Source organism: Crinia signifera, chromosome 2 (assembly GCF_055691185.1).
Source record: "Crinia signifera chromosome 2, ASM5569118v1, whole genome shotgun sequence".
Taxonomy (NCBI): domain Eukaryota; kingdom Metazoa; phylum Chordata; class Amphibia; order Anura; family Myobatrachidae; genus Crinia; species Crinia signifera.
Window position 1 is genome coordinate 356238691 of NC_139218.1, and position 72089 is coordinate 356310779.

A 72089-nucleotide genomic window follows, 5' to 3' on the forward strand; every position below is an offset into this window, starting at 1 on the left:
GGCAGGTAACTAGTATATATGTAATAAGCTGGGAGTTTTGTGACAGGCAGGTAACTAGTATATATGTAATAGGCTGGGAGTTCTGTGACAGGCAGGTAACTAGTATATATATAATAGGCTGGGAGCTCTGTGACAGGCAGGTAACTAGTATACTGTATATGTAATAGGCTGGGAGTTCTGTGACTTGCTGGTAACTAGTATGTATGTAATAAGCTGGGAGTTCTGTGACAGGCAGGTAACTAGTATATATGTAATAAGCTGGGAGTTCTGTGACAGGCAGATAACTAGTATGTATGTAATAGGCTGGGAGTTCTGTGACAGGCAGGTAACTAGTATATATGTAATAAGCTGGGAGTTCTGTGACAGGCAGGTAACTAGTATATATGTAATAGGCTGGGAGTTCTGTGACAGGCAGATAACTAGTATGTATGTAATAGGCTGGGAGTTCTGTGACAGGCAGGTAACTAGTATATATGTAATAAGCTGGGAGTTCTGTGACAGGCAGGTAACTAGTATGTATGTAATAGGCTGGGAGTTCTGTGACAGGCAGGTAACTAGTATATATGTAATAAGCTGGGAGTTCTGTGACAGGCAGGTAACTAGTTTATATGTAATAAGCTGGGAGCTCTGTGACAGGCAGGTAACTAGTATATATGTAATAAGCTGGGAGTTCTGTGGCAGGCAGGTAACTAGTATATATGTAATAAGCTGGGAGTTCTGTGACAGGCAGATAACTAGTATGTATGTAATAGGCTGGGAGTTCTGTGACAGGCAGGTAACTAGTATATATGTAATAAGATGGGAGTTCTGTGATAGGCAGGTAACTAGTATATATATGTAATTATATATATGTAATAGGCTGGGAGTTCTGTGACAGGCAGGTAACTAGTATATATGTAATAAGCTGGGAGTTCTGTGACAGGCAGGTAACTAGTATATATGTAATAAGATGGGAGTTCTGTGACAGGCAGATAACTAGTATATACAGATGGGGCCGGGCTCATCTTTGCAGGGGATGGCGATGGCGACGCCATCGCCATTCCCTGCTCCCGCGCCATCTGTGTGTCGGAAGGGGACGCGCGCGCACGAGGTGCGCGCGCCCCCTTCCGACGGTGCTGCCGTCCCCTTCCGACGGTCGCCCGGTGCCCACACCGGGCGCCCGCACCCCCCCACAGCCTCCTCGGGTCCCCCCAGCCCCCCTCGAGCGGGAGGCGGACAGTATTGCGTCCGCCTCGCCGCCCGGCCGCCCGGATACTGAGACGCGCGTGCGTGGGGGACGCACGCGCGTCTCAGTCAGATGGCGCGCCGTGTTGCTGGCGGATCGCCAGCAGCATGCTGCTGGCGTTCGCCAGCAAGCATAAGGCCGGCGCTATCTGTATGTAATAGGCTGGGAGTTCTGTGACAGGCAGGTAACTAGTATACTGTATATGTAATAGGCTGGGAGTTCTGTGACAGGCAGGTAACTAGTATATATGTAATAAGCTCGGAGTTCTGTGACAGGCAGGTAACTAGTATATATGTAATAAGCTGGGAGTTCTGTGACAGGCAGGTAACTAGTATATATGTAATAAGATGGGAGTTCTGTGACAGGCAGATAACTAGTATATATGTAATAGGCTGGGAGTTCTGTGACAGGCAGGTAACTAGTATACTGTATATGTAATAGGCTGGGAGTTCTGTGACTTGCTGGTAACTAATATGTATGTAATAAGCTGGGAGTTCTGTGACAGGCAGGTAACTAGTATATATGTAATAAGCTGGGAGTTCTGTGACTTGCTGGTAACTAGTATGTATGTAATAAGCTGGGAGTTCTGTGACAGGCAGGTAACTAGTATGTATGTAATAAGCTGGGAGCTCTGTGACAGGCAGGTAACTAGTATATATGTAATAGGCCGGGAGTTCTGTGACAGGCAGGTAACTAGTATATATGTAATAGGCTGGGGGTTCTGTGACAGGCAGATAACTAGTATATATGTAATAAGCTGGGAGTTCTGTGACAGGCAGATAACTAGTATATATGTAATAAGCTGGGAGTTCTGTGACAGGCAGGTAACTAGTATATATGTAATAAGCTGGGAGTTCTGTGACAGGCAGATAACTAGTATATATGTAATAAGCTGGGAGCTCTGTGACAGGCAGGTAACTAGTATATATGTAATAGGCCGGGAGTTCTGTGACAGGCAGGTAACTAGTATGTATGTAATAAGCTGGGGTATCTGTGACAGGCAGGTAACTAGTATATATGTAATAGGCTGGGAGTTCTGTGACAGGCAGATAACTAGTATATATGTATGTATGTATGTATGTATGTATGTATGTATGTATGTATGTATGTATGTATGTATGTAATAAGCTGGGAGTTCTGTGACAGGCAGGTAACTAGTATATATGTAATCGGCTGGGAGTTCTGTGACAGGTAGATAACTAGTATATATGTAATAGGCTGGGAGTACTGTGACAGGCAGATAACTAGTATGTATGTAATAGGCTGGGAGTTCTGTGACAGGCAGGTAACTAGTATGTATGTAATAAGCTGGGAGCTCTGTGACAGGCAGATAACTAGTATATATGTAATAGGCTGGGAGTTCTGTGAGAGGCAGATAACTAGTATGTATGTAATAAGCTGGGAGCTCTGTGACAGGCAGATAACTAGTATGTATGTAATAAGCTGGGAGCTCTGTGACAGGCAGATAACTAGTATGTATGTATGTATGTATGTAATAGGCTGGGAGTTCTGTGAGAGGCAGATAACTAGTATGTATGTATGTATGTATGTATGTAATAAGCTGGGAGTTCTGTGACAGGCAGATAACTAGTATGTATGTAATAAGCTGGGAGTTCTGTGACAGGCAGATAACTAGTATGTATGTATGTATGTAATAGGCTGGGAGTTCTGTGAGAGGACAGGAGCTTGTTATCTCACCAGCCTGATTCTGCCATATACATTATACTGCATTAAATCTACAGAGGAGATTGCGCCTCCGCACAGAACTCGCAGTCCATTACATAAAGCCAATAAACAGCATGGGGTACATTTACTATAATAACGAGGTGATGTTGTCCATAGCAACCAATCAGCTTCTGTCTATCATTTTCTAGCCTGCAAGAGTGAGGGGAAGAGGCGTGAGGAGTCCCCAGTGTCTTACACGATGACGGATGACACAATATCGTCTTATGATATCACCAGTAGCAGCAGCAGTGGCTATTATAATTTGACGGAACGGTCATCATCATCATCAGACACCAGCAGCAGCAGCTCTGATTCCTCATCAGATACCTCAGATACCATCAGTGACTCCTCCCCCAGGTAGGTTGCCGGCACAATACGTGCGTCCTCCCCACTCTGGTCGCTGGGGTAGATGTCAGGTCTCGTGTCTTACACATCTGCTGTGATGTAGAAACGGTATCTCCATATCTGCCTGCAGCTGGGGCCCCTACAGAAGTTCTATCACACAGAGCGCTGATTGGCTGGTATCCTAGTAGTATGACATACAGTATATATCATTATAATAATGAGTGTAAGAATATAATAAGAGAAACGCTACAGGAGAAATGAAGTCATGTAAACTATGGGGCCTATACACACCTAGCGATATTATCAGTGATCTGAATGATGCTAGATCGCTCAGCACATAGCGCACAGCACACACCGCTCAGGACTGCACCAGCGCTGTGTGCTGAACGATCTATCACTGCCCACATTCTCAAAAGAGAGAAGAGAGGTGATGACTAGATTAATACAGCATGCAGTATCTTCATCTACTAGCGATAGCGACGCACGGGGCCACACATCACTATCGCGATGGGCCCTACACACACAGTGATGTATGCTTAATTTCTATGCAATCTAGTCAGATCACTTAGAAAATAGGGATCTCACATAACTGTACACTGAGCTTCCTGTATGGGGCCGTCCTTGTCATGTCACACCCACAGCATCAGCGCTATGATTGGTCCAAAAAGAAATCACACAGATACATGTATTCAGTAAGGGCCACTAACATGGTGCAGGTGATATATAGCAGCAGGCCAGGGAATAATGAGGTGACTTGTACATGGCAAACGTTTGTGTCTTTACAATAACAGTCACTTGTTTATTTTTATAGGAAGAGAGTCTTCAGGAACATCATCTCTGTTGGCCTCATCTGGCAGGAGGAGGACGGCATGCCAAGGGTCGAGTGTTAAGACCTGGAAATCAGACTCACTGAGTCAATGTTAAAAGCCAGTCCTGTTGACGGCTAATCCCCCTACCGAAGTCTGTCCCGTTGACAGCTAATCACCCTACCGAAGCCTGTCCCGTTGACAGCTAATCCCCCTACCCAAGCCTGTCCCGTTGACAGCTAATCCCCCTACCCAAGCCTGTCCCGTTGACAGCTAATCCCCCTACCCAAGCCTGTCCCGTTGACGGGTAATCCCCTACCCCCAATCTCTGTCTTCACAACTCCCTCTCTCCATATCCAGCAAGTTTGAAACATAACATGCTGCGTACACTTTCTAAGGTATAATTTGGTCCGCTGAGCGGCCTCTAGTGGTCACAGGCGGTACTTTACCACGGAGATGAGGAGTATTTAGCCTTTTATATCCTGTATGTACTGTAGATATGATGCATGTAATAACAATAATAAATATACATGCACATACAGAAATGAATATACAGATGTATGTATATATGAATCTGTTGTTTTAACAATAAAAAATAAGACAAGTCAGTGACTGATGTGTGACTGATGTGTTATTTCCCACTTAATACTGTGAATGTTCCCCATTGTACTACTGTATTGGTCTGACCCATATCCATCCATCTTAAGTGCTTGCAAATCTAATGCTGGGTACACACCAGGACGACTAGGGCCCGATCAGCACAATCTAGATCCAATTCCGATCAATTGGATGTAGATTGTGTGCTGATTGGGCCCTTTTCTGACCTGGTGTGGACCGATACCGATCCGATGCGCGGTCCCGCGGGTCGGTCGGTCGTTATTGAGATCCTACCTGCTGCAGGTAGGATCTCAATGACGACCATACAGCCGGGTGCGGGTCGGCATCGGATCGGACCCGCTCACGGTGCACATCGTGAGCGGGTCGTGCACCCCCGCGTCATCGTGAGCGGGTCGGACGAGACACTGACGACCCGCTCACGATGTGCATCGTGAGCGGGTCGTCCTGGTGTGTACCCTACTTAAGTGACTCATACAGTATTTGTGGCACCCTGCTACATCTGGTGATGTCAGCTGCCCGCCCCCGGCACCAGCATTACAGCACCATTTGCATGGGAACACCCAGTGTTTGCATGGGATTTGCATGGCGTGCCCGCAACCCCACACCCGCACTGCTCAGTGGGAACGGCTCGGCGACTTTGCAACTCACTGTGTCCATTTGCAAAGAGAGCTTGCCCATGCGCATAAATAGTTATGCGCGGACACAAAACATCACTCCCCTTAGGGAACGTGTGGGGGAGGGAAGCAATCAGAATGACCTCCTTGGTCTCCTCCCATGGTTACATAGGAAAAGGAACCCAGAAGAGGCAATTACTGTACGAGGCTGGAATCCAGGGAAAATCAGGGAAAAATTTGCGTAGGGGTTCCCTGTATTTTTTTACAACCAGCACCAGGCCCAAGGGCTAGTCCTGGTTACCAAAATACGAGTGACAAAATGACTAGGGGTCCCCCGAACCAGCACCAGACCCAACCAACCAGCAGGGTAATGTCACAGCCAGGGGACACTTATTATATAAGGTCCCGCGGCCAAAACATTACCCCCTGATTGGTCAGCCTGGGAAAGGGTCCTGGGGGAGGGGGACCCCCCCAATAAAGGGGTCCCCCCTCCAGAATTACCCTACCCAGCTTGAATCCTGGGGCTGTCCCCGGTGGCCCTGGAGCGGTGGCCACCGGTCTGATAAAGTGTAAAAAAAGATGAATACTATTGTATATTGCTGTGGAACTATGAGTCCCAGCAAGCCCCCCTGCATGCATGGACTTGGAGAACCGCAAGTCCCAGCATGCGGGGCATTAAAGGGCCGGAACTTGTAGTTCCACAGCGCGACAAATAGTTAAATAAACAGGTCAAAATAGGTCAACATTTCAAACCGGGGATAGTCCTGAACATGATCCCAGAACGGGCTAATAAGGGGGCAGTCACACATGCAATGTAATGGGAGCCCAAACTTCAGATAAGCCCCAGACTATCAAAGCATATTTGTGTGTGTTCCCGAAAAGGTCGGTACACAGAAATATTAAGGATCCCTTAAAGACATGTATGACTGCCAGATCCAAAAATGGGGCGGATGGACTACAGCCCCAGGATTCCACTCAAAAAAGGTCAATCATCATGACAGCATAATGATGACCAGCCACCGTGTGTCATAAATGATAAGTTATGGAACTATGGGTGAGATTTAATAGGATGAGAGATTCAGAAAGTAAGAGATTTAGGGGGAGATTCTCTAAAAATCTCCGCCCCCCTTCGCCGCCCATCGCATATTTAATTATCGCATATGTTGTAACATATGCGATAATTATAGCAAAGGACAGCTCTTGCGTTAAGAGCTGTCCTTCGCGGTGAGAGTCGGTGGGTCCCAGCAGGTCCCGGCGGCTCTCCCCTCCCTCCCACACCAGGCGCTGCTGCTGCTGCGCCGGGCTCTCCTCCTCCCTGCACCCGGAAGAGGATCAGTGCAGGGAGGAGGTCACAGGTCCGGGCAGCACTGCGCTGTGCTGCCCGGACACAGGTGAGGGGGAAGGGGTCGGAGCGGGGCAGCGGTGGGTCGTTTCGGGGCGGCGATGGGATGCGGTAGAAGCCCATAGGCTTTTTCTGGCGATGCCCCCCACCGCGGTAACCCGGCGGGGGATGCTTAGTGCATCCCAAAATGCGGTAAAAACCCGATAACGGGGGTTTTACCGCATTTCTAGTATAGAGAATCTCCCCCTTGGTAAGAAATCTCCAGTTTTTTTAAAGCGGCAATCATTTACACTGCAAAACCAGTTTGATTTTGCAGTGTAAATGATTACCGCTTTAAAAAAACCTGGAGATTTCTCACCAAATCTCTCACTTTCTGAAACTCTCATCCTATTAAATGTCACCCTATATATCTATTTTCCTAACAAATTAAGCAATTGTTCTAAATTTAAGGAGACAATAGGGGAGAGTGTACATTCTGAACTGACACTGGCCACACCGATAGAGCACTGATCACCCCACCTTCACAGTCTGCGCCAAACAATAATAATAATAATAATTGTATTTATATATCGCTCTTTCTCCAATAGGACTAAAGGCTCTTAACAGATAGAATGAATGTAATACAGTACAGAAACATTGAAGTACAGAAAAGCTTTTTATAAACTATACTTAAAGGAATTATGGAAAAGTTTGAGTAAACAGGAAAGTCTTGAGTCTGTTTTACAAAGTGCAGGTTTGGTAATACAGTACTTCAAAATGTGCAGGCCCAATGTTCATGGTGAACCACTTACCAGATTTTCTGGTGCGATGATTGAACGGATTCAGTATAAAATCCCGGCAGTCGGGATCCCGGTGTTAAAAATCACGACGCCGGAATCCCGACCGCCGAAATCCCGACAAGGGGGGGACGTGGATCGCCCTCCCCCTTGCGGGCTTGCTGCGCTCGCCACGCAGCGGGCCCGGTGCCTCACTGCGCTCGGCATGCTAATTTATTCTCCCTCCAGGGGTTTTGTGGATACCCACAGAGGGAGAAAGTGTTGGGATTCCGGCGTCGGGATTCTGAACGCCGGGATCCCGACCGCCAGGATTTTAACTGCATCCCGATTGAACACAGACACACACACACACATAACAGACTTGGTAGAAAAATCTGCAGCCACTCCATTGAACCCTTTATACTGCATGAAGTGGCTGCTGACCAGGCTGTTATCGGTCAACTGGAACCCCCTCCTGAATTTGCCTGTGTACTTATAAAACTAGAACATTCTTTATTCTAGTGATAAGATAATCAACAGATGGCTTATATCACTTACATTTTTTATGTGACAGTTATAATGATATGAGAAGAGTGAGATAAAAATCACAAGTGCAGAGCGCATTGTGACTCTTAACTCATACCCCTTTTCCACTAGCAACCTGGGTCGGAACCGGTAATTTGTACCCGGTTCGAACCCGGGTTGGACATGGGTTGGAGACACATTTCCACTACAGTGCTACCCGGTAAATTGCCGGCTCATCCCCTTTTACACTTAACCCGGGTAAGGCCTTTTTTTCCCTATAGATAAACATAAGAAAAAGCCTTTTTAAAGGGCTTTACCATGGGAGGTCACAAAATAGGGCCACCATTACACCAAAAGGGCCACCATTAAAAATATTACCATATTAGAAGAAGAGACCACACTCATTTCTGTTAAAATAACTTTTTTTTTTACTGGCAAATATTACCACACTCATTTCTTTTTAAATTACATTTGTAATATTTTACTGTAAAATATTAAATATTTGGAACTTTTAAAAGTATCTTCACACAACACAAGAAAAGACATGCCAAAAAAGGGTAACAACAGAGTCCTGGGTGCTTCTTTCTGGTGTTATGCTGCCTTGCCTTAACCAGTGGTTCCCAACCCTGGTCCTCAAGTACCCCCAACAGTGCATGTTTTGCAGGTCTCCTCACAGAATCACAAGTGCTATAATTAGCTCCACCTGTGGATCTTTTCAAATGTGCCTGAATAATGAGTGCACCTGCAGGGAGACCTGGAAAACGTGCACTGCTGGGGGTACTTAAGGACCAGGGTTGGGAACCACTGGTCTAGACCCGAGGGCTATTCCTTCTTCGCCCCAATAGCAGCAATGCAAATAGGTATTTTGGTAAGGAATCTGATGTAGCGCCTTATTCCTTCCCAAAAAAACTTTAGACAAGAAAAGACATGCCAAAAAAGGGTAACAAACACAGACAGGTAAAATGTTCGCCGTACACCTGAGCCTTTGGCATACATAACAATGAAAAAAGTGCACGTAAACATGTTAAAAAACAAGTGCCCATAAGAATTTTTAAAAGTGCAAGATGTAGGCTTTAACCAAACTGTGCCCACAAGGCGACTGAATGCAAATGTATTCAACATTGTTATTGCAATAATGCAATAAAGAACTTTGAAGAAAAAAAAACAATATTTTCTTAGGACAAATTACGATATACCGTAAAATCAGGGGAGTCTAGGTTTTGGCAGCAGCGTGTTGTCAAGGCTAGTGGTGTTTGCCTCACTATACTCTGGGTTTAGTGGGGCACTGCTAGCAGTGCTGGAGGCATAGCTAGTGGAAGTGTTGGGGGCGTGGCTACTGGGGCCTCTATATGGTAGAGGCTCTCGGTGTGGTTGCTCACACGAAGTGCTTGGGGCGGAGGGAGTTGGCCCTCTACTGAATTGGCCATACGCATACTCATGGTGTGCTGGGTATGCTGGGGCCTGTGAAGCATGTGGCGGATACATTGGATAATGAGGAGGTGGCATATACCCACGATTAAGTATCCGTTCCAAGAAGGACAATTGTCTGTCCTGCATGTCCTTTAATTGATTCAAGAAAGAGTGCTGCATCTGTCTTTCATTTTCTAAAAACTTCTCCATACGAGCATCCTCATTGGCCAGCATGTCGGAGTCCATTTCACGCAGTTGTTCTATTACTACTGAAGAGAAAGCTCTCGCCGCTTGATCGGAACGGTTTGCTTTTTTCTTCTTTGCCGGCACCTTGTAAACTGCAAGTGGGACAAACAAAAATACACTATAAACATTAAATAGCAGAGGTGTTTGCAGCCCTGTGCTTGCGGTCCTATCCCACCTGCACACTTGCGGCACTCTGCAACATATACCGTTGATAACTGGGATAAATGTTTTTTTTACTTACTATTTGAACGCAGTTTTGGTGTTTGATGTTCAGTCACTTGCTCCGTTGCTGTTTCAGACCCCTCCTCCGCCATGGACTGTGCGGTGTCAGACAAAGCAGACCTATCAAGTTGACTGCACTCTTCATCGCCATCTTCCGAAATCAGGAGCGGAGAATTTGGGCAGCATGGTGACATTGCCATGGTGGACTGTGTGTCTGGTGGCTCCTGGCTACTCTCCATTGGTGGCTCCTGGCTACTCTCCATCTGGCTGGCCAAAGAGGATGACAGTGCCACAGGATTAATCAGAGCTGTGTTGCCAAATGCCCTGCAGCATAGATCGTAATGGACCCAATCGACACATGCGGCACCGCTTTTTTTCCTGTTCTGGTCAGAGACCTTGGTGAACTGTCTCTTTAGTGCTTTCAATTTGTTAAGCACTTGCTGGTGAGAGCGGTGTATCCCCCTAGACTCCAGCATCTATGCAATATTTCTGTACAAGATTGCGTCTTTTACGGTACCAGTCACCTGGCGCTTGATTTCCTCCTCTGCCCTAATGAGCAGCAGCTCCTTCACTTCAGCATCAGACCAATTGCTGGCAGCCATAATGAAATTGTGCTGCGGGATGATTAGCAGTGTCTGCTGGGGCAGCCTGTGGTGCTGGCGGCAGAGAGGAAGGTGGCTGCTGGAGCAGCCTCTGATACAGCAGGGGAAAGTCAGCACGACAGACATGCAGCACATGTGCACACAACGCTGTCCTCCGTGCTATGTGCGCAGTCTGCGGGGCTCTGAGTGATGACATCACTCACCAGCGCCCCAGCAGCACCAATCAGTGAAGATTTTTACATGCTCAGTCAATAACCCGGTTAGGGAGCGTTTCCACTACCCTTGAAGCCGGGCGCTAACCGGGTGCTACCCTGATCATGACCTGGGTAGGATTGCCGGGGAATCCAAACCGGGTTATTTGAAAGGGAGCATTTCCACTAGCAGTAAAACCCGGGTAGAAGCGCGTCCCCGCGGAGATTACCGGGTTATTTCTTCTAGTGGAAAAGGGGTATCAATGTAGGGTGGAGGATCCAGGACTGCTGTAGATAATCGGGCTAGTGGTTGGGTTACTTTTGAAGAAATGTTTCCCCGGAGTTTCATCTACAGTATAAAGGACCTTTTTTCATTTGGACCTTTAAATGTTAATCTTACCATTATCTTATCTCTGCTTAAGTGTGTAACCTTAAGAAACTCTTTCCCAACCCACAGTGCATACGATTTTGCTTCCCACATGAATCCTACTATCCAATATGAAATGGAACCCTCTTCTTCAGCCACAGACCAGCTCAATTATTATTATTAGTTTCCGCATCATTACAATTATTATTATTATTATTATTATTATTAATAACATGTTTCTTATATTTCACAGCATCTTACTGAGCCCTGTGACACCTTGTCTTCATTTGATTCCAGAAATGAAATTAAAGGGGTTTATTCAATTACAGTCAAAACTGCCATCTTGTCAGAATAAGGGCAGTTTCCAACTGATTTAGGTCGGAAGCGGTTCGACCTATTCAATAAGGGCTGTTTTTTTCTGACAGCTAGGAAAGCTCCAACCTGTCGGACACCAAGTGGATTGGCGGAATAGCAGCGGATCCACATGCTTTTGTTGGAGATGCGGCCAAATACGTTTTGGCCCCATTTCCGGCAATCTCAATCTGACTTGAAAAAATGTCAGATTGAGGCAGGGAGGACAGATCCTCCCATCTGCCGTCCTCTCGCCTGCCTCCCGCAACCTCCTCCGTCACTCACTGGGTCCCACTGCCGGGCCGGGTGAGGGCAGCTCACCCGGTGCCATCTTGCTGCCTCCCACCCCAGCAGTAGTGGCCAAAGCCGACATTCGGATTTGGCCGCTGATTGAATAGGTAGTGTCAGATCCATTCCGACAAATAAATGTCGGAATAGATACGGCACTAATAGAATATACCCCAAAGAATCTACACTCTTCTCGTCTTCCTACTACCTCTCCTCTTGATCCTATACCCTCATAAATCAGTAGAGCTCTGTCTCCTGTACTCATGCCAACCTTCACTAAATTAAGTAATTTCTCTTCTTGCATATTTACATCAGAATGCAGCTATTACTCCTATTCTGGAAATACAAAATGTTGAACCTAAATATCTGTCACATCTCTCAGCTACCATGGGCCTCCAGGTTACTTGAGAGACTTGCTAACACTCGCCTCACACACTTTCTTCACTACCACAACTTTTTGGACCAACTTCAGAAATCTCTTGTGAAAACATTTGTTGAAATAATTGTCCGCTATGCTTAACTGAAAACAATTAAACTATTCATTTAGTCAAATACTAGGGGCCTGGTTGGCAATGGAGAGCCCAGCAGCCACCAAGATGACCCACCAGGTTCTACTAATCAGTGGGAAGGGAGGGCTGGTTTTCCAAGGGCATTTGTGTGTAACTACCCATCTCATCATATTGCCTCTATCTTGTAACTCCGCCTATTCAATACATGCCTCTGCTTTATTCTTTTCCCATTTTTTAGGTTTCATGCTTAGTAGTTAATGGCAATATAGAGGGTTATGTGGTGAGGGAGAAATTAACTACTGTAGCTTCCATAGGGTAATATCAGTTTCTGGACAGTTAACTATTTTTGTATATCAATGGCTAATTAAGAATACTGTTTACATTTTCTAGATTTATTATGCAGTGCTGTAACTAGACATTTGGCACCCCCCCCCCAAAAAAAAAAAACAGTGTGCTCTGTAGATGTGCTCTAAAAATATAGGGGCTTCATGGGGAGGGGGGGGGGGGGGGCTTGGACACATAACAGTACCAATAATGCCCACAGGAGTAGCGCCCCTTTCAGACATTGCCCACAGGACTAGACCCGCTTTGTGCAAACAATGACCCCAGGAGTAGCGTCCCCCTTCCCTCAGTGTCAGTCCTGTCCCCTTTCTCCAGTGTCAGCCCTATCCCATTTCCCCAGTGTTAGCCATGTCCCTATTTCCCCCAGTATCAGCCCTGTTCCCCTTTCCCCCGGGGCCGGCCCTGTCACCCTTCCTCCATTTTCACATACCATTTTTGGGCTGCCAGTGCCCCCTGCTGCTCCTCTCCATCCTTCCTCCTCCACACCACAGCCTGTGACCCCACAAACTGCACTGTGTTCCCCAGCCAGCTGCTCCCATCCTCAGTCAGTCACGGCACTGCCTGCAAAACAGCTCTTCCCCTCACTGTCCTTGACTTGGCACTCTGCTCGGCACTGAGAACCCACCAGCTGGGGAGCACAGTGCAGCACAGAGGGGATGCACTGTCACTGTCCTTAGCAGGAAGAATTGTGGGTCAAGGTGTGTGCCGGCATGTGCAGGTGCACTGTGGGCAAGGCATCAGTGTCACACACCTAGTTATGGCACAGATATTATAGCCCTTATTCTGGTTCACTCACAAAGGCAAATTCCTTCTCAAATGGACAAAGCTATGTGCACTGCAGGTGAGGCAGATGTAACTTGTGCAGAGAGAATTAGATTTGGGTGGGGTTTTACTTCAAAGTGAGATCTATATTGCAGTGTAAAAATAAAGCAGCCAGTATTTTCCCTGCACTGAAACAAAATAACCCACCCAATCTAAATCTCTTTGCACATGTTACATGTGCCCCCCCTTGCAGTGCAGCATGGTTTTGTCCATTTGAGAAGGCATTTGCCCTTGAGTATGAACTTGAATATGGGCCTATGTCTGCACAGCATTACTCTAATTACCAATTAATGGTTCCCAGCCCGTCTAATTGATAGCCCGTCTAATGCTGGCCACACATCAGACCAACTTTCCTCCAACCATCCAACTAATTGGTTGGATGGAATAAAAACCTGGCACTGGATAGGTGCAAATGTAATTTGTAATTAAGTCATTTGTTTCCCACATCGGAAAATGGACAACTGTCACTCAGACAATGTACTGTAGTTGGACCTGTTCGCAGTGGCGGCCCGTACCTTTTCTGGGGAGGGGGGCTGCCTCTGACCGCAATGCAGGCAGGCATCCCTCCCTGACGCCAGTGCTGCTGCCACCAGTACCTGCAGACAGAGTTCCTGGCACCTGTGCTCTGATGACAGGAGCTGGGACTGGCGCATGCGCAGTACAAACCTCTGTACTATGCATGCAGCCAGCTTCTATGGGCTGCTTCGGCAACAGCCCATAGAAGTAATCACAGTCCCGGCGCCTGTACAATACAAATGACAGGTACCAGGACCAACGCATGCGCAGTACCAATATAAGTACTGCGCATGCGCAATCGGCGATTCTGCACGGCAGCCCGCAGAAAGGCATCCCGGAGGGAAGGAACACCCCCCAGACTGCCTTGGTGACTGGCAGGTCGGAGTTCCAATAGGAAGTCACTGCAGGTAACAGTGAAGCCAGTGCAGTCTCACACACTGCATCTGGCTTCACTACAGTGGCGGATTTTACCTGCAGCCCATAGGTAAAAACCGCCACTGCCTATTTGATTTAAACAATTTCACTGAATGTTTTTACCCATTCTCCTCAGTTTGTGAGTAAATTGCTTAATGGCATTTGCCCCCATACAGTACCAGATTTTCAGTACAACCAACCAACTAGTTGGATGGTTGGAGGAAAGTTGGTCTGATGTGTGGCTAGGATAAGACACATCACAGATGACTAATTCAGCATACCTACCAAATTTTGTGCGGAGGGGCTCCGGGTAATGCAGCAGCCAATCCACTCCTGACTGTCACGTTATAGCAGGGCTGGGCAACACCGGCCCTCCAGATGTTGATGAACTACACATCCCAGCATGCCTTGCATCAGTTTCAGCATGGCCACATAGCAAAACTAATGCAAAGCATCCTGGGATGTGTAGTTCATTAACATCTGGAGGGCCGGTGTTGCCCAGCCCTGCGTTATAGGCAGTGTTGGAACAATGGCAGTTACGGGCTGACTGGGTGGGCGTTTATCACATCGCAATTATCTCTTTTTAAGGCTTCATTCATCTGCCCCAGAATTAATACCATAACAGTATTTTCAGCAGCTGTGGGTGATCAAACAGTCCAACACTTAAGGTGCCCATACACAGTACAATTGCAGAGTGCAATGAGATGCGTGCTCCCACAGCTCAAAAAGTACCGGTATGTGCTGCACATACTTTTTAGTACTAGATTTCATTGCATTGCATCTCATTGCATTGCAAAATGCATGCAATGTGATGCGATCTAGTCCAAATTGCAAACAATCATTTTCCCGTATACGGGCACCTTAAGATTGCTCTGATGAGCACAATCTAGTGGCCGCCAGGCGCAAAACACTTGAATAGAGGGGAGAAGCCGTATTGCCTTTTAATATAAAAGATTCATTTTGGCAAATATAATGCACACTGTTGACAGGCAAAATTTATTTTTATATAATAGAGCGGGGACTTCGGGGCTTGAAATACTTAATATTTTAATATACTGTAGTTTAATTTCATGTGGCTAAATAAGCTTATGCATGAAGTGCAGAATGGAATTTAAATCCATTTCTAAAGGATGTGTAAGATTCCAGTTATGTACAGAGTTAATAGCATCTACACGACTCAGTAGATTTGCATGTGAGTAACACTGTAATTTGTGTATGAGAAGCATAGAAAATCACAAACTCTTTGTTTCAGAATAATAATGGAATATCCTTTATGATGAGGCAGTTTGACCATCGCTGGTAAAATTTATGACTGGATGGGGTCCCTATATATATATGAAACCTGCATTACAAAACTGATCCCAAATGTTGTGACACTTCGAGAAAGCAATCCTGTGAGTGTATAATTAAGGCCATGATTGGAAACCCCATGAACCAGGTTTGCCTCAATTTGCTCCCCTCAGCCAAAATAGTTTTTGGTGTCCCCCTCCCTCGTAATTTCAACTTATACATTATGCCACGCACCGTAATGCCCCATACACTATACACAACACACACTGTAATGCCCCTTACACTATACGACACACACTGTAATGCCCCTTACACTATATATCACACACCGTAATGCCAATTACACATTATGCCACACACCAAAATGCCCCTTACCTATGGTTGGATGATTACCAATCTATAGCACCCATGATGACAGTGAGATAGGGTGATGGGAAAAAGCAGAGTGTGACAGGCAGAGTGATAGTGAGAGACAGTCAGTGGAGGAGAGAGGCAGAGGGTGGCCGCAGTGGCGTAACTATAAATCGGGCGCCCCCCCACCATTAATGGGGGGTGCCCCCCGCCGCACCCCTCGCCCGCAGCCTTACCTGTCTTGCTGGCAGGGCCGTCTTTTCATATGGGCTTAATGGGCACTTGCCCAGGGGCCCAAGGTGTATAAGGGCCCTATGCTGATAGCTGAGGATCCCCTTTTTCCAGGGATACCAGAAGTTTGAAAATCGGCCCTGGGGAACTGGAGATATCCAACTTCAAAGCAGCAGTCCACATTCGACCTGTTAATTTCAATTCCCAGTCATATTTCTCAGGTTCTCTCTGACTTAAGAGTTTTTCTTAGAGTATATTCCAAAAGCTGTGACTCTCCCCTTTCTGTGGACACTAGCCACTTGTCTCTATCATGCACAGAACCAGAGATATCAGCCTTCCAGCAGCCAGTCCCTACTCCAGCTCCAAACATCTGGTGTACAGTTTTATATTCTTGTCAATGGATTGCTCTGGCTCTTGATCTCTGATCCCCAAGTTCCCAGCACCTCCTGAAAGTTGGGACTCTGGGTTTTTATACTATTGAAGGCTAAGAAATCTTTTTCCAGATAATGGCGACATCTGCAGTCAAACAAACTGCCCTTCCACTGGAAAATGAAGAATATTAAGCCCACTCCATTATCCAACCCTTCACTTGAATATAAAACACCCCCTACCTCCCTGGAAGTCATTTACAAGGGACCCTTCATTTAGCTCAGTGCCCCCTCCCACACATTAGTGTTCTCCCTCCCACCACCTGTGCAGTAAAGGAGTAATTAGCAGAAGTTACTGCTCCAGGTCCTACATGTTGAGTGGAAGATAGAGCACCCCCTGCCACCCGTGGGACATCAAAGCTGCTGCTTACAGCACCCCCCACCCCTAGGAGGGGAGAATGGGTAAGGGCCCCACTGCATTATTTTGCCCAGGGGCCCACACTGCTGTTAAGACGGCCCTGCTTGCTGGTCCCGTCCCGGCTCCCTTGCTGGCTTCATTCTTCTGCTAGTGAGACGGACCAACACAAAATGTCCGCCCCCATACAGCAGACAGTTTCAGAGAACTGTCTGCTATATGGGGCGGACATTTTATTGTGGTCCGTCTCACTAGCAGAAGAATGAAGCCAGCAAGGGAGCCGGGACGGGACCAGTGAAGTCAGGTAAGGCTGCGGGCGGCAGATTGGCAGGCGGCAGATGGGCGGACGGGAGGGGGCTAACTATAGCACCACAGCCCCCCGGCGCCCACACATGCACAGCGCCCCCCCCCCCCCGGCCGCGGGGGCTGCAGTGCTATAGTTACGCCTCTGGGTGGCTGGGAAAGGGGACAATAAGATAGGTAGACAGTGAGGTGGTGGGTGACAATGGGCTGGTAAGGAAGAAGGGGTAGGGAGATAGGGGTGGAAGGGGGGTACCCCTGAGAAAGGGGACACTGAACGGAATGGTGCTGGTTCTGAAATATGGGGAACCCCTACTCATCTTATTCCTGACATAAACTGTATCCTGCTAAACAGGATGTGTGCAGACACAAGAAGCTTCATCCCTCTAAATGTGTAGAGGCAAGAAATTACATCCTGCTAAACAGGTGCTGTTTAGCTGCATCCTGCTGAAAGTCAATGTGTCTTAAAGAGACTGGCAGCCGCTGGTTCCAGCAGCACAGCACTGTCCCAGCGCAGCAGATCTTACATGCCGCACACACCGACATCAGGGGAAGGAAGAGCAGGAGTGTGAAGAGCAGCGCCAGGTCTCCTACCCTGCAGCAGTTCCTCATTTATGGTCAGCGCTGCCCACAGACCCTGCTAGCATTGGCTCCCCTAAGACACCGCAGGGTCTGCTGCACCCTAGTTACGCCACTGCTATTCCACTCCAAGAGAAAAAAATCAGATATTAAAATCTAACACGGGATTAGTCAAATGGTTCTTTGCTTCTTTTTAGTATTTATTTATATATATGTGTGTGTCCCTGTCGAGGGATCTCACTTCCAGCTCATATGTGATATTTTCATGGGTATGCAGTCAGTAGGCAGTTTTTATTTACAAGAAGTGCCAGTTCACGGATACCTATGCACACACACACACACATATAAATTTATTTTGCTGCAGTGGCCCGGCCCTCCCAGTACTGAATATACCACACCCCTTGCCCCCCGTTGCAGGAGGGTATCAGGAAAACGTGGCACTTGTGGTGAAAACAGATACAATGACTCTCTCCTGATGACATTCTAAATTGAATGTAGCGTTGAAATACCTTCTGAGAGTCATAGTTGTTATCACCGCGAGTGCCACGTTTTCCTGACGTTTTCCTGAATATATATATAACGTACAATATCTCTAGAATTTGCGCTATACTAAATCAGTCGCTTGATAACACTAGATCCCCTACTAGAGGGACCCCAACACCAATATCCCAATATCCAAAACAATAGTATTATATAGTGCCCATACACAATTTACTGGGTAATTCCTGTCTTTCCTTTACTTCATTCTAATAACTGTTTATGTTGATTATGGTCCTATGAAGTAAAGGAAAGACAGGAATTACCCAGTAAATTGTGTATGGGCGCTATATAACACTATATATATATATATATATATATATATATATATATATATATATATATTCTAAAAAGAACAAGAGTGCTTTATCACTTGGCAAAAAAAATTATTGTAAAATCACGATCCCACATTGAGCAAGGTAAATGGGTCACGTACCCGTAGAGTCGGTTAACACAACCGTTGTGGTAACAAGCATGAATATACAGTGCAATCGGCACAGTTTTAGTTGGAGCAGTTACACTCTGTGCAGCTCTGCAGACTCCCGGTGTAAAGCCCCCCATACACGGTCCGTTCATCAGATCCGTTCTGTGCTTAAACAGCACACATCTTTATCGGGTTGCATGCCTTGTGCATGCATTGAGCATGCACTGCGATCCAATATGATGTTCACCTAGTACAAAATGTGCAGCACATACTTTTTGTACCGTACTATGTGATGCGCAGGAGCACGCATCGCATAGTACAGAAAGGAGACGGTCCACAACGGACCGTGTATGGGCTCCTTAAGACAGACAGAAACTTCAGTGCTGGGCCACGCCCTAATGCATTTCGTCACAAGGACTTTGTCAGAGGGTTATATATATATTTAATCTATATATACAGTTGTGCTCATAAGTTTACATACCCTAGCAGAATTTGTGATTTTATGGCCATTTGTCAGAGAATATGAATTACTTTTCTTTCACTCATGGTTAGTGGTTGGGTGAAGCCATTTATTGTAAAAAAAACTGTGTTTAGTTTTTTAAATCATAATGAAAACAGACAATACCCAAATGACCCTGATCAAAAGTTTACATGCCCTGGAGATTTTCAAAAGAGAAGAGAACATTTAGTAAGAAGCAGACGTTAAGATATTAAAAGGAGATTTGTTTGCTTGGGCCCAGACAACAACAAATGAAAATCTTCCGTCATTATCACTCCTTAACATTGGTTTGGGATCAGATTCCGGAATTTTCTCTACTGATGGTGAAATAAAGAAATGAGTCTGAACAGCTCACACTGCCAAACATTTATTGCTCCATAGAAATTACTTTACAACAGGACCGGACTGGCCATCTGGCATTTCTGGCAAATGCCAGAAGGGCCGATGGCCTCGTGGACTGATTTTGTGCAGCCATACGTTCAGGTCAGGATTTAGTGCATACAGCACTGCCTCCTGTGCTGAACGCCGGGCGGTCGCGTCATGGCGTCATGACGCGACTGCCGTGCATTTGAGCCGCCCAGTGCTGTTCCACGACTCCTCTTGAGCATCAGCCCGCCTACCACCTTCCCTATCTGAATGCGACATTCTGCACCCGGCACCACCACTCGCCGCCGGTCCACCCTCTCGATGCTGACCGCTCGTCTGCTGCGGCCCTTCCCCCGGCCAGATAAGTTGTGTTGTATAGTACAGGATGGATATCAGACAGACAGATTACTCATTCACCAACTACTGACTCATGACCAGTGCAAAGGTGACTGTTTATCAGAACCCATCACTAGAAGGGGCTCATATATTTCTATACTCCCTTTATTCCTTACTGTGAAGGGCTGCTGACAACTGTAATGAATATGATGTGCGCTGCCCACATGCCCCTGGGTACAATGCTTGCTTGATCTGTGTGTGGGGATGTGGGAAGGGGCACATGATTGATGTGTCTGTGAAAATGAAAGACTACTTAGGTTTCTTTTTAGTACACTTTAATGTCTCATTTTTTGTTCTATTCACAACCCTCTGCATGGAAAATGTACCCCACAATGGGGAGGGGCACTTTAAGGCGATGTATCCATTGTGCACACCATTGCGTGTAAAGCGTTATGGTGTGTGGCATAAAAGTGAATTAAGGATTATGGTGTGTGGTATGTGCAATGGGCATTACGATGTGTGTGTCATAATATGTAATGGTCAGTATGGTGTGTTCCATAATGTGTAATGCCTCCTTTTTGTGATGCCACGCCTCCTTTCCATGAGGCCATGCCCCCTTTTTACAGCGCAAAGGTCCCGCCCACTCCGACTGGGCCTGTGTGCTCAAAATGCCAGGGCCGATTTCTGGTCCCAGTCTGCTTGAAAAAGTCTCCGGTTGTCCAGGAGACGAAACGCGTTGCTAAACTTCCACCAGACCCTGGCTAACTTGTTCCTGACTTCTGCCCTCACTGCTCTCCACATTGCCGTCGTCACTTCCGTCCGGATCACAGCTTCCACCGCTACCGCAGTGACCCACGCCGAAACCTCTCACAGTGCAAAACATCCAGACACCTGGACATCCAACGGGTCAGCGCAGTCACCGGTACCGTGCTCTGTGTGACACACAGCAAGTCCACCTCTGCCCCCACATGAAGGTGCATTACATAGGGACTTCTGTCTAAGGGTGAGCAATTAACCCTTGCATTTTCAGCTTGTACCAACACGCAAGCATAGCAGTAAAATATATGTTTGCCTATTGCCGGTATTGAATTACTTGCATATCAGCCCAGTTACTAATCAAGGCTCACATTTGGCTTTACTAACAACCCGCTTATTTTAAGCTATTAACTGCTCATTTTACCAAGCGGCTTATTCCATGTGGATTGCATTTCCATTTACCCTCAAATTATATATATTCCAGCTGGGACACCAGCACGAAACAAATCAGGAACCAAGTCAAGCCTTTTAAATTTTTTAGATATATTGTATGTTTTAATATTGTATATGTTTGTTTGTCTATTACATTCCAATTTCAGTTTTTGTACCCCCCCTGTACTGTTTTTACTTTTTGTGTTTATATATATATATATATATATATATATATACATAAAATATTTTGCTATATTCCAACAGCGTGTCCTATATCATTGTGCTCAGCGTGAGATTATCATTTCTTTCACCATATTTACTACCTTGGTTATAGCGCGGTGTGTACCCCGAAACAATACCTGCTCCCAGTCCGGCCCTGCTTTACAATACCTTAAATAAAAGGTTTTAATTACATACATTTACACATGCAACATAAAGGGGGGTATTCAATGTCAGGGAAACAGCTGTCGAGCAAGCTCGACAGCCGTGCCCCTGTCCCGTTCTCGCTTTGCTCTTTCAATGTCCCAGCCACTGAGCGGCGAGAAGGGGGCGTGGCTGCGAGTTGATGACGAAAATAGACGAGCTCCGGCCGGGAGCTCACCTATTTCCGGCTTTTCTAGGCAGAACAAGCTCGACAGCTTGTGATGTCGGGCTCGTTCTGCGGAGAAACCCTGTTCAATGCTGTCGCGGAAGACAGCATTGAATAGGGCCCCGCAGCTATCTCCCTCGTCGGGAGATGGCTGCGGGAGCACGACAGGGATTGCATACCCCCCAAATTCTCCTCAGTCTTTCAGTTTTTCCTTCTCTTTGTTCACTTTTCAAAGTAAAGGTCAAAATATATATTTATCCCCAAGCCTTATATATGAATATAAACGTGGTCAGAACTGTGAACTTAAATATTTATATAAAGGTTTATTAGCTTCTAACATTGTTAAATTATGATTCATAATAGTAATTTAAGGGATGATCATCATCTTCTGTCTGATAATATTACTACCTATGGTCAGGTCATATTCAAGCACAATGTAAGTTTACTTTAATATCGATGCCAAATGTTAAGGAAATGAATCAAACTATTACTGTTCACAACATATTAATTAACTTAACAAAATTATCAATTAACTTTAAAAAAAATTGTTTAGAGTACAGATTGGTTGGAGTGGTGTTTATTTATTGGAAAAATCTCTTATATATTTGGCTCCATCTGTCACTCAAAGTGTGTCTGGAGCTGTAACGCTGGGTTGTGGACTTCCATCTTAATTTATGATTGTCATCACCTGTTTTAAACAGGGTAATTGATAAGAAAGGTGTTTAAGCACAGGTGATGGTAATCCATAAATTAAGAAGAAAGTCCAGAAACAGAGCAATGTGTCCCTCCTGGAGAGGGTCATGTTAGGAGGTATGCACCTCCCCCCCCCCCCCCATTCACGGCATCCCCACGATTAAAAGGCACATGCAAAACACTGACATGGCTATGGTCGACAATGAAAAAGGTTGACAAGATTTATTTTTCAATGTTTTCATATTCATTCTCATGTGTCGAAATGGACACCAATGAAGTGCCACACTTATGTCAACATGTGTTGACCTTTCTGTGTTGATTTTTTCTTGTGGCGATCCGCGGCACCCCCGCGACCCCCCTCCCGCGATTCGCGGCCCCACCCCGTGACACACCCCCCTCCTGCGATTCGCGGCACCCCGCGACCCCCCCTCCCATGATTCGCGCCAACCCCCCGGGCCCCCCCTCCCGCGATTCCCCACCCCTGACCCCCCCTCCTGTCATTGCGGCAACCCCCCGGCCCCGCGACCCACCCTCCCGCAATTCACTGCAACCCCCCGCGCCCCCCCCTCCCACAATTCGCGGCACCCCCCCCCGCGACCCCCCCTCCCGCAATTCACGGCATCCACCCATGACCCCTCCTCCCGTGATTCACGGACACCCCTCACCTCCTCCCTCCCCCCCACCCCCGCGCGCGATTCACGGCAACCCCAGGATTAAATGGCACATGCAAAACACTGGCACGGCTATGGTCGACAATGAAAAAGGTTGACATGAGTTTTTGAAGATTTATTTTTCTCTTTTTGAATGTTTTCATATTCATTCTCATGTGTCGACATGGACACTTATGTCAACATTTACATGTGTTGAACTATCTGTATTGATTTTTTCTTGTGGCGATTCGCGGCACCCCCCGCGACCCTCCTCCCGCGATTTGCAGCACACCCCCTGCAATTCGCGGCACCCCCGGTGACTCCCGCGATTCGCGGCCCCACCCCGCGACCCCCCCTCCCACGATTCGCGCCGGGCCCCCCTCCCGCAGTTCACGGTGCCCCCCCACGACCCCCCCTCCCACGATTCCCCACCCCTGACCCCCCTCCTGTCATTGCGGCAACCCCCCGCCCCCGCGACCCACCCTCCCGCAATTCACTGCAACCCCCCGCGCCCCCCCTCCCACAATTCGCGGCACCCACACCCCCCCCGCGAACCCCCCCTCCCGCAATTCACAGCATCCACCCACGACCCCTCCTCCCATAATTCGCGGACACCCCTCACCTCCTTCCTCCCCCCCACCCCCGCGCGCGATTCACGGCAACCCCAGGATTAAATGGCACATGCAAAACACTGGCACGGCTATGGTCGACAATGAAAAAGGTTGACATGAGTTTTTGAAGATTTATTTTTCTTTTTTGGAATGTTTTCATATTCATTCTCATGTGTCGACATGGACACCGATGAAGTGCCACACTTATGTCAACATTTACATGTGTTGAACTTTCTGTGTTGATTTTCTCTTGTAGCAATTTTTTTCCAGTGACAACTATGAACTATGTGCACGTCAACCTACACATCATCAACCAATTCTTTGTATAATATATAACACCTGTTCTGTTTTACTGTAGGTGTTTTAAGTCAGACCTTTTACTGCTACTATTACTGTTTATGTAAATGCATTCTGAATGACAGCAACATCCTACCATCCTTCTACAAGAATATATAACCAACTAGGTGATTCATCGCGCCCGTGCCCCCCCCTCCCGCAATTCACGGACCCCCCGCGCACCCCCCTCCCGCGATTCGCAACCCCCCCTCGCGCAATTCACGCCCCCTCCCACGCTTTGCAGACCCCCACCCTCTCCCGCGATTCGCCGACACCTGCGCCCCCCCCTCCCTTGATTCATGGCACCCCCCGCGCCCCTCCCGCAATTCACGGCTCTTTAGTCCCCCGTATACTCACACACCCCTATCACTACCCAGCTTCCTGCTCTCCTTAACCGTAACTTCCACCACTCGGGAGTCGCTGACGCTGTTTTGCCCACATGCCCCTATCATGCCTCATAGCCCAGCCTCCTGCTCTCATGCACCCAAACTCCCACCCAGTAGGAGGAGACACTGACTAAGGGCCACCATCCTGTACTCCTGTGCTGCCACACTGGACCCTCACCCACTGGCAGAAGCTGTATCTCACAGTATCTCCCACCCTCCTCTTTAGTCCCCCTTATGCCCACACACCCCTATCACTACCCAGCCTCCTGTTTTCCTGTGTCGTGACCTCCGCCAGTGGGGAGCCGCTGACTCAGAAACACCCTACTATACTATTGCACACACACACCTAAACAACATGCACACACAGCCCCCCCACACACCCACAAATGTCACTGTACCATCCACACTATCAATGTACATCTTACTCTGTAACCGCTTTTTAATTAAACAAAACAATACACACCCCCTTCCACATCATATGCTCTCTATTTAACACATTTCACCTATAACTCAAGTTGCAATACAGGCCATCTTTCATACAATTCTAACCATCTTTCTCATATGCAAATGTTCACAAATTAAGGGGGCGCAGCCCCTTACGACGGTGTGAAGAGCGCCCGTAGGGCGCGATGAATCACCTAGTGTTATAATAATTTCAAACACCAAAAATATAAAAAAAAAATAGAAATACATAATATAGAAAAATATATATATGTTCCCTTCCAGCAAACTCAAAAACTTGACAATATCTTTTTTTATAATACATTTGTTCCGGTATTTTTTTACGTATACCAATTATTGGTACTTGTGTAGTTTCACGGCGGCAGGAAATTGCATCACATCCTCCCGACTTGTTCATACCCCCACTATCCACGTCGGCAAGGAAGTTGATGTTATAAAATTTTGTGAGCGCAACGAGCCACCGAGCCTGAAGCGAGGCGAGCGCAGCAAGTCCCGCTAGGGGACGCGGATTACTTGACGTGTATTACTGCGCTCACCACACTTTTTAAAATCAACGCCGCGCCGACGTGGATAGTGGGGGTATGAAGAAGTCGGGAGGACGCGTACCTCGTCCCCTCGCGGGGCTCGCTGTGCTCACCATACTTTGGGGTGGTGTGGATAGTGGGGGTGTACTAAATGTGCTTAGTCGCATCACATCTCATTGCATCGCATGCGACATGAACGCACATGCGATACGATGCGATCCCCGGGCAGGGGAAACATGAAACTACAAAAGCTGCATCGCATGCGATCGGATCGCATGTGATGCGATGCGATTTCCTGCCACCGTGAAACTACACAAGTACCCAATTATCTTATGGATATAGTTAAGTGCGGCCAAGGGCGTAACTACCATAGGTACAGGGGGTGCGGCTGCTATGGGGCCCAGAGCTGAGAGGGGCCCACTTTGCTTGTCAAAGTATAATGTGCTATAGACATTTTTCATCATTAGTTGATGAATAGGGGCCCTTAAAAACTTTTACTATGGGGCCCACATGTATCTAGTTACGCTACTGAGTGCGGCTATATGCAGCACTTACATTACTGTTGGACAGGGCCGTAAGGTGGGCGAGTTCCGATACACTTGCTGGCATTTGCACGCTATTGTAACTGCATCATGCCCCCTTTGCGTGCAGGATTATGATTGAGCTCCTAATATTGACAGGGTGAGAGAATTAGAAAGTGAGAGATTTGGTAAGAAATCTCCAGCTCTTTTTAAAGCGGCCATCATTTACACTGCAATAACAGTTTGGTTTTGCTGAGTAAATGATTGCTGCTTTAAAAAAAACCTTGAGATTTCTTACGAAATCTCTCACTTTCTAATTCTCTCAGAGTGTTACACTTCTAATAATGACTGTAAATAAACATTGGAAGCAGATGAAGAAACTGTAGTGCATAAAAGAGATGGGGGAGGGGAAACTGGGAAGAGCAGGGAGATGAGTCGAGGGGGGAAATACAGAGGAGGTAGGTTCCACACTGAGGGCCAGATGTACTAAGCTTTGAAAAGTGATAAAATGTAGAGTGATAAACCACTAACCAATAAGCCCATAACTGTCATTTTCAAACACAGTCTAACATGACAGTTAGGGGTTGATTACTTGGGGGCTTATCACTCTCTATTTTATCACTTGTGAGAGCAGCTGGAGATAAGGTTCGGAAAGTGTAGGAGGATATATTTCTGGCCAGGATTGTTATATTAAAAAGAGGGAAGATCCTGGAGGGTTGGTTATGCCTAGAGATCCACTATGTAAGTGAAGAAGTTCTTCAGAATGCTTGTGATATATTCCATTTGCTTTTTGTACTAAACCTTGGTATAGAGATGGAAATGGGAGAGACTTCTTCCAAAAGGAAATCATTTAGTAGATGTAGTGATGCTTATGATATGGTGTAGGTGTGTTTAGGGCAGTCTGGGATGGTATGGATGTTGGACATACAACATGGAATGATACAGATCCTAAACAGAGGTTCTAACATATGGATGGCATTCATCTGGACACGAGTGAGACTGGACTCCATGAGGATTGCTAGAGTGTTGTCAACAAAAATTGGTCAAAACCAGATGGGCAGCCCAGTACCAGGGGTATGGGGAAAATCAGGTCAGGATAATAGATTAGGATAGAACTAGAGATTTGCAAGGAGTGGTACCAAAGCAGCATGCAAAGACAATCATCAGACAGACTGGATCATCAAATAAGAATTACACTATGTGCTTTAGCTGAACAAATGGTGGAATACAGGATGTAAGCCGGTACTCTTTACCTAGCACGGCGCCCACGATGTCCATCGTGGTCATCGGGGGTAAAAAATCGCGGGCATCGCGGCCATCGCATGCACTAAAAAAACGGGTGCGACGCGATGCCCGCGATGCCTGCGATTTCCCAAATGGATCAATGTTAAAAGTGTGATTGGACGCGATTTTACTGTTCATTGCCTCAATGCCTGTAATTTTTCCATAGGAAACAATGTTAAATGGGCCACAGAGCCCTAATAGTCCCCCTGAAGTCTGAAATGGCCCCCACAATTGTTAACGCCACCCCACGATCAACGTGAACCCGAAGCGTGGCGAGCGCAGCGAGCCCGCGAGGGGTGGCGGTACGCGTCCTCCGACCTTTTCATACCCCCACTATCCACATCGGCGTGGAGTTGAGAATAGAATAGTGTGGCGAGCGCAGCGAGCCACCGAGCCCGAAGCGTGGCGAGCGCAGCGAGCCCCGCGAGGGGACGCGGATACCTGTGAAGCCCGCGAAGGGACGCGTTTACCTGTGAAGGTATCCGCGTCCCCTCGCGGGGCTCGCTGTGCTCGCCACACTATTCTATTCTCAACTCCACGCCGACGTGGATAGTGGGGGTATGAAAAGGTCGGAGGACGCGTACCGCCGCCCCTCGCGGGCTCGCTGCGCTCGCTGTGCTCGCCACGCTTCGGGTTCACGTTGATCGTGGGGTGGCGTTAACAATTGTGGGGGCCATTTCAGACTTCAGGGGCACTATTAGGGCTCTGTGGCCCATTTAACATTGTTTCCTATGGAAAAATCGCGGGCATTGAGGCATTGAACAGTAAAATCGCGTCCAATCACACTTTTAACATTGATCCCTATGGGAAATCGTGGGCATCGCGGCCATCGCGTCGCACCCGTTTTTTAGTGCATTTGATGGCCGCGATGCCCGCGATGGGCGCCGTGCTAGGTAAAGAGTACCTGTAAGCCTAATATTCTAAGGCTTGGGACATGCTTTAGCAGGTCCCGGTGAACAGGACGTGCTAGTCAGGAGGGTGGCTTTCGAGAGGCACACATAGTGTTTTGGCCAGATCCTACAGAAAAAGCCAGTGTGACCAGATGTCAAGTGGAACACACAAGTGGAACACAGTGCAGCACAGCCGCACTGTGTGAACACATATATTGTAATGACCCCGGTGACAGATTAGTCCATTGCCTCTCTGAGTTACACCTCTGACCATGTGTTTTTTTAATCTAATTGCTAATGCCCCTTGCTGGGGGAAAACCTGTTCTGTGTGTTTCTATTCTTGACCAACCCTCTCCCTTTCAGCATCTACGGGGCATTACTAATTTGATGTGGAACAATAAGTCCCAGCAAACCCTCCCTGCATGCAGGTGCTTGGAAAACCACAAGTACCTGAATGCGCTGGGACTTTTATTTTCACAGTGAAACCAATACTAAAATGAAAATATATACACACTGTAGAAAGTAAAGTTTTAATAACACACATGCACTCTCAACATACATAAATATACTCATCTATGTTCCTGCGTAGATCCGGTGTTTTCTCGAGTAGTATTCCAATAGGGATCTGTGGAAAAAAATGATGCTCACCTAATTCCGAGGTAGATCTTCTTCAATCCAAGTAGGCATCCAAGGGGTTAAAAACAAACAAACTGCAGACTAGGTCCATCCAGACTGACGGGGTAGCAGGTGTGTTTACATATGCTGCTCCTTTGTGTAATTGGAGGGGAATTCAACTGATGTCGGTCAATGTACTTCCCTCAGCCAATCAGCCACAAGCTCCAGAGGAGCTGTGCGACTCATTGGCTGTTCCTGTCCCATATAAGCCTATGTATGTATGAAAATAGCATGGTGGTTCCCAGCATAGGAATCAATGTTATAATAAAATATATATAAATAACATTGGCTCCTCCAATGGGAACCGGCTAATAAGCCTGACCGCATAGTTAATTGAAGGTGCCCCTGAGGAGTCCATGTAATTTTATGGTCAAGCTTAGTATCTATTTAGTTAGTAAAACCTTTCAACCATAAATGAGCAGCTGCCCCTATCCTTGATGATGGTCACAGATACAGTATTACCAGTAGAAATAGTAGACCAGATCATAATTTGTACCAAAGGGGTTCACTTAAATCACTTGTTCATGTTACAACTCTCAAGTGATTTAATGACTACTCTCCCCCAGGATTCATGATTCTGGAGTACAGTTCCATCAGTTAGGTGGCATCATTAATAGAGTGATGTAATCCTTATTTAATTGAAATATAATTAATTATAATTGGCAAATTACTTTGTAGCTCGACAGATCTGTTTTCGTTTTACTAATGCCTTAGCAATATCACATTAATTAGTTAACAGCTGAATTTTTCTGGAAATGTTTATCTGCAGCGGAATAAATAGACCCCCAACCCAGTAAATGTATTTTTTCACATCCATGTGACAGTTTACTGATGTGCTTTGTAATGTGGAGTGGTGTGATTTAATTAACTTGAAAATGTTTCATTTTAATATCCTTTTGTAGTACTAATTGCTTAAGTAAATTTAATTACATGCTAAATTGTGTTTAACGTAAGGAAAGCTAATATACGTGCCCAAATAAAGACGTGTTTAGCAATCAGAATATATTGTGGATTAAGGCGCGCTTTTGAGAAGGACAAAAATGCCTCTGCATGTGGCATTTAGTACTCAACGGCTGTGTGGACATATGCAAATGCCGAAGACACCAGAATTGATATGAAGACGCTCATTGGCCTTGTCTGAGATCCACTAGTTGTGTATAATGACGTGACCATTGGTCGTATGTTGGTCGATAATTGACTACCTAAGTACCCCTATGGTCAATCATGATTTTGTAACCTCTATTTCCTTGTGTGACCATTGCCCCTCAAGCATCCTTTGATTAAGCTTTACTTTGTTGCATTGTTACATATAACATTGATTTTTTCTGGAACACGAAACATTAAGATGGCTCCAAAAGAGTATAACCTGCTAAATGGGCTTCAGTGCATTGACCTTATCTTTTTAGAATTGTCCTCATAAGTGTCCTTCTGCCTTCCCATGGCCCATCGCTTCACCCACTCTGACTGAATGTTCTATATCTCCTTCCTTGGATGACCATGTCTCCTTGGATTGGCCTGTGACTTTCAGGTCCACTCATTACATACTCTATTAATTTAAATCTAAAATCACATAAGTTGTGCTGTCCTTTATTAAATACTTAAGCTCTGATATCTATGAGATATCAGACAAGCCATTTGGAAACCAAATTGGAGGAGCATGTCTTAGGGTGGCTGCCAGTAACATGACATATCTGTTTTATCTTCCCACCTTTCACGATATTTCTCTGTATAGATATGTGTATATTTAATAATGATGGGTCGCTTATACTGTTCTAGATGCTGAATATTTAGAAAGTTCTAGGTGGCTACAATATATATATCCTATTACCTTTGTTCCTTTTCCTTTCTATGAGTTCCTAGTTTTCTTACAAGGGGCAGACAGGTGGACCTGCGGTAGGCCCTTACTCCTTTGCTAATAATTATTTTGTCACATTTCCCTAGTGACAGAGGGGCAGATTTATTAAGCTTGGTGAAGTGATAAACTGTTTTTTTATCACCGGCCAAACAGTTCCTACCTGTGAAGTTACAGGCTTGGTTTGAAAAATGAAAGGTAGGAGCTGATTGACTGGTGATAAAAACCAGACACTTTGAAATTTACTAAAGGAAATTTGTAAAAAATAGGTGTATTTGTATCCAGAAATACACTTATTTTTGACATTTACTATCCCAAAAATACGGCAATTCGTATTCGTATTGATAGCACATCAAGACGAATACGAATTGCCGTATTTTCGGGATAGTAAAAGTCAAAAATAAGCATATTTCTGGATACAAATACACCTATTTTTTACAAATTTCCTTTAGTAAATTTCCCCCTTTATCACTTCACCAAACTTAATAAATCTGTCCCTGAGGGGTAGATTTATTAAGCCGGTGAAGTGATAAAGTGTCTGGTTTTTATCACCGGTCAATCAGCTCCTACCTGTCATTTTTCAAACCAAGCCTGTAACTTCACAGTTAGGAGTTGATTGGCCAGTGATAAAAAACAGACACTTTATCAATAAATCTGCCCCATAATCTCTAGTTACTCTATGGATGTTATTTGTGTTTGTTACCCAGTTACAAGCTGATGTCACATGATGTCAGTGCTCTCCCCAAATTTGTCGGGAAGCGTACGCTGGAATAGTCAGTCTAGGCTGACTTTTCTTTGCGAACAGTCAAGAAATCATTCAATGGTGAGTGACCATCGAATAAATTCTCTCCCTGCATGCGAGTGGATGTGTATGCGCTGGACTGAAAAAGCCCATCCAGGCGAAACACCTGTCCACAAACCCAGCGTTACTCATGGAACAGTGCAGGACTGGGACACACCGAAGTGCAGACCTCTAACATCCAGAGTCCCCCGGCTCGTACTCGGACCCCGCATCCGAGACGGTGACTGCTGACAGATATCAGAGGCCCACAGACTGCATCATGACCCCGCATTCCAGTTAGAGAGTGACAACCAGGGGCGCCGATTTACTTTTTGTCCGGTGGGTGCTCCCACAGCAGTGATATCAGTCATACAGAGTCCTGGATCCATCAGCTGCTCACACTTCAACAAAGACATTCCTGACCATTTGTTGCATATAAGCTACTGATAAGTACATTTCACTAGTCAGTGGAATATAGGAATTGAAATAAGTGAAATAGGAAATAGGACACAGGATAATTTTCCAAACAGCTGCATCAGAGCTAAAATGGACAGACCTTAGCAGCCACAGCTTGCAAATGACTAGCACTCAGGGCCGGTGCCAGGTACGGCACCGCCCCAGACAGGGGGCGGGGGGGAGTGCCCCGCCGCCCGCCCACCGCTCACCTGCTCCGGGGGGGAACTGCATAATCCGCCGCGCACTGCTGCACATGGGGGAGACTATGCAAGGTGCCCCGCATTCCCGTCCTTCGTATCGGGAGGGCGCAGTCCACCGTCAGAGCCTTCCCCTACCAACCAGCAGCCTGAGCCAGCCCAGCACGTGCTGCGGGAGACCTGGGAGCTGCTTGACCTGTTCCCTGCCCTGAGCCAGGGGGGCACGTACTTTGTACTTTGTACACGTACTTTGTCCAATGCGCGCTCCCGTGGATCTTTAGCTGAATCTTCTGATCTTACGTGCTGCACAAAAGATCAGAAGATTTAACAAAAGATCCATAGGAACGCACACCGGATCTTAAGAAAAATCTTTGGTAAAGATGTGCGCTTGCCTGAAATCTTTTGTCCAGGACGGAAAAAAGATTTCAAGGCTAATTTATGCACACATCTTACGATCGCAGATCTTTCTAGTGTGTGGGCATCTTAAGGCTGCCTAGTGGTGGCGCCGGCCCTGCTAGCGCTGATTAGCACAGTCACGTTTAACTTTACCTGACAGCAGCAAAAAGTATACTGATAATTTCTGCATATACAGTAAATCTAACAAAGGACAAAGGGCCAGACTCTCTAAGCTTAAAAAGTGATAAAATAGAGAGTGATCAACAGCCAGCCAATCAGCTCCTGTCTGACATTTTTCAAACACAGTCTGTGACATGGCAGGTAGGAGCTGATTGGCTGGCTGTTTATCACTCTCCATTTTATCATTTTTGATGCTTAGAGAATCTGGCCCAAAGTCTGGGACTTTTGCAGTACATTACACCTAATCGCGGGAATTTTTCATAATCAAGTATTATTGAATCATCTGAGAAAAACTTGCAGATAATTAGTTTGTGAAGTGTCTGTGTGGCAACAGTAACTGTGTCAGGCATCTGGCGTATGGTTTTCTGAACATCCGCTGTTTTAAAGGGATATTCTGCTACCTAATTTTATCTTTTCGCTGGTGAACCTGTGAAGTGCCTTTGAGATAACAATTAATTGAAGGACTTAAATGCTGTTGAACTGCCTGTGGGATAACAAGTCCCATAAGTGATTGGACTGCCAAGGCATATTAATTATTGCATTTTGCTTATTTCGGGACTTTAATTAATCATTTGCATACTGATATATTGTCTGAGGTATCAATGCATTATGCTGCTGAATTATCAATGTTAAAATATGTGAGGCGCCAAATTATTTTATAGTGTGATATAGGCTAATAGGGGCTATTGAGCCAAACACACTGTGTTTCACTTATTCTGGTTCACTCACAAAGGCAAATTCCTTCTCAAATGGACAAAACCATGTGCACCGCAGGTGAGGCAGATGTAACTTGTACAGAGAGAAGTAGATTTTTTTTAGAGAGTTATTTTGTTTCTGTGCAGGGAAAATACTGGCTGTTTTATTTTTACACTGCAATATAGATCTCACTTTGAAGTAAAACCCCACCCAAATCTAACTCTCTCTCTGCACAAGTAACATCTGCACCCCCCCCCCCCCCCCTGCAGTGCACATGGTTTTGTATATTTCCCTTTGCGGGTGAACCAGAATAAGGGCCTTTATTTGCGCCCAGAAAAAAATGTATGCTTTAACTTTTTTTCATATTTTAGAAGTCTAATTAAAAGTTAATTTTTAATTATTGAATTATAATTATGTAATAGTATAGAAAGAGTGTGCCTAAAAAAGCACTTTTTGTCTTTAGTTTGCCTCTCTGAAAACAAACCCCTGTATACTGTATTCAGTCACCTTCACTGAATGCTAGGCGCACCTCCAATTTATAACTACATAGAGTAAATGGCATTTAGGTAGTTTGTTATATTGGTATTTAGATTAATTTAAAAACGTATTGTTATTGTCTGTGCGGATCTTCCCACACCTACTACTGTGAAAATATGCATCTTAGCAAACAGGTCTAAGGTCCTTCTGGCAAATACCTTCTTAGATGGACAAAACCATGTGCACTGCAGGGGGGCAAATGTAAATGTGCAGAAATAATTAGATTTGGGTGAGTTATTTTGTTTCTGCGCAGGGTAACTACTGACTGCTTTATTTTAACACTGCAATATAGATGTCACTTTGAAGTTAAACCCCACCCAAATCTAACTCTCTCTGCACAAGTTACATCTACCCCACCTTCAGTGCACATGGTTTTGTCCAGCTAAGAAGGAATTTGCCAGAAGGAGTGAACCAGAATAAACCCATAAATCCCCGCAATGTCCCATCCAGCAATGCTTCTTCAATCTGGTTAACAATTGGTATTTGTGATCTAGCTTTTTTAAATGTAACAATAAAATACTTTCCTGTTCCGTTCCTCCTTATATTCTCCCCACTACTTTATTGTTATCTCTCTTTAATTTCCTTTTCTTTCCTGGCCATCTTTTTTCTCTCTCCGTATAATTGTTATAAAATATATTTATTTCTATGTTTTGCATCACTTGTGTTCTTTCTCTAATAAACTGGACTAAGTTAAAAAAAAATAATATATATATATATATATATATATATATATATATATATATATATATATATATATATATAATGATCAGTCCCAGAATCCAATAATTACTAAATATGCCCGTATATCGGTTATTTGAAGTGTATTATTAATTATTCCCATTGAAAATATCACTGTTTTGAAAGACTGACGCCTTTTACAGTACAGCACCACTGTCCAATATTGTATCGTTGATTTAAATAAAACTGCTTTATTTTACTTTACATCCTTCCAGTTTTATTTCAAAATGTTGTGTCTATTTTATTATTACATTTTATGACATTATTTTATTACATTATTTAGTTTCTATCAATTGCTTATATTAGTTTTCTTTTTAGTACAAGAAGCCAGAATACGGAGGATAGACCAATCTAATTGTTTGGATCGGGCAGAGAAATCAGCCCAAATTGGATGTGTTTGACATCCCCTCCAACCCCATGCGCGGTCGCGTGCGCATCAGGTTGTAGTAGGTTGGTCGGATGGGCTGCACATTATATTTATCGGATTGGCACTGGCACATCGCGGGTGCTTTTTAGCACCCACAATGTGTTGGGTCCAAACTCAGGTGTGTGCCAGCGGTGAAGCACAGCTGGCACACACCTATATTCAGTGGCAGAGTCCGTGGGGCGGGCAGCGGGGTACTTGCGGTGGGGGGCAGACAGCGGGTCGGCACAGCGGCTGGGGAGGCAGCGGGGTCCCTGTGACACTGTATGAAAATTTAGCACATCAAGTGCCATATCGTAAGCGAGCCTCCTGAAGAGCTGCTGGGTGGCTCTCAAGGGCAAACTGGTCCGACTTGTCCGTAGGACAAGTTGGACTAGAGTATGGGGGCCTTACAGCACTCAAATTCAACCTTATAATAAATATGCCCCTACATCTTAGTATAGCAGTCATGGCGGTTACATTCAGTACAACAATCACAGACGTTTAGATAGAGCTGACAGATATGGAAAGACATTACATTGATAAGCTTTCACTGTCTGAAACTAAAGGCATTGTACGTAACTTCATGTTCTGTGCCTGAAGATGAATGATGCTACAATATATCACTATCAGCTGTAACATAACACTTGCCCAATTCTCTATCTCTGTTCTGTTCTCCTATTCTTACATTAAGGTTGTGAAATGTATCACAGAGTGGTCACAACTATACATACTGATCAGTATACATACTGATCAGATTCTCATTGTACTTGAATAGAGCTTTCACATTTTCCCAGCTTGCCAAATTAAAGGATATGTTTTGATACTACAGAATCCATACCATTCTGTCATATAGATTATAGGCATCGGTCTCCATTAACAATTGATCCTTTATGAAATTACTCCCGATTTGATATTTTTAGAGGACATCCCTACCCCAATTTATTGATTGTTTTACTTACTTGTACCTGTATAAAATAAACATATTATTCTTTTTTATCACTAAGTCTATTCACATATATATTTTTTATACTGTAGTCGCCGGGCTCTAAATATTTGCTACAATAATCTTTTCTAATAGAGACAGTACACCACTGTCTTTCTAGGACCCGTGCAGACACCCCAAAGAAATAGTAGGGGGAGTATCTATTAAGAATAGGCACACATCTCATTTCCTCCTAAAACATTACTTGGCGCTGACCTCCCTTTCTTTTATCTATCTATCTATCTATCTATCTATCTATCTATATATATATATATATATGACAATCGAGGGGATACCCTTTCACTGCGCTGTAGTATAATTAATAATTGGGCAGCAACTATGTATGTCCCCCCTGTTAGTGGGGGAAAAGGGAAAAATGGCAAAACAGGTAACAGAGTGCGCCCTATTCGTATACAGTAAGTCCACCACCATAAGAACTTGTGACAATATAGATCACAATACAACAGATTTATTATATTATAAATATAAAATGACAATAAAACATTTTGTTCATCTGTGTGGAGTCATGAGTTCAACAACGGTCAACAGTATAAGGACACCCAACGCGTTTCGTCGTTATAAATGACTTCCTCAGGGGTAACCGTCCGTAGGCAACCTAACCTCTTGGAGAAAGATGTTTCCTTCTCAGGTGAGAAAAGCCTTTCAATTAGACTCAATATATATAGAGGAGTGGACCCGTTTGTAGATCTCAATCCTGATGCCACACTGCATCTAAAACAAAGTCAATTTCCGTATAAAACAGGGGAAATAAAAGGAATATCCAGGGAGAATTCAGATAGCTCCTTATAGTAGTAGCCAAATCCTTAATCATGTAGTACAATAGTCGCTAATGGAGTCTGGTCCCATTAGCGACTATTGTACTTATACGAATAGGGCGCACTCTGTTACCTTTTTTGCCATATATATATATATATACATATATATATATATATATATATATATATATATATATATATATATATAGAAACCAAGGTGGTCCAGCACAGCCACTTGACACAATGTTGCTCGGCAGGTGCCCACACGATGCCACAGCATAGATACAGACCAAGAAAGAATGCAGCACTCCAAACTTTTAAGTGAAACAGCACAAGATATAGCAACGTTTCAACACATCAGTGTCGTCATCAGGCTCCTCAGAGCCTGATGACGACACTGAGACCAGCCTTCAAGTCGTCCACGTTTCAATGGGAAATCCCCATTTTCATCAGGACATAAGAACATACAAAATGTAACTCACCCTTATAAGTGCTCATTCACCTTCACCAAGCATCCATGTGCGCCGCACAGCCCTTCTCCCACAGCCGCACATACTGATGACGTCACTGCAGTGTCCCATCACCGATTACATAAAATCACAACTGACTGTCAAAAATAAGCATATAGTTAACAGATGTTTATTAACAAAGTCATATATAACAATAGATGTTACACATAGTTGCAAAAGCTAAAAATATTGCACGTAGTTATTAAAGCTGGAAAAATCACAGAAAGCAATTTAACCCTAAAGTTCCATTTAGCCTCTCTTTGGAGGAGCAATTTGGATCTATTACCACCTCTCTGCAGGGGTGGAATATGGTCTATAGTTTTGTGCTTAATGGCTGTAAGCGAATGCCCTATGGCAGCAAAATGGCGTGCCACTGGCTGTTCGCTGATGCCCTTTAGCACAGCTGCCCGAATGGCCTGCCTGTGCTGGGCCATACGAATTTTAAACTGCCAATCCCTTTTGCTTATATAATATTTGTCACACGGGCATACCAATACATATATTACAAATTGTGTAGAACATGTCAAACGATGTTTGATTTTAAAGACCTGATTAGTATGTGGATGTTTAATGGTATCGCCGGTCCACATATTGCTGCATGTTACGCAGCCAGTGCATTTAACATACCCTAACTTTGGTGGACTAAAAAATATATTAGAGGGCCGTTTATCAAAATTTGTGACATCACTGTGGACAAGCATATCTTTAAGGTTACGGCCACGAGAATAACTAGTTATAAGTTAGAGAGCTAGATAAATACAATTCAACGGCAGTGGAGGCAGTTGTAATTAACAGTAATATTAAAAATATACTATCTTGTGAGTTCCCCAAAAAGCCCCTTTTATAAACACTGCCTAAAATTCATATACGATTGGACAACCCTGGCAGACCTATTATTTCTGCCAGCCAGGGGGTCCATCTACCAACCAGTATCTGCTTATCTTAATATTTATCTCCAACCTGTGGTCCAGAACTCTCCATTTTCATTACAGGATACTACTGCGCTACTAATGGTGTTTCAAAAGCTTACTGACATTCCAGCCAATTGCCTTCTTTGCAGCATTTCAAATTAGCAATATCCCTACCATTGGTAGGCATAGCGTACCCTTTTGGAAAAAATGGTGCGTGATTTTAAACAAATGCTTTTCCGATCTTCTATTATTAGTAGTGGAGGAATCAACTGAAGAGCTTAATTCAACTATGGAGAAAATTGCTGAGTTCGAATTACAACACAAGCCAAATATTTTACCACGGGTATCATAAAGTTTCCCGTCCCATGATGTGTGGATCAGTGCCCAGTGGAACGCAACTTTCTCTAACATGCGTTCCACCCAGTGATATATTCACGCAGAGATTCCAGCATGGATACACAACCGCCAATATAAATGCATAGAAATCAGAATGTATACGCATGGGTTATATTCCAATAGTTCACCCAAGTTCAAAATTAGGGGGTACTAGATTTAAGATTAAATACAGTATACACAGTGAATAATTATATTCCATAGGTAAGCGATGTGGATATTTTTTTAAATCTAATTATAAACATACAATGAAAATAATAAAATATGTTCATCATATCCACATTGCATACCTATAGAATATAATTATTCACTGTTTATATTTAATCTTAAATCTAGTACCCCCTAATTTTGAAATGACGTAAAAACACTGTTTTTGGGGTATTTACTGCATTTTCATATGCAGCAAAGCCCCACCGCCGGGGCTTTGCTGAGGGGGGGTTACACCAGTTCTAGATGGTGTAACCCCATAGAAGCCTATCGGCTTCCTTTTATGTCCCCCGCATGACCCCCGCCGATCCGCACCACCCCCACCTCACCTTTGTCTGGGCAGCCTCCTGCTGTGCTGCCCGGACCAGTGACCTCCTCCCTGCACCGCTTCCGGGTGCAGGGAGAAGGAAGCGGAGCCCTGGCAGCCGGGTAAGTGTCCAGCGAGGGAGGGGGAACCGCTGCACATCTCTGGACAACGCAAAAGACAGCTCTTAACGCAAGAGGTTATTAGAGAATCTTGGCCTTGTCCCCTTCTGCCAGCCAGTGTAGGGGTGGATAGGTCTGTTAGGTGTGTGTTTGTGGAAGGACAGCTGGTAATTTTGGCCCCGTCCCCTTCCTCCAGCCAGGGTAGGGGTAGATAGGTCTGTTAGGTGCTTCTGTGTGTGTGTGTGTGTGTTTGTGTGTGTGTGGCAGGACAGATCTGGTCATTTTAGCCTTGTCCCCTCCGCCAGCCAGGGTAGCGTTAGATATGTCTGTTCAGTGCTTGCTTGCGTGTGTGTGTGGGAGGGGGGGTGTAGTGGTCAGGGTGCAAGGTTCCTTAATTTCATTAGTAAGAACCCCCAGACACTTTAACATGGATCTGCCTATTCTTGATGCAGGAAGGACTCAGTATACTTGTTCTGTAATGTATGTAAATGCTAAGTTGCCCCTCAGTTACATCCATTTTGCCAGACGTGAGATGCTTACTGCATAATTCATAATTATCATTGTATTGGAGCTTATGGAATGAATTCAAGTTACAGTATGAAGAAATTGAGCTCTATTATATTTTGCAAAGGGTTCTTTTTCCACAAGCCAATTATTTTTTGTAACTGCATACGAAAAATGTCTACATTTGTGATAACACAATAAGTATGTCACTTAAAATGATCCTTTTCTAGTGAGATCATTAAATCACCTAAAGTGCTGCTATCAAGTGCAATGAGGCCTCATGTCCATTGTTGAGGACATTAATGCACAAAAGTTAAACAGGTATCCACACTCAAAAGTAATGTTCAATGGAAATAATGCAGATAGATTATTATTGTAACGAGGTTGTTTCTGAAGAACAGGTATCTAAAGAACGGCAATCAAATCATTGGCATGTATTTTTCATAGGGATCCTGCTGTAAGTTGATAAAGTAGTGGCATTAATTGTACATGAGGACTTTGAAGAGTTTGCAGGAAAGAAGAGAAGCTTGCCTGGCGTGGGATAGCCATTTTGGCTTTCTTACCTGTATAGTTGAACTGATGAATATCAGAAAAGGGCAGGAACAGCGAGACCTCTTGGGCTGACCTTTACAGTATCTTTCTTTTGCTGAAGTTCACGCACAGGATGAGTTACTTGTTGAACGTTTTCTGCTGTTAACTCTTCTTAGTCTACGGTAAAAATATTACAGTGTTATCTGCATAGTTTATATTTGTTTTATCTGTATGCCCCAGTCATTGAGTTCAGATATCCCTCCAGCTTTGTGGTGACATAGCATTAGATTCCGACATGCATGAAGGACGTAGTCATACCTTAATTGTACATGCACTCATAATGTACTGGGCCCTTTCATCATCATGGCTGCTTTCGGTTCTCCTGCAAATCTAATGCAGCACTACTCACACGTGATTCCCAGGCATACGGGGGCTTATTTCGGTTGACTCTTTCTGGCGTCTTGTGGATTAAAACTCTACTACTTCTAAAGACTGCTGAGTGCCGCTTCATTTTTTTCTTCTATTATGAACACTGTTTCAAAGAAGGCACCGGACCAAGTGTGTTTGAAGTTTATTATTCCCAAAAGTGCCGGATACAAGGACTATATATATATCATCAGGGTCTGATGAAAAATGGTGGAATAACATTGGAAACGTTGGCTCACCACCTTTGACTTGTGTATTTATTTCTGGAGTGCCACCCTCGCTGTATCTTTGTATTGGAGCGAGCTCACCCTCTTCTCCTGGGAGGGCACCCGGCTGTTTGTGCATTCATTTATGGAGTGCCGGACATTCCCTGGATCCGCTATATATATATACTAGCTGACCGGCCCGGCGTTGCCCGGGAAAACCTTGGGGTTTCTTTATTTCCAAAATTGCTGAAAAATGTCATCTTACAGTATGCTGTGCCAAAGACCTAAGATTGTAATTTGTTATAGATTCCAAAATAATTTTAGAATGTGTTTGCATTGATACTCAATGACGGCAATGAAATCAGGTGTGGTGTTGTTGTTTGAAACACAACGCTCCTGAGTTGATAACTTGTATGTGTTGATAATTTCCACATCCACTCCTGAGATTTAGCACCTACTGTATGACATATCCTCCAACATCTGAGTGTCAGAAATCGGTACAAAATCAGAAAGGGATGTGGCCACACCTCCATTTCTATACTTTCAATGGTACAGTTTCTAGGGTGTGTAATTACAGGTGCTGAGTGCGTGGGGACCGGCGTGGGCGTTACTTACCGCGCCATAATTAATTAAAAATTCACTGCTCCCTGCCACTGCCACTCCCCTCACCGAACCTGCCTGCAGCAGTCTCTGAGGTCTGGGGATCTGTAAAGCACATGCACCGGGCATCTCTACCAAACAGCCCCTGAGTGTGGGAGCAGGTCCGCAGGCCTGGCCACATGATGTCATGACGCGTCACACGCTACCTGCACCACTGTAATGAACCACTGGAAATGGGTGCAATGGGCCAAATTCTTCCCTACACCCGCCGGGCCAATCCACTGATCTAGCCATCACAATCATCAATGGGTGCATTGATAAGGTTTGAGTGTAAGAAGTTGAAGAATAAGACTGAGAAAAAGAATTGCCATGTTACAAAGTGTACAATTTACATAGAAGTACAATTAAGGAATGAAAGTAGGATTAAAAAATAAGTTCTGATTCAAACTGATAATTGTTTGGATGGGGTGGGTTGTGAAACAAATCTATAGGTGGGGGTATGGATATTGTGGGCATAATTGGTGTTTGTTACACCTACAGGGGGTCCTCAATTGATGGGATTTTCACTACAGTGTCACCATAGGGAGATTCCCAATTGGGGTCCAGGTGGTCTTTTAGGGACCCTTTACAATCCTGTAGGTCTCTTCTCCTTGAGCTTACGTTCTCCCTTAATGATAGTCAATCACTGAGGGAGACCGTAGGCTCCAGGAGAAGAGACCAACGGGATTGTAAAGGGGTACCTAAAAGACCCCCTGAACCCCAATTGGAAATCCCCCTACGGTGACACTGTAGTGAAAATTTCTCATCAACTGGGGACCCCCTGTAGGTGTACCAAACACCAATTATGCCCACAATATCCATACCCCCTCCACCTATAGATTTGTTTTGCAACCCACCGCCATCCAAACAATTATCAGTTTGAATCAGAATTTATTTTTTAATCCTACTTTCATTTCTTGATTGTACTTCTATGTACACATATTTTTTTCACGATTTATTGAGTAAATTGTACACTATAACGTGACAAATCTTCATCTCAGTCTTATTCTTCAACTTCTTACACTCATAACATTCAAACAAATGCATGCAGCGCTCATGCCCATCGACCAAACATTATCTATGAACCAAAAGAGTCTGGGAAACCCTTAAGGCAGAGCAGTGCCTGATATCCAACTGACTAACAGGGTGAGTGCAGTGTACCCAATTTGTATTGATCAATGGGTGCAATGGCCAGGACAAAGATTTCTCAGTGCAACTGGCCGGGGAGCGCAGTGACAGGCTGGAGGACTGGAGAGACGGATATGGGGAACAAAGTAGAAACGGTACATTAGGTACAGTTTTTGTTTGCCGGCACAGACTGTTAAATAAACTGCAAATTATTTTTTATGTGTTCTGTGTGTTTGTGTGTGTTGTACTGTTTTTGTGTGTGTGTGTTGTAGTGTATGTGGTTGTGTGTGTTGTATTGTATGTATCTGTCCAATGCGTAAGTGTGTGAGGTGTGCTACGTATATACAGTATGTGTGTGTTGTGTCTTTGTGTATCTGTGCAATGTTTAAGTGTGTGTTTTGTGTGTGTGTTGTACTGTTTTTTGGGTGTATGTGGTGAATGTGGGTGTGTGTTGTGCTGTTAGAGGTATGTTATGTGTGTGTGTTGTGTGTATCTGCCCTATGTGTAAGTGCGTAAGGTGTGCTATGTATAAATCTGTGTGTGTGTGTGTAGTGTGCTGTGTGTATCTGTGCAATGTTTAAGTGGGTGTGTTCTGTGTATTGTACTGTTTTTGGGTGTGTGTTGTAGTGAATGTGGGTGTGTGTTGTACTGTGAGTGTTGTGTGTATCTGCCGAATGTGTACGTTTGTGAGGTGTGCTATGTATATATGTGTGTGTAGTGTGCTGTGCGTATCCTGGCAATGTTTAAGTGTGTGTGTTCTATGTGTTTGTTGTACTGTTTTTGGGTGTGTGTTGTAGTGTGTATGGATTTGTATTAGGGTGGCCAATCCCGGGATCGGCGGGATCCCGGGATTTGGCCCCTAAAACGCTGGGATTTCAATCCCGGGATTGGAGTTTCCAATCCCGGGATTTTCGGGATTAGACTGCGCATGCGCAGTCTAATGCCGGGCAGCGTCTGAGCGTGTGCTCAGACGTTGCCCGGCTTCTCCCTTACCCGGTAGTATGGCTCTGCGCAGCGTGACGAGGCCAGAGGTCACGCTGCGCAGGCCAAGTAGCAGCTGCACACAGACGCGTCCAACATGACACGCCCGCCAGCCCGCCTGACCGGCTCCTGTATGCTGCCTGCCCGGCTCCTGCTGCTCACCCGCCCGCTTCCCGACTGCTCACCCGCCCGCCTCCCGGCATCAATCAGCCGCCCACCCTCCCAGCTTCACCGACCACCCTCCCGGCCGCACCGCGCATGTAAGTAAATATGCAGGGCGGTCGGGGCAGGTTTTTTAATCAGGGAAGCCAATCCGGGGATCCCGGGAATCCCGGGATCGGGCATTTTTCAATCCCGAATTCCGGGATTCAAAAAATGCTCCGGGATTGGCAACCCTAATTTGTATTGTACTGCATGTGGTGTGTTGTGTGTGTGTATCTGTCTAATGTGTAGGTGTGTGAGGTGCTCTACGTATAAATGTGTGTGTTGTGTGCTATGTGTGTGTATGTGGTGTACTGTGTGTGTGTGTGTGTGTGTGCGTGTACAATGTGTACGTGTGTGTGTGTTATGTGTGGTCTATGTATATACTCAATTATTTCCTAATTGTTTAAAGCCTTCACCATAATGTTAGAATGTGTCATTCATACTCAATGACACCAATGAAATCAGGTGTGGAGTTGTTCCTTCGCAACAGTTTCCCAGATCGTCGATCTTTTCCCCAGAACATCAATGAAAGGAAATTAAAACTTGATGTTTTTTAAATTTCTAAGTGAAATTTTCCCAAAACGGCTTCGAGGTGCACACCACCGGGTCCAGAGGTATCTTGTTGCTGAATTTGGTGTCTCTGAGTGCCACGGTGTGTCCGCAATGCGACTGACACGCACACACACACACACGCACACACACAGACTCTTCAACTTATTATATACTAGCTGACCCGCCCGGCGTTGCCCGGGAAATCCTTGGGGTTTCTTTATTTCCAAAATTGCTGAAAAATGTCATCTTACAGTATGCTGTGCCAAAGACCTAAGATTGTATTTTATTATCGATTTTACCACAATGTTAGAATGTGTTTGCATTGATACTCAATGACGGCAATGAGGTGTGGTGTTGTTGTTTGAAACACAACGCTCCTGAGTTGATAACTTGTATGTGTTGATGAATTCCACATCCACTCCTGAGATTTAGCACCTACTGTATGACATATCCTCCAACATCTGAGGGTCAGAAATCTGTACAAAATCAGAAAGGGACGTGGCCACACCTCCATTTCTATACTTTCAATGGTTCAGTTTGTAGGGTGTGTAATTACAGGCGCTGAGTGCGTGGGGACTGGGGTGGGCGTTACTTACCGCGCCATAATTCATTAAAAATGTAATGCACCACTGGGAATGGGTGCAATGGGCCAAATTCTTCCCTTCACCCGCCGGGCCAATCCACTGATCCAGCCATCACAATCATCAATGGATGCATTGATAAGGTTTGGAGTGTAAGAAGTTGAAGAATAAGACTGAGAAAAAGAATTGCCATGTTACAAAGTGTACAATTTACTCAATAAATCGTGAAAAAAAATGTAAATGTCCATACAGTAGAAGTACAATCAAGAAATGAAAGTAGGATTAAAAAGTTGGTGGAACAAATCTATAGGTGGGGGTATGGATATTGTGGGCATAATTGGTGTTTGTTACACCTACAGGGGGCCCTCAATTGATGGGATTTTCACTACAGTGTCACGGTCACAGTGTCACCATAGGGGGATTCCCAATTGGGGTCCAGGGGGTCTTTTAGGGACCCTTTACAATCTTGTAGGTCTCTTCTCCTTGAGCTTACGGTCTCCCTTAATGATAGTCAATCACTGAGGGAGACCGTAGGCTCCAGGAGAAGAGACCAACGGGATTGTAAAGGGGTCCCTAAAAGACCACCTGAACACCAATTGGAAATCCCCCTACGGTGACACTGTAGTGAAAATTTCTCATCAACTGGGGACCCCCTGTAGGTGTACCAAACACCAATTATGCCCACAATATCCATACCCCCTCCACCTATAGATTTGTTTCGCAACCCACCGCCATCCAAACAATTATCAGTTTGAATCCGAATTTATTTTTTAACCCTACATTCATTTCTTGATTGTACTTCTATGTACACATATTTTTTTCACAATTTATTGAGTAAATTGTACACTATAACGTGACAAATCTTCATCTCAGTCTTATTCTTCAACTTCTTACACTCATAACATTCAAACAAATGCATGCAGCGCTCATGCCCATCGACCAAACATTATCTATGAACCAAAAGAGTCTGAGAAACCCTTAAGGCAGAGCAGTGCCTGATATCCAACTGACTAACAGGGTGAGTGCAGTGTACCCACTTTGTATTGATCAATGGGTGCATTGGCCAGGACAAAGATTTCTCAGTGCAACTGGCCAGGGAGCGCAGTGACAGGCTGGAGGACTGGAGAGACGGATATGGGGAACAAAGTAGAAACGGTACATTAGGTACAGTTTTTATTTGCCAGTACAGACTGTTAAATAAAAGGCAATTTTTTTTATGTGTTCTGTGTGTTTGTGTGTGTTGTACTGTTTTGTGTGTGTTGTAGTGTATGTGGTTGTGTGTGTTGTATGTATCTGTCCAATGCGTAAGTGTGTGAGGTGTGCTACGTATATACAGTATGTGTGTGTTGTGTCTTTGTGTATATGTGCAATGTTTAAGTGTGTGTTTTGTGTGTGTTGTACTGTTTTTTGGGTGTGTGTGGTGAATGTGGGTGTGTGTTGTGCTGTTAGAGGTATGTTATGTGTGTGTGTTGTGTGTATCTGCCCTATGTGTAAGTGCGTAAGGTGTGCTATGTCTAAATCTGTGTGTGTGTGTAGTGTGCTGTGTGTATCTGTGCAATGTTTAAGTGGGTGTGTTCTGTGTATTGTACTGTTTTTGGGTGTGTGTTGTAGTGAATGTGGGTGTGTGTTGTACTGTGAGTGTTGTGTGTATCTGCCGAATGTGTAAGTTTGTGAGGTGTGCTACGTATATATGTGTGTGTAGTGTGCTTTGCGTATCCTGGCAATGTTTAAGTGTGTGTTTGTTGTACTGTTTTTGGGTGTGTGTTGTAGTGTGCATGGATTTGTATTGTACTGCATGTGGTGTGTTGTGTGTATTTGTCCAATGTGTAAGTGTGTGAGGTGCTCTACGTATAAATGTGTGTGTTGTGTGCTATGTGTGCGTATGTGGTGTACTATGTGTGCGCGTGTACAATGTGTATGTGTGTGTTATGTGTGGTCTATGTATATCCTCAATTATTTCCTAATTGTTTAAAGCCTTCACCATAATGTTAGAATGTGTCTGTCATACTCAATGACAGCAATTAAATCAGGTGTGGAGTTGTTCCTTCGCAAACGGTTTCCCAGATCATCGATCTTTTCCCCAGAACATCAATGAAGGAAAATTAAAACGGCGAAATGTAATAGGCTGCGATTTTTGGACGAGTTCCAAACTCGCCAGAAATCGCACCTTTAAAAATCGCATTTTTTACGCTAATTCGCATATGTAATGAGATGCGAATTAGCGGCAAAAAATGCGATTTGCCACGATTTAGGTCGATTTTTAGTCATGAAAATGTGCGCATTTTCAGTCCTGAAAATGTGCGCATTTTCATATATGCGATTTTGGTTATAAAAAAAAAAAAAAAAAAACGGCGTGCGGTCCCCCCCCTAAGCATAACCAGCCCCGAGCTCAAAAAGCCGGTGCTGGTATCATAAAATCAAAGGAACAATCAAGTTGGGGTTCCCTGGATTTTATAAAACCAGCACCAGGCTCAAGGTCCGGCGCTGGTTCCCAAAATACGGGGGACAAAATGACTAGGGGTCCCCCGTATTTTAAGAACCAGCACCGGACACAACCAGCCAGCAGGGTAATGCCACAGCCGGGGGAAACTTATTATATAAGCTCCCGCGGCCAAAGCATTAACCCCCTGGCTGGTCAGCATGGGCAGGGGTCCTGGGGAAGTGGGGACCCCCCAATGAAGGGGTCCCCCCCCTCCAGGACTTACCAGCCCATGCTGATAGTCCGGGGCTGTCCCCGATGCCCCTGGCCGGTGGGCATCGGGCTGATGACTTGTGTAAAAAAAAGAATGAAAACTATTGTTTTACACTGGCGAACTATGAGTCCCAGCAAGCCTACCACGCATGCTGGGACTTGGGGAACCACAAGTCCCAGCATGCGGGGCATTAAAGGGCCCGCTGGCACTTGTAGTTCTGCAGTGAAAAAAATAGTGCACAAAATCACACTGACACCCTGTAAAATAAAACTTTAATACACACAAAACACACACACACACTGATACTTACCTACCTTGAGCCCGTAGGTCAGTCCCTGGATCCTGGGTCCGTCCTCCGGGGCTCCAGGGCAGAAGAGTCCGGTTCCGGGGCCTTGGTCCTGGTTCCGGGGCTGGTCCTGGGGTTCCGGGGCTCCTGGCGTGAAGAATCCGGGGTCCGGGATCCGTGGTAGTCCCCAGGGGTCCCTAAGGAGGCAAATCCTACTCACCTGCTCCCCGGCGGCGACCTCCGGTGACAGCGCTGCTCCAGACTGGTACCCGGCTTGAAGGACTTTGCCCGGCGCTGAGATGTTTCGTCTTCGCCGTCTCTGAACAGAATGATTTCTTGGCCAATCAGGAGCCGAGAAAGTCGGCTCCTGATTGGCCAGAAATCATTCTGAATACAGACGCCGACGAAGTAACATCTCAGCGCATCCAGAGCAGAGATGTTACTTCGTCGGCGTCTCTAGTTAGAATGATTTCTGGCCAATCAGGAGCCGACTTTCTCGGCTCCTGATTGGCCGAGAAATCATTCTGTGCAGAGATGGCGAAGAGGAAACATCTCAGCGCCGGGCAAAGTCCTTCAAGCCGGGTACCAGTCTGGAGCAGCGCTGTCACCGGAGGTCGCCGCCGGGGAGCAGGTGAGTAGGATTTGCCTCCTTAGGGACCCCTGGGGACTACCACGGATCCCGGACCCCGGATTCTTCACGCCAGGAGCCCCGGAACCCCAGGACCAGCCCCGGAACCAGGACCAAGGCCCCGGAACCGGACTCTTCTGCCCTGGAGCCCCGGAGGACGGAACCAGGATCCAGGGACCGACCTACGGGCTCAAGGTAGGTAAGTATCAGTGTGTGTGTGTTTTGTGTGTATTAAAGTTTTATTTTACAGGGTGTCAGTGTGATTTTGTGCACTATTTTTTTCACTGCAGAACTACAAGTGCCAGCGGGCCCTTTAATGCCCCGCATGCTGGGACTTGTGGTTCCCCAAGTCCCAGCATGCGGGGTAGGCTTGCTGGGACTCATAGTTCGCCAGTGTAAAACAATAGTTTTCATTCTTTTTTTTACACAAGTCATCAGCCCGATGCCCACCGGCCAGGGGCATCGGGGACAGCCCCGGACTATCAGCATGGGCTGGTAAGTCCTGGAGGGGGGGACCCCTTCATTGGGGGGGTCCCCACTTCCCCAGGACCCCTGCCCATGCTGACCAGCCAGGGGGTTAATGCTTTGGCCGCGGGAGCTTATATAATAAGTTTCCCCCGGCTGTGGCATTACCCTGCTGGCTGGTTGTGTCCGGTGCTGGTTCTTAAAATACGGGGGACCCCTAGTCATTTTGTCCCCCGTATTTTGGGAACCAGCGCCGGACCTTGAGCCTGGTGCTGGTTTTATAAAATCCAGGGAACCCCAACTTGATTGTTCCTTTGATTTTATGATACCAGCACCGGCTTTTTAAGCCCGGGGCTGGTTATGCTTAGGAGGGGGGACCGCACGCTGGTTTTTTTTCTTTTTTTTTGTTTTAACTATTTTTTTACAACAGAACCATGCACAGATCTCAATGATCTGTGCATGTTTCTGATAAAAGCGCCAGGCAGAACCTGGTCTATTTTTTTTGCGATTTTTAGTAATCTTTACTAAAAATCGCAACTGATAAACCAGATATTTATCTGATAAGATTAGATATGATAAATAACCCAAACCAAATTTATTTACTTTATTACCTTTAAATATAACGGCAACTCTGAAATGATTGCACACCCACACAACCTTGTTATAAAAGGTATGACAATGCTTTACTTAAAGAATAGCTTCATTACAGGTATTTGCAGATGCAGACTAACACAAGAAACATAAAATTGATTAGCTAATACTTAAACAGTAATTCTAAATCAAATCAAAATGGACACCTTTCAAGGACAGTGATCAGCCATGATTAAACCTCCTTCATAATTACCTCCAGCCCCCTGTGCTTCCTTGTTCTTTCTCAACTGCCTTCCCCCTCCTTCTATCACTCTGATATTTAAACCTTTATCACATTAATTAATTAATTACTCATAAGCATTGAGTCTTATTGGAAAGCTCTGCTTTCAATCATGATGTCATAATTAACCCAACACCCAACTTCAGTGGCCTTGTGGGTCTACGCATGTGTGGCCTTGTTCCAATCTTATTCAGGTTGTGGAGACTAGATTCCTGTCCTTGCTACATTATACTGTCAACATCACATTCTTAAGCTTCTAAAACCAAAAACAATATTCTATAAGAAATCACTTTTACAGCTCTGTTCTGAATGATCAGCCATTTTAATAATATTATTATGCAAGTCATGCCTAACAAAATGGCTGCTGCTTCTAACATACAGTATTATAACTGTTTAGCGCAAAGGGAAGGCCTCATACGCAGTGAATAGTACATTGTGCAACAAGCTAAAGTCATCTGCAGCAATAATAACAATATTTGAGAAAACAGAGTATAACAAAAGTATATAATTATTGATGCGTTATTTCAGTTTTAACAGTCCATCCTCTGAACTTCTCCAAAGAAAGTTCATATCTCTTGCAAAACGCATCATTTGTTTCTCTCTTAATACATCGGAAAACCTTCTTGAAGCATTTCACTAGTATACAGAAAGATCAATAATATTATCTTGGCAAAAACATCAAACTTCTTAAAGCATATATAACATTGACTTATGCGAACCAGTTATTGGGGTTCAACCAAATAAACCAACTGTAGGGAATCACATCACTCACACCTGTTCAATAAACTAATTTTTTTCAACCCAAATAATTTAATTCAACTTTCCTTTTAATGTCATCAGTTTAGTATTTGTGATGCTTGTACCATATTTTAATTACATTCACAAATTCAAATACAATTTTATAAACTTGGGATAATGTAACTAAGTGTGTTTCTTTAATATACCATGTGTTACTTTCAACTCTTCATGTTGAATCACCACTGTATTAATTAGTAAAAGTAAAATTTTATTACAATAGATCTTGTTTGTAACCATTTAGAAACCTTATGTTTGTAAATATACTATAATCCTTGTGGTAATGTGCATATCTTAAGAGACAGTATGTTTGAGAAAACATCATAAGAAACAATTCAATGAGTACTCTTTTTTATCTAGATTTTATACTAGCACACCCAACTCTGTCACATAACTACATGTTTTGTTGTACTCCAAAATATCTCCTGTTATTACACTCTTTACCAATTTTAAACCTAGGGAGAGTCAGTAACCTCATAAGATTCACTTGTGTAAATCCTACATAGAAAATGAAGTGTTGTTTGATTTGACTACAAATATAAGTAGCCATTAACCCAACATTACCGGAGTGATACCGTAGATAACAATATAACCAACAATCAGTTTACCTTATTGTTCTTTTTATCAGCTCATGATGAGCGTCTTAAAGAAGAAATGTCAGTTTGCATATAGATATTATATTTGCACCATTGTTACCATCCTTATTTAGAATGCCTCTTCTTTACTGATACCTTACTATATGTATTCTATCAATGGTTCTGGTGTGGGCATTCTCAGTTACTTTTATGTTATTACTTATATATTTATTTTAAACCTTCTAATTAGTTTAACATATTGGCTATCAGTATTTTATTACCATCCTCTGATGCATACCGAAACCTGGGAGCATCAGTAGTATGATGTATATGTGTGTCTGTTATGATTATTACTATACTTGTGGGATTAAAATTAAAAGCAGAAGTAGAATACACCACCATGACTCTAGTAATACCTCTTTGATAACTATACACACTGTCCTTGCCAGCAACCAATCCCTGGTAACCCTCATTCACTATAAAAATATGAAAACTTAAACAAACAAAAATGACTTCTTCAGTTAGCGAGTGTATGGGAAACTTAGTCACTCATGGGGATCATTGTTTTACACCTTGTCCACAACCCGCAGGGACACCACTAAGGGTATCCCCCGATTCCGTGGACCTCTTCTTGCCCACAACCCGCAGGGACACCACTAAGGATGCCCCCCGATTCCGTGGATCTTGTCTTGGTCTGTGTGGGGGCCCTGGACAGGCCCATCATCAAATAAGTTTATTAAGTTAGAATCACAGTCACAATATTTATCTGCATCAGTTTCTAATTCTTTCAACTGATATCACCACCAGGTCGGAAACCTTCTTGCAGTGAGACGCATTAATTCAATCGGTTTGTTTCACAGGGACGGGTCTTGCCTTTTAATCTACGAGACATTTAATTGTAAGAATTTTCTCACCATTGCATAGTCTCCAGGCTGGACCTTATAACAACATCCCTTCATAAGCTTGTTTGCTTTTCTGGTAAAGTATTTAGATGATGTGAGAATTAGAGTGACAAGTCTGCTGCTGGATGTTGAATAGGAATTGATGGTCTCCCAAAAAAATGTATATATCAATTAAAATAATGATCTTATAAGGGGACAGGTTCAGTGGCTGCTGAGGAGTAGTGTGAATGTCATACAAAACCGAAGACAAAACTTCAAGTCAACTCATGGTAATTTCCACACCCACCCTAAATAATGTGTTCTCAATGTGCATTTGTTAACATGTTCAATTTTGACTAAAACCTTTTAGTGAATGGTGAGTGCAACCAACCTTCAATACCCATATATTGACTTATTCCTTAGAATACCTTTCCTGTCAAATATGTACCTCTATGATTTTTTTTTAATACCATATACCTTATGGGATAACATGTCTGAACACAAATTTCTCAAAACATTTCTTTGCTGTAAAGGATGCTGTACATGGGACAGCTGGGATGTTCCTTCTAATCAAGATAACATATCAGATACCATTTAAATATAATGACAATTTTAAATGCATGTAAATTCCTCAAAAAATAATTTTAACCTTAGGAATGGACCAGTGGTAGGAGAAATGTTTGATGGTTCTATAGGAATAATTTTCCTGAGTTCATTCTTCTGCAGATGCGTTTGGGCCTCTGCATAAGATGAAATCAACATACATGCCCTCTCTCTCCTTACATGGGTCATCCCATGGGCAGCTTCCGCATATGCCAGGAGGAGGGGTTTGGGGAGCTACTGGTCTGCCCCCACCATCTTTACATAGGCCATTAGCCTTTTGACTGTATCCATTCATCACCCATTGGCACATTCCTTTTAAATACACAACTCTTGATGTTTTATGAGATTCTGCTGGTCAATTGTAAAAACATTAAATTGTATAGTGGTGTGATTCACAACAGTGGCCATCTTATTTTTGTTACCAAGTGCAACAAGATCACTTTATAACATGTGAGCTTGACACTTAACAACTACTGCCTTTGCAGGGAGTTGCACAGCCTCAATGAGCTCCTTTACTTGCTGTGATATTAGCGTATTATATCATAGCAAAATCATGATGGAAAATGAGGATCTCTAAATCCAATACTACCGCATATCCCGTATATGGCCATCCTGAGTCTCCTTGTTGGTGACAACTACAATCTTTGTAGATGGTAGTGGCGTGTCAGAGATATCAGGTCTAATTGGAGAAATTTTGCTTTAAATATTCCTCACAATCATGTTCTAAATCCTGCATCTCATCCATCCTCTGGGACTCCCGGGTCCCACCAGGTAGCAGAGTAGCAGGATTTAGCGTACCACACCTGACAATAGTCAGGTCATGTGGCGCTGGGAGCAAAAGTTCCCAACGAGAGAACCATGCACTGGAAATGTGTCTTGTCCGTGAAGAGTTCATTAGAAAAGATGTAGCATTAGAGACACATAGTGTGTGGTGTTCTGTAATTTCTATACAAAGGCTGCAGCAGCCGCCACAGTCCTTAAACATGTTGGTAAAGCAGATGCCACTTGGTCAAGTGTGCAACTGTAGCACCTGATGGGTCTATGTGAACCCCCATGTATATGTGTTCAAACTCCCAAGGCCGCTGCTTGTTGTTCATTACAGTAAAGACAGGTATATGATAAATCTAATATATCCAGTGCTGTGGTTTCTGTCAGTGCGTGTATCAGAGCCTCAAATGAAGCAATTATGTCAGTATATTGTACTTTGTCAGCTCTGTGTCAGTTAGATTTAGTAGTAGTAATAGAAAAGGTGTCAGTAAGAGAGTCCTGTAAAGAATTTAAACACATCATTAGATCATAAACATATTGAATCAGCATTGTGGTAGCAATCATGCAACTCATTGTGGGACATAGTGGGGCTGTCCATAAAACTTTGGCTTAATTAAGTCCACGTATATTGGACTGTGCTGTAAATAAATGTATTAAGTCCTGACTATCTGCTATTTGATAGTAAGAGATATGCAGATCATAAATCAATGATTAGATGACGGTAATACTTCCATAACTGTAAAGTGAATTGATTTACACTAAAAAAATAATAAGAATAATCACATTGGGTAGATAACCTGCAATAACAGAGTGTTGCAAATACTATGGGTATTAAATAGTATACTTTGTTGTAAAATCTGGAAAAAAACTATTTCTTGTGGTCCATAGATGTTTAGAAACTTGTGACAGGATGAGTAGTTGAAAACTCATCAAAATACTAATTGCTAATGCCCTATGAGCATCACTCGTATCCTCTAACCCCGTGAGGGTCCTCATATCAGTTAGTGCCTTCTGACAGCAATCTCTCATGGATTCCTGTTAATAATACACAATTTCTTCCAAACCACTCTGAGAAAAAAATAATCATTAAATCATTACAAATATTTGAGAGAATATCATGATTAGTTGTACAGCAAATGCGATTACTAATAGCAGTACCTAGTAGTGCTGCACCTAATTGTGACCTCCATTCCTTATTTGTGGGCTCATATGCATGACCAATGAATCTAGTAAAGTGGCAACATGCAATCAGATAAATCAGTAAGCATAAAAATGCAACTCAATATGCATCTTATAATAATCACTGTAAAATCTGTATTTTTCAATAAGGGCTTTGATAAGGATTCTGCAGAGGTACCTGCAGACTCAATATTTTTTCTAAATAATTTCTAGTTGCTCAGTAGTAATAATAATAATAATAATAATAATATTATTTTTTTTTTTTTTTAAACACTTGCTTTTTCTGTGCAAAATGAAATGCATCAATTTGTAAATTAATCTTTTCTCTGGAATAGTCACACCTCTATTGGCTGGGATTTTTATTTAAATAAAACAAGCAAAAGCAATAGCATTATTAAGCTCAGACATCATATTAGCATTTGTCATTTGGAAAAAAAAAATGGCAGTTTTTAAACAGATGTTGACAAAACAACATTATCACATGAGGGAAGCAATGGGGAGGGGGGCTGGAGGTCATCCTTGGGTATGGCTGATCACTGTCCCATACAAACATTGCAATAACTTTAATCTATTCATTGTGCTTTTTCAAAAGGGTAAACAATATCATCAATTCTAAGAACTTTCAACACATAATTGTTTATATGTCCTTGTTATGGAAAACAGTTCTGTAACACTCCTTGGATATTTCACATCATTTAGGAATAAAACTTGACTCTCTTATCAATCTCATTAACCATTTCCTGCCTTTAATCTCCAACAGAGTTATTTCTGATGTTACTCTCACCTCATCACTGAAAAAAACTTATTCCCTTCTGCTTTTTCAAAAATAAACTAAAAATTTCAAAATTATTCTTTTTTTTCCCCATTTTTTTCTTTTTCTCCCTAAGGCTCTAAAAGACATATCACCTCTCCTCACTTCTCACTGAACAGAATTAACCCCTCAGTGGGACAGTACAATCTTTCCAAACATATGTGGGTTAGTGGGATATACTATCTCAATTCTTGAAGCTTTCACCACCTGTCACCAGACCATTGCGCGTTCACTCTCATCAAATAATCATTACCTCACAGGTGCATCATCATCACCAATTCCAACTAACTATGACCAGCATAGTATTTTCTATTCCTTTTAAACCAGGGGTCGCGAGTTCATATCTCGCTGGGGCCTCCAACTGATAAACCAGATATTTATCTGATAAGATTAGATATGATAAATAACCCAAACCAAATTTATTTACTTTATTACCTTTAAATATAACGGCAACTCTGAAATGATTGCACACCCACACAACCTTGTTATAAAAGGTATGACAATGCTTTACTTAAAGAATAGCTTCATTACAGGTATTTGCAGATGCAGACTAACACAAGAAACATAAAATTGATTAGCTAATACTTAAACAGTAATTCTAAATCAAATCAAAATGGACACCTTTCAAGGACAGTGATCAGCCATGATTAAACCTCCTTCATAATTACCTCCAGCCCCCTGTGCTTCCTTGTTCTTTCTCAACTGCCTTCCCCCTCCTTCTATCACTCTGATATTTAAACCTTTATCACATTAATTAATTAATTACTCATAAGCATTGAGTCTTATTGGAAAGCTCTGCTTTCAATCATGATGTCATAATTAACCCAACACCCAACTTCAGTGGCCTTGTGGGTCTACGCATGTGTGGCCTTGTTCCAATCTTATTCAGGTTGTGGAGACTAGATTCCTGTCCTTGCTACATTATACTGTCAACATCACATTCTTAAGCTTCTAAAACCAAAAACAATATTCTATAAGAAATCACTTTTACAGCTCTGTTCTGAATGATCAGCCATTTTAATAATATTATTATGCAAGTCATGCCTAACAAAATGGCTGCTGCTTCTAACATACAGTATTATAACTGTTTAGCGCAAAGGGAAGGCCTCATACGCAGTGAATAGTACATTGTGCAACAAGCTAAAGTCATCTGCAGCAATAATAACAATATTTGAGAAAACAGAGTATAACAAAAGTATATAATTATTGATGCGTTATTTCAGTTTTAACACAACCCATTAAATATGCGACTTCTATCCTTTTTAATGGGAAAACATCTGGATGCGATTTTTAGTCGAACTAAAAATCGCACCTTTAAAAAATGCGATTTTTCCCGCAAATCGCACCCTATAAAATATGCGATTTTCGGGAAATGGGCGAAAACGGCATATTTTGCGGGAAAAATCGCAAAAAAAAAAAAAACGCACCCTATTACATTTCGCCCTTGGTGTTTTTTAAATTTCTAAGTGAAATTTCCCAAAAAGGGCTTCGAGGTGCACACCACCGGGTCCAGAGGTATCTTGTTGCTGAATTTGGTGTCTCTGAGTGCCACGGTGTGTCCGCAATGCGACGGACACGCACACACACACACACGCACACAGACTCTTCAACTTATTATATAGATATAGATATAGATATAGATATATATATATAGATATAGATATATATATATACAGTGTCCTGGGACGGCACTCCACAATAAATAGCAGATGAATTCTCCCTCCAAAGGAATTAGTAGCAAGTCAGTGCCCTCTGAGCTGATTGAATGCACAGACAGATATGTAGACGGATGCGGGGTCGGCAGCACTCGAAATAAAGATACAGCAGACAGATATCCCGCCGTTTCGAGACCACTAGGTCCCTTTATCAAGGTGCAGGTTCTCACATGCACCTTGATAAATATCTGCCTGCTGTGTCTTTATCTTTATTTCGAGTGCCGCCGCCCCCGCATCTGTCTACATATCTGTCTGTGCATTCAGTCAGCTCGGAGGGCACCGACTTGCTACTAATTCCCAGCGCCCCTGCATCCGTCTATATATATATATATATATAATATATATATATATATATATATATATATATATATATATATATATATATATATATATAGGGACAAGGATCACAAACACGGGCTCTTGACATGCTCCAATGGTTCCTACAATAGAACACCCCCAGCCTATCACTTGGGTAGCTAATCCACCATCAAGAGTAAAGTGACTCTGCCCTATAAACCCTTATATCAGGAAATCCCAGGTGCTGCTGATTACACACCTGGAATTTGGCATTACTTTTATGTGGGGAGATGCCATCTCTGCCACAATACACACACACAGGGCCGCCAATAGGATTTTTTTGTGGGAAAAGCTGTTCCAGGCCTCGACCTCTGGAAGGGCCCAGGCAGCTCTTTTTTTCCCATCACCACCCCATCCCCAACTGCCTCAGCTGAACAAAGCAGGTTCCAGAGGCTTATTCAACCAAGGACGCCAGCAGCCAATGAAAATGGTGCACCAGGTTTTGAGCCAATCAGAGCTCGTGTACTGGCAGCCAATCAGAGTGGCTCACCAACCGATGCTGCACCGGTAATCTGAGTTGAAGAGGCCTGTGCACTCATTAATCACTGACACATTTTAAAAGATACACAGATGGAGCTAATTAGCTCACTTGCGATTCTGTGAGGAGACCTGCAAAACATGCACTGTTGGTAGCTCTCGAGGACCAGGGTTGGCTACCCCAGGTCTATAGTATAGGCTCTTTCAAACATTTTAATAAGATCAGTGGTCAGGAAAAGGTTAAACATATAATAAATAAATAAATACACAAACATACTTCATGGTAAGGCTCCTGTCTCTTCCTCCTGGTAGCTGCTCTCTGGTTCAGTGCGATGTTTGAGGGCTCAGATCCACACATACAGTAAATGTGATGGTAGAAGAAGCTGGTACACTAGGCATGTGCAGCAGCTCTGCCCCTTACACTGCCTGATGTGGTGGCAGCTCTATTGGTCATATTATATACCAGCTAAGTCACTTGCCAAGAGGAGGGGGGTTTCTGGGCAGCCAGAAACCCCCTCCCCCCCCCCCCTGCATTTGCCTATGCACATGAAGTGCCAAATCGCAAGGAAGCCTTCCGGAATGTTGCCAGGGAAGCTTTCAAGGGCAAACTGGTCTGACTTGTCCTTTGGACAAGTCGGACTAGTGTGTGGGGGCCTTTAGACCTACCCCCATTTGCACAGATGCCAAAGTCTGTTGGCAATTGCAAATGGATTTGCGAATGGTTTGCAGTTAGTGATCCATTTGCAAATAGCCATGGGTAGCTTTTTCTTTCTTTCTTTTCTCAACTGCAATTTCCCTGATCCCTGCTGAATTAGGCCCTTAGACTGCGTATATGTTATCTAATATACTGTATGATTTACCTCCATCGCATGCCGCTGGCACATGTTAACATCTTTGGAGCATACATTCATATTTATGAAATATTAATATGTATCTTATATACGTGGAGAATGAATGAAAAGTCATAAAAGGAGTGTTTCCAAACATAGGCGAATCTAGGGGGTGGTCCGGGGGTGCACCGGACCACCCATTTTGTAGCTGAGGGGTGGGGCTTTCCAACTAGCACAGCCCCGTGTCTCTAACTCCCTGGGAACCGGAGATACTGCCAGGCAAAGCTGGAACGTTATCCCTATAGGATAACATGGAACCCCCAACCAGTTCAACGGCTGCCAGTTCCCCCTTCGGCTCACTGAAGCTCGAGGTTGATCTCAGTCGAACCCAAATCGCTAGGCCTTCAAGCTGATACCAGTCTGGATCCACATGGGTTAATTGGTTACAGGGATATTGAGGTTAAACAGTTTTTTTCATTTCTTAAATGTAATTTCATGACTGTTTATGTTCTTTGAGGCTAGATTTCTCTGGAACCAAACAGCCCAGTTTCACGGGACCAAAATCATTCAAAGCCAACTCAAAAGTTCTTCAATATGATTCTGGGTGTATCATGTATCATGTGTCTCATGTAAATGGGTCAGTTGGTTCCGAAGATATAGCTGGTTGGTTAAAGGGGGGTAGGGAGAGGGGAGTGGTTGTCTCCCCCTCACACCAGAAAATGCATGGACTAGGCTGGTGTATAAGGGGCCAGCCTGGGAATGTCCCTGCATGATCCTGGGACCATATTTCCAGGTAAATCCCTGCATTTTCTGTTGTGAAAGGGGTATTATTTCAAACAGCCGTGACCTGCAGTGCTTTAAATACAGCCGGGCAGCCCCCTGCTCTCTGCCCAGCTGTCAATGACTGTCACCCCTGCAGCTTCCGCTCCAATTCTTCTCCCTGCTTTCACCTCAGCCGCTCCCCCCCCCCCCCCCTTTAATCATGTGGTGCCGGCGCCCGGTGCCCGGCGTGCTCCCCCAACGTCACGCACAACAACAGTGCGCACAATATTTCAAACGTCCACTCGGCTAGAGGGGACACCAGGAGGGGAGTAGGAGCGTACTCTGTGCTGCGCTCTGCTCCTCCGCTCTCCATCTCTCCCTGCAGCAGCAGCGAAGGCTCATATAAAAAATTACAGTAAGTGGCACTTTTGGGGGCATTGCTTAAGGGACGCTACAAGTGGCGGTATGTGGGGGCATTATGCATAATGTGTGGCTTAATGTGTAAGTGCATTACGGTGTGCAGCATCATGTGTAAGGGGCATTATGTGTGCAGCATCATGTTTAAGGGATATTATGTGTGCAGCATCATGTGTAATGGTTACTATGGTGTGCGGCATCATGTGTAATGGGTACTATGGTGTGCGGCATCATGTGTAATGGGTACTATGGTGTGCGACATCATGTGTAATGGGTACTTTGGTGTGCGGCATCATGTGTAATGGGTACTATGGTGTGCGGCATCATGTGTAATGGGTACTATGGTGCCATCAAGCAAGAACCCCCTAACAATGAGCACATAGGTAAGAAGCACTTATGTGGCAAATATGTAATGGGCATTACGGTTTGTTATATAGTATGTAATGGGCATCATGATGTAGGGTACAGTGTGTAATGGGCATTATGGTGTGTGGCCTTATGTGTAATTAGCATTACGGCGTGTGGCTTTATATGTAATGGGTATTACGGAGTTTGCTAAAATGTGTAATGGGCATTACTGTGTATGGTCTAAAGTGTAATACCACACCCCTTTTTGTCATTCTACGCCTCCTTTCCATGAGACCACGCCCCCTTTTTGCCACGCGGCTATGCTGCGCAAAGGTCCCCCTGCTGTTGTGTCTAGATCTGGGACCATCCATTACCATAATTCTAGATTCGCCTATGTTTCCAAAAAAACTACAAGTCCTGTTTTGAAAAGTGTTGGAACCATTCCATTCAACCTCTGTGGACCCAGTCTAATGGGAACGAGGCCACTAAGATCTCCCCAGACATGGTTTAGAAGAGAAGAGGGCCCAATTGTTATCAGTGCGATAAAGGGTGGGATGTACCAAGCATGGTTGGTACCTCCCGCCCTTTCAATAAACCTATTCAATCTGTCGAGACTGCTCCCCTCAGAGGCCGGGCACAGAATCACACGTAAGCAGACAAAATGTTTCTGTGTCCCCAGTTGTTTATCTGCTACTCCCAGCCAGCCATGCACAAATCTATTCAAGTTATTTGCTTATCCAGACAAAAGGATAGTGCAGCTAATTTGATTATAATGAATTTAGTCTAAAAAAAACAAACTACTGCTAGCGGGAGATTAATTAAATAAACCATAACAAGAGCACTTTTACTACAATAAACGACACATCTTGATATTATAGAAAAGTACAGGAACAATGGTAATTAATCACATTTTGTTTTCATGTAAATAGAAGAAGAAATCTGCAATGTGAAAGATGTACTTAAAAAACAAACATGCAAATATGTGTTTATTGTTATGTTACTGACAGCATGAAGCAAGTCATTTATTATGATGCCTCACTGAGGTGAGTATGACCAGGGGCAGAAGAGGACATTGTTGTTGTTATTATTATTATTATAATTTTATTTATAAGGCGCCACAAGTGTTTCGCAGCGCCGTACAAAGGAACAATACAGGGAGACAAAACTTGGCATAACATTGAATAAATAACAAAAATACAGTACAAATAAAGAGCACCACAGTTCAATACACATTACAGCTTAAATGTAAGTAGTGAGGACCCAATCAACATACAACTAGAGGCTTGAGGCCAATGATGGAGATGAGTATGAAGATGGTCACTGAGTGTTGGGTAAAGGAGAGCTGTGAGTGAAATGTGAAGAGAAGCGGGCTTTGACAACAGGAGGGAAGAGGGCCCTACTCGGAGGAGCTTACAATCTAGTAGGAAGGGGAGACAGACAGATTACAAGAGGTGCAAGCGAGGGGGTGGTGGTTAGATAGCAGGATGTAAACAGGCAAGGGGTCGGAGAACCAGCTGGTTTATGCAGTGGAAGGGTACGCTTTGATGAATAGGTGAGTTTTCAGTGCCCATTTGAAGCTTTGCAAGGTCGGGGAGAGTCTAATGGAGCGAGGGAGTGCGTTCCACTGAAGGGGTGCAGCACGGGCAAAGTCCTGTACTCTAGCATGGGAAGCAGTGATCAGGGTGGAGGAGAGACGACAGTCGTCAGCTGACCGTAGAGGGCGGGAGGGTGTATGAATGGAGATGAGGTTAGAGATATATGGAGCAATGGAATTAGAGATGGCCCTGTATGTGAGTGTGAGGTGTTGTTGTTGTTTCCTTAGCGGTCATATTGCTAGATCAGGGGTGTCAAACACAAGGCCCGCGGGCCAAATCCGGCCCGCCAGACCTCTTCATGTGGCCCGCGCAGCCGCCGCCAGCCTTCACCTTTTATTCTCGATTTTTTTTTTAAACAAGAAAGCCACCTCTTCAGCGCATGCGCGGCAGCCTACAAGCCAGAGAACGTCTGCCCTCTAGCGCAGTGCCGCCGGTCGTCAACCCCTCCTCCGTTCCCACCTGCTGTATAGGAGCCAGAGAGAGGAAAGAGCAGGTCCGTCGTGGTGAATGGTGCTGCTGCTGCTGTGCGCTCCAGGTCACTTACTGCTGAGTGTGCACTGCACAGTGACCGGGAGCACGCTGCCCCCCACTCCTGGATAGATAGTTCGAGGAGCGCTACTCACAGGAGGGAGGGGGAAATGCCCCTGTGTGAGAGCGCAGCTGTGTCCTTGGTGGTGGAGCAGCTCAGACTGGAGTGGACGCATCAGAGCGGGTAAGTGTCAAAATCTCTGCCTATGTGTGTGTGTGCATTGGCACATTGCAGCCCATCATTAATTGCTGTGTCCCATGATAATAAGCAGGACATATGCCCTAAGACTGAGTGCTGCCCCCCTGTGCAGGCAGCGTGTGCCCTAATGCACTGCAGTTCACAGCAATAGCAGGAGGGAAATGCTACTGCTGAGTATACAATAATTGAATGCAGTGACAATAATTTATGATAATAAAGAGTGGACACATAGTCCTACAGATACAACCGGCTCTTTGAGGGTGACCAAACTGCTGATGCGGCCCCTGATGAATTTGAGTTTGACACCCCTGTGCTAGATGAAAATGTGCTAACACAACATACCCACGGACTGGCTGGGGCTAATAATTGGCCCTGGTATTCATTTTGTGTGTGCATACCACAAAAGTGACATGGCTGAGTCAAGGCTTGCAGCGGGTCATGGGGGCGTGGCCTTGCTACATCCCATTTTAGACCGGCACTTCCAGTATAAAGTTGCACAGCGTAACATAATGATGTCACATTGTCTGTGCAAATAAGAAAAGGTTTGACAGTCATATAGGCCATGCCTTCAAACGGTTGGACCACTTCTGTCAAATGGCAAATACAGCCATGATTACAGTACATCAAGGCCGGACTTGGCTGAATTCGGCTAAATTCGCCGCGAACTGTGCTGAAAATTCGCCAGCGAACTGTGCTGAATTAAGTGATAAATATGTCCCTTTGACTAACTAACACCCTTTTTCCACTGACATAAAAAACTCGGGTTTTTGCACATAGGTGCGCACCTCCCCAGGATTATTGTCAGTGGAAATGGTGACAAGTAAAAAATTCCACGTAAAGTGATATGTAATGAGCAGGGTTTTAAGCAGGTCTTTCCCGGGTAAAGGGCAGTGGAAACAGCTTTTACCTGGGATTATCGACCTGGGCAGGAGAGGCTGGCCATTGCACAGCAGCCTCCCGCTGCCTGCATGCTGCGGCCCCCCCGTCGGTCACTGACAGCCCATCAGCCACTGACCGCCTGCAGTGCCCTTCTGAAGAAACCGCTGCCTGTATCTTGCGGAGAAACGCGTCAAGGATCCCGTATTTGGACACTTGTCAACCCAGCTCTCATTTGCAGAGACCACCAGCTACTCCAGGAAACTGCACGCTAATAAGCTAAAACATCTCCTTCCTTGAAAGCGGCACACAGCCGACGGCAGAACCTGCTTACTCGGACAGCCGGACACGGAAGACCTGCTCAAACCACACAGGTCAGTGAGGTTGCTCCCCGCCACGCTACAAACATCTAGGCTCGCTGTCATCAGCTGGAGCCAGGCGGGTGGTAGCGAACCCACACAGAGGTCCACTGCAGGAATCGTGTAAACTGCCCTTAACAACATAAGAGGTACTGCTCCTATTACATTTATTGGTGCAAAAAATATCTCCTGTGAGCCCTTTATAAAACAAGGAACACTATTATATTGGTTGCATTTACCCTTCAACTATAAATCTTCTACCAAAATCGGTTTAACCCTTTGGAGCTTACAGGGTCAACACCAACTGACTTTTTATGCATACCAATTAAATATTCCACATTTGTGCAGAACTATCATCCAGAGTTGGGTTGTATCAACAAAGTAACAAGTGTTATCATTGGCTCATGCCTTTATTTGCATCCTATTGAGGATAATCTTTATTAAGATACTGTGTACTGTGATTTTATATGTAATTTTATTGTTTTTCTTTTCTATATAATAAATTTGTATATGAAGTTTTTGAAATACTATTCAGATGTGTGGCGCTCTCTTTTGAGTTAGATATACTTCAGTATATATTTTTATATACATATAACTAATTGATTGTTAACTGACCTCTCACTGCCCTGCTTTCCCAGGTTTCTCGTTTCAGTGGAAATGGTGTAAACCTGGAAAGAAACCAGGCAAACATGGAAATGGAACGGGGACATATCAGTGGAGACCTGCCAAAATCCCAGGTAAAAAATGATCTGGGATTTTGATGGAAAAGAGGTATAAGAAGCCATTGATTATAACATTGGTTGACAAGCCTTAAGGACATTAATGTGGTTGTTGAGATATACTGTAGTACAGCCGTAATATCTGGTGGCTTAAAGGGACTCGGGTGCTAAGAGGTGGTGGGTACTTTTTACCTGGAACCAGGGGCGGATCCAGGATAAAATGACAGGGGGGGCACCATGATAAAAGAGGTTTTAGGTGGGGGAGGGCCAGTGTTAGTGGTGCCAGTGTACATGCTAAGAGAGCGGCACAGAGAGGGTGGCAATGGGATTAAAAATAGGCCCACCATGGCAACAAAAATTGAAGGATGTAGTTGTGCGCGCGCCGAAGGCGCGCTCTGGAAAAGGGGATGTGGCCACTCAACAGGGGGCATGTCCTTGAGTGTAGTGTACAACACCATATACAACTTCTACACATTATGCTACAAAATACTAGACCCCATTATACTTGCCCCTTACACATGATGCCAAATGGAATCAGCCAAAATTCAAACAATGCCACATAGATTGTGTCAAAATTCACATAATGCCACACGGATTGAGCCAAAATTTATATAATAACTCACGGAATGAGCCAAAATTCACAAAATGCCAAATGGATTGAGCCAAAATTCACATAATGCCAAATGGATTGAGCCAAAATTCACATAATGCCACATGGATTGTGTCAAAATTCACATAATGCCACACGGATTGAGCCAGAATTCACATAATGCCACACAGATTAAGACAAAATTCACAATACGCTTCATAAACAGGGACATTGTCCACCAAAGGCGCGCATTAAACATTTACACTATAATGTCCACTGCACGTTAAGTTACACGGCATGATGTCCATTATGTATTATGCCAAACACCATAATGCCTATTAAAAATTATGCTACATACAGTAAGTGCTGCTTATCTACATGCTCATTGCCAAGGGTTCCATGCTCATTGCCAGAGGTTCCATGCTCGTTGCCATGTGGGATTACATGCTCATTGCCAATGGGGAATACATGCTCGTGGTAAATGGGGGACAGCCGCCGCCAGGCAGAAGTGATAGCCACTGACAGTGGCAGAGCCTGGCTGTATTCCGAGCACTGCAGGTCCCAGCTATTTGAAATAATACCCATTTCACACCAGAAAATGCATTCCCAGGTTGGCCCCTTTTACACCAGCCTAGTCCCTGCATTTTCTGGTGTGAGGGGGAGAGAAAACCACCCCTCCCCCCTTTAACCAGTTATCTCATTTAACCGGCTATATCTTCGGAACTAACTGACCCATTTACATGAGACAAGTATCATATTGAAGAACTTTTGAGTGGGCTTTGAATGATTTTGGTCCAGTGAAACTGGAATGTTTGGTTCCAGAGTAATCTGCCCTCAAAGAACATGAACAGCCATGAAATTACATTTCAAAAATAAAAAAATCTATATCTCTGGAACCGGCTGACCTGATATGGACCAATCTGGTATCATATTGAAGGCCCAGCGATTTGGAATTGAATGACATCAACCACAAGCTCCTGTGATGCCAGGGGGGAACTGGCAGCCGTCGGAACCGGGTGGGGGTCGGAATTGACGGGTCCCATATTATCCAATGGGGAAAAAATGTTACAGCTTTGCCAGGCGATATCTCCGGTTCCTGGGGGGCTAGAGACATGGGGCTGGGCCAATGACAGTGGGGGCACGTGCCCAGGTGCCCCCCCCCTGAATCTGCCACTGCCTGGAACCATTGCCCCAATCCCCCCCCCCCCCATTTTCCCTTTTGCAAACTGCAGCAATTGGACAAGGGAAAGAGAGAACTCACTGCTGCTGCAAAAGTCTCTCACTTCAGCCCAGAACAAGGCATGCATGACAGCTACAGAAGTAGTCAGTCCTCTCTCCCTCTCCCTGTGTGATGTGGGATGGGGGTAAACAATTCCAAACGCCAGCCCTGCTCCCATTGGCCCTCATGACACACATCTCCGGATTGGCACATCTATCTTTGACCCTGATCCCTGCAGCAGTGGAACTTACAATCTATGTTCCCTAACAGATGTACACACATACTTACGTATGTGATCGTGGCGGGTGATGCAAGTAATTTTACAGTTCAGCATCCAACTCTTCTTGGGATGTATTAATATACATCGCGGCCTGGCAGCCGCAATACCAGCGCATATGTACTATCATATGCGGCTGGCATCGCGATGCGGTGACGGGGGCCCTCCCGCAATACCTGTAATGTGGTGTGCGGGGGGTCTCCGTCACCTTCCTGCTGTCTCCTGCTCTGCTCATGCCGGGACAGCTCAGTGTGACTGTCCCCAGCGCCTCCTCCTCCCCCCTGCAGCCGGAAGGACAACCTGGTGCCTTGTTAGGAAAAAGAAGAGGTTTACCTTCCTGGTCCCAAAGGTGGCGATACCCTGCCCTGCGGTAACGTGACAGCGGGGTTTTAGTACATATGAAAATGTGGTAAAATGGGTGTTTTAACGATGCACTGTTACTTATGGGCCAGTGCTCTGGACTTGCCCCCCAGGCTAAAAGTTGCCAGCCAGCCCCTGAACAGTGTAACAGTATAACAGTATAACAGTGTAACGGTGTAACAGAGTAACTGTGTAACAGTATAACAGTGTAACAGTGTAACAGTATAACAGTGTAACTGTATAACAGTGTAACAGTGTAACAGTATAACAGTATAACAACAGTATAACAGTATAACAGTGTAACAGTGTAACAGTATAACAGTATAACAGTGTAACAGTGTAACAGTATAACAGTGTAACAGTATAACAGTATAAAACAGTATAACAGTGTAACAGTGTAACAGTATAACAGTATAACAGTATAACAGTGTAACAGTATAACAGTGTAACAGTATAACAGTATAAAACAGTATAACAGTGTAACAGTGTAACAGTATAACAGTGTAACAGTATAACAGTATAACAGTATAACAGTGTAACAGTATAACAGTGTAACAGTATAACAGTATGTAACAGTGTAACAGTATAACAGTATAAAACAGTATAACAGTATAACAGTGTAACAGTATTCTCTCCGTAATTGGGGGTCTAAAAGCTTCCTCCACTCCTGGCCCAGATGGATTTACCCCTCTATATTATAAAAAATTCGCCTCCATTCTGACCCCTTTTTTGAAAAGTTTTTTTAATGGTCTCCTCGATGGTGATTCCCTCGATGCTTTGACCTCCTTGGCCAACATAGTGGTGATTGCCAAACCAGACAAAGATCCCCTCCTGGTCTCAAGCTATAGGCCCATATCTTTGCTCAATGTTGATATCAAAATATATGCAAAAGTGTTGGCCAACAGGCTGGGCCCCCTACTCCCGGACCTGATCCACCCCGACCAGGTGGGCTTTATATCTGGTAGACAGGCATTTGATAATACGCGTCGTACAATTAACTTAATTCATGCTATTCATGAACAGAAAATTCCAGCTCTGGTGTTAAGCTTAGACGCTGAAAAGGCCTTTGACCGGATTCAATGGCCCTTCATGTTTAACATGCTCCAAACTATAGGCATTTCTGGTAGATTTTTTCAGGGAATCTCGACTCTTTATGACAAACCACGTGCTGCAGTGTTGGCTAATGGATTGGCCTCTTCCCCGTTTTTGATTACCAATGGGACGAGACAAGGATGCCCGCTGTCCCCTCTCATTTTCGCACTAAGTATTGAGCCTCTTGCAGCACGCATTAGATCCAACCCCAATATAAAAGGAGTCAAAATAGGTGATACGGAGCATAAAGTAGCCCTATATGCTGACGACGTGCTGCTCACAATCACTGACCCAGCTAAATCCCTTCCTCATCTCTTCCGTGAGATATCAGATTTTGGGATGTTATCGGGTTATAAAATCAACCCATTAAAAACCGAGGCCCTAGACCTTTATGTTCCGCAGCACATTAAAGATGCACTGGCGTCGACCTATGGCTTCCACTGGAATAGAAGCCAGCTCACCTATTTGGGTGTCGCTATTACTAAAAATTACAGACAACTTTATCAAGCTAACTATCCTAGACTAAAAAAGTACAAAAAGACCTAGCTGATTGGGGAGCATATCATATATCCTGGATTGGTAGAATAAATGCAGTCAAAATGAACGTATTACCACGTCTACTCTATTATTTTCAAACCCTGCCGATCCGTGTTCCCCCTTGTATCTTTAAATTTCTTCAAAAAAAAATAATGGACTTTATTTGGTCCAACAAAAAGCCAAGAGTGAGTCGTTTGATAATCCAAAGACGTTCTTCTGGTGGAGGTCTCGGGGTCCCAAACTTATATTCATATTACTTAGCAGCGGGGTTGGCTCAATACGTCCTTTGGAATAGACCTAATTCTGAGAGGGTTTGGGTAGGGATTGAATCTCAAAATCTCAATCTCCATTCGGTTTCTTCGCTTTTATGGTTACCCAGATCGAACCGTCCTAAGAATATAAGGGCCCACCCGGTAATATCACATTCTTTAGATATCTGGGACACTACCAACAAGCGTTTTAAAATAGCACCCTCCCCTAATCCACTGATTCCTCTATTTGATAATCCAAACTTTCACCCTGGTTGCTCCCCTAAGGCATTTAGTAGCTGGTGGAAAAATGGGATTAGGTTCATTAATGACATCTCTCAAAATTCATCCTTCCCCACATTCGCAGACATCCAATCAATACACCCTATTCCGCATAAATATTTTTTTCAATATCTCCAACTCAGGCATTTTCATTCCTCAGTCATTACACAACTCACTGTTAGGCCACTCACCTCTTTAGAATACTTAGTTTATCACAAAGCACCAGCAAAAGGCCTAATTTCAACTTTATATCTATCTTTATTACCTCAGTCTTCTGATATTAGAGCTTCATTTATAAATGCTTGGGAATCTGACCTTGGAAAAACGCTGCAAGACGATGAATGGTCTGAAATTTACTCTAATGTTGCCTCTAGTTCGATATGTGTAAAACTTAAAGAAAATGCATATAAACTTCTATATAGATGGTATTATGTCCCAGTTAGGCTTAATAAAATGAATGCAGATATATCCTCCCTATGCTGGAGATGTAAAAGGTCAGATGGAACTTTTCTGCATATATGGTGGGACTGCCCAGTTTTAATCCCTTTTTGGCAGAAGCTGGCAACCTTAGCTAGTTCTATTCTGCATATACAAATTCCATTTGAAGCTGGCTATTTTCTACTCTCAATGAACATCCCAGAAACAACTCGTGCAAAGAACAAATTGTTCACTCATATGGTTCTGGCGGCTAGAACCATTATAGCGGGTCTTTGGAGATCACCAACTGTCCCGTCTCTAGCTGAAGTGACTGCTAAGATCTGGCATATTCATTCGATGGAGTACATCACTAGTATCTTAAATTGCTCTTCCGCTAAGTTTATTAAGATCTGGGAGCCCTGGACCACATATTTTAATGTACCCCCAGCCTTCCACTAAAAAATTAGCAATGGATCTCCAAATGGATTAGACAAGTCGGATAGGACCCCCTCCTTTCCGGATCCCTCGTTCCACTTCCCCTACCCTGTCTCTTCGCTTTCCTTGTCTTCCTTCCTTCCTTCATTCACCCTCCTTTTCTTCTCTATTATATTTCATAAATATTTTTACTATATGGTTACTTTAGCTTATAACAGTGTTGTTTTTTATTTCTCTTTATGTGTTTGTATATGTATGTGTATATGTATATATATGGACATATATGTATGTATGTGTGTAAGTGTGTGTATGAATATATATATGTAACTTACTTATTTTTTTTTTTTTTGGTTCATTTTATTATTTATCACTGTTTATATACATTATACCTTTAATATATTATCACCCTTAAAAACAAAAGAGATGCTTCTATAATTTACTGACTGTAAATATTTGGTCCGGGTTCTGGAACCACTGCGTTGGTTCCTTAATTTTACGTTAATTTGTTCATACTTGGACCCTGTTCTACATTATGTCTTTTTGCCTAACTATTGCTTGATGTATCCATGGCATCTCATTAATAAAATTTATTTATAAAAAAAACAAAACAGTGTAACAGTATAACAGTATAACAGTGTAACAGTGTAACAGTATAACAACAGTATAACAGTGTAACAGTATAACAGTGTAACAGTATAACAGTATAACAGTGTAACAGTGTAACAGTATAACAGTGTAACAGTATAACAGTGTAACAGTATAACAGTATAACAGTGTAATAGTATAACAGTATAACAGTGTAACAGTGTAACAGTATAACAGTATAACAGTGTAACAGTGTAACAGTATAAAAGTATAACAACAGTATAACAGTATAACAATAGTATAACAGTATAACAGGGTAACAGTGTAACAGTATAACAGTGTAACAGTACAACAGTGTAACAGTATAACAGTATAACAGTGTAACAGTGTAACAGTATAACAGTGTAACAGTATAACAGTATAAAACAGTATAACAGTGTAACAGTATAAAACAGTATAACAGTATAACAGTGTAACAGTGTAACAGTATAACAGTGTAACAGTATAAAACAGTATAACAGTGTAACAGTGTAACAGTATAACAGTATAACAGTGTAACAGTGTAACAGTATAAAACAGTATAACAGTGTAACAGTGTAACAGTATAACAGTGTAACAGTATAACAGTATAAAACAGTATAACATTATAACAGTATAACAGTGTAACAGTGTAACAGTGTAACAGTATAACAGTGTAACAGTGTAACAGTATAACAGTATAAAACAGTATAACATTATAACAGTATAACAGTATAACAGTATAACAACAGTATAACAGTATAACAACAGTATAACAGTGTAACAGTATAACAGTATAACAGTCTAACAGTGTAACAGTATAACAGTATAACAACAGTATAACAGTATAACAACAGTATAACAGTATAACAGTGTAACAGTATAACAGTGTAACAGTGTAACAGTACAACAGTGTAACAGTGTAACAGTATAACAGTATAACAGTGTAACAGTGTAACAGTATAACAGTGTAACAGTATAACAGTATAAAACAGTATAACAGTGTAACAGTGTAACAGTATAACAGTATAACAGTGTAACAGTATAACAGTGTAACAGTGTAACAGTATAACAGTATAAAACAGTATAACAGTATAACAGTGTAACAGTGTAACAGTGTAACAGTATAACAGTATAACAGTGTAACAGTGTAACAGTGTAACAGTATAACAGTATAAAATAGTATAACATTATAACAGTATAACAGTGTAACAGTGTAACAGTATAACAGTGTAACAGTATAACAGTATAAAACAGTATAACATTATAACAGTATAACAGTGTAACAGTCTAACAGTGTAACAGTATAACAGTATAACAACAGTATAACAGTATAACAACAGTATAACAGTGTAACA